This window comes from Lycium barbarum, chromosome 1 (genome assembly GCF_019175385.1).
Source record: "Lycium barbarum isolate Lr01 chromosome 1, ASM1917538v2, whole genome shotgun sequence".
NCBI lineage: Eukaryota > Viridiplantae > Streptophyta > Magnoliopsida > Solanales > Solanaceae > Lycium > Lycium barbarum.
Window position 1 is genome coordinate 36,403,573 of NC_083337.1, and position 72,089 is coordinate 36,475,661.

The window sequence follows — 72,089 nt, forward strand, 5'->3', positions numbered from 1 at the left end:
TTCCCAATGCGTAAAATTTAACCAATCATCACTATTAATATTATATTTGTTGTGAACTTGTTGTATGGGAATCCTATACTCATATGCTTGTTGTAGCATAATGTAAGTGTAGTTTCACCTAGTCTCAATTTCTACTTGAATTTTCCTAGGTCTAAGGTTATTTTCCACACAAGCATTCTTAAAATCTCTAAGTCTTGCCCTATTAGCATTACAAAAAAGAAACGCAACCGCATCTCTATCTTTTTGAATAGAATCGTCAAAACACACAAGACCATCTTTAACAATTAAATTTAAAATGTGACAATTACATCTCACATGAAAAATATTTTTTAGCGGAGGGTTTATTTCTCTTTTTAAAAGACCAATCACCTTTGTATTATTAGAAGCATTATCTAAAACAATACAAAATGTTTTTCTATAAATATTAAAAAATCTCATTATAGTAGACATTGAATCCGCTAAAATTTTTCCATCATGACGACCTTTTCCTTCATCATATAAAAAAGTTATAAGTCTTTTTTGCATAACCCAATTGTCATCAACCCAATGACATGTAATAGCAAAAAAATCTAACTTGTTAAGACTAAGACCCAAATCAGCAGTAAGAGAAACATTACAATTTAAAGAATTAAATACATGGCGCAAATAAAATTTATATTTTTTATACAAATCTATAACATCCGCTCTACAAGTACTTCTAGGAATACCCTCAAATAACGGATTATAACAACGTTGAATGTAAGTAATAAACCCCAAATCCGAGGGAAAGGAAAATGGTAAACAATCATAAGCTACCATTTTAGCTATTTCTACACGCTATTTTTTCTTGTCATACTTAAAATTTCTACCGGTTCGTGGGTCTATCGTCATTTGAATACCCCCACATTTGAACCCGTTTGCTCTCCCCAAACATCCATATGTTTCTTTCTCATATGACCATTTAGTGTACTCATTCCACCATCTTTACTAGTTCCTTGCCTAAAAGCAAATACTTGTCCACATAGGGTACATGTAACTGATTGGTTTTCCCTATCCTTAGTCATAAATTTTCAAATTTTAGCGGTTGGCTTACGAGTTCTAGGCGGCTTGTCTTGTGTATGTGATTGTGCAGGACATGTATCTCCTATGGGATTTTCGGGGGTTGTGTTTCATCATCATCGTCATCATCAATTTCATTAAAAGTGTCGGTAAAATGTTGTTGCATTGCCTCATGACCTAAAAGGAAATTATTTCCACCAACATCAATACCTAAATTAGGTGTTTCTTCCACAAATGTTTCCTCATTAAGCCCACACCTAACAATACCACTACTACTACCGGCACCACGTCTAAATCTTTTTGCCATTATTAAATAGTATTAATTTAAATCACAATAAAATAAATCACAAGAAAATAAATTGCAACAAATTAAATTGCTAGAATTAAATTGCTAGAATTAAATTGGGTAAATTAAATTGCGAAAAATAAAGATAGAGTTGGAAAAGGTACCAAATTGCCGGATTAATTTCCAACAAAGTGAAGGCGGCTAGAATTGCAAATCCACCAAAGCTACTTCGGATTGTTGCAAAATCACTAACTCCACCAACAATATTATAATTGCAAAATTAATAATTGAAACTATAATAAGACTTTATAATATTTATCTGAGAGAAATTTAAAGTGACTAATTATTGCAAAGTAACTATAATTGAGAGATTGAGATTTGAGAGAAAGAGAAGAGTGAATTGATGTTGATTAAAATGAAAATGAAGAAGGGTTTATATAGGGGTGGGGGATGGGTTAAAGTGTTAAAAAAAAAGTTTGGGGGTTGGGGAGGGGGGCAAAAATTAAGTTTATGACCGTTTGGCAATGGTCATTTTTGCAAATGGACCGTTGCCAACGGTCCAATAACGTGTCCAGCAGCCCAGCAACGGCTATATATATATATTTTTTTTTTATAATTTCACCGGTTTTACCGGTTTCGGTTTCAAAAAAATCGAAACCGGACCGATAAGAAATAAACGGTTAACCGGAACCGGTTCTACCGGTTTTAGCGGTCCGGTCACCGATTTGAACCGGTTAAACCGGACCGGTTGACACGTTTAGTATATTGCCCCTTTTTTTAGCTATTTTGAACAACAAATCGTCTTGAGTCGAGACCCATTGGTGTGTGAAACTTGGCTATTATCAATTTAAGCATTTTTAATTCAAATGCGTAATTATTTATTTGCTCCCTCTATTTCAATTATGTTAACCTATTTTCTTATTAATCCGTTTTAAAAAATAATAATTTTATATTTAGCAATAATTTACTTTATATAATGATACTCATTTAGCACTACAAATTTAAAAAGTTTTCAGTTATTTTTGAACTCCGTGACTAGTCTAATCGATTCACAAGCATATAATTATTAATTTCAATAGTTAAAAATACTTGTCATCATGTAATGCTTATTATCCGAGAAAACCTGTCGGCTCTTCAGGAAGACCTGCATTAAAGCATTGTCCTCTGTTTTGGTAATGTGAAGCTTCTTCATATACAACTCAAATTTCTCATTTATAATCTCTCAATAGAAGCGCATTTACTTGTTGTATTCTGATGAGCTACCCACTTGTTCAAGAAACAGCTTCCCATTTCCCAAAACCCTCACTAAACCCACAAACACAAAACATCCACAATTTCGAGCTCAAATTCAGAGCCATATGCAACAATCTCTTATCCCTAACCCAATCTAGTTCCTTACCCAAAGGTCTCTCTTTACACGCTCACATAATCAAATCAGGCATTCAAATAATCCCACTTGTTTCCCACCACTTAATCAACTTCTACTCAAAACTCCAACTCCCACTTCATTCCACACAAGTCTTCCATGAAACACCTTTCAAGTCTTCAACTACTTGGAGTTCACTTATCTCTTCACTTGCCCAAAACGAACAACCCGTTCTTGCTTTAAGTTATTTTCGCGAAATGTTGCGTAATGGGGTTAGGCCTGATGATCATATTTTCCCTTGTGCAACCAAAGCGTGTGGGATTCTTGGTGATTATCGTATCGGGCAATCCATTCATGGGTTTGCTTTGAAAATTGGGTTTGAGTTTGATGTGTTTGTAGGGAGTTCTTTGGTGGATATGTATGCGAAATGTGGGAGGATTGAGATTGCTCGTGAAGTGTTTGATGAAATGCCTGACAGAAATGTGGTTACTTGGAGTGGAATGATATACGGCTATGCTCAAATGGGTGAGGATGAGGAAGCTTTGAGGCTTTTTAAACTTGCTTTAAGTGAAGGTTTGGATGTAAATGACTTTACCTTTTCGAGTGTGATTCGTGTGTGTGGGAATTCCACGTTACTTGAATTAGGGAAGCAGATACACGGCTTGTGCTTGAAAACTAGCTATGATTCATCGAGTTTTATTGGGAGTGCGTTGGTATCTTTGTACTCCAAGTGTGGTCTTGTTGAAGGTGCTTATCGTGTTTTTGATGAGGTTCCGGTTGGGAATTTAGGGATGTGGAACGCGATGTTGATCGCTTGTGCTCAGCACGGGCACACAAAAAAGGTATTTGGGTTGTTTAAGGAAATGGAGAGTGTTGGAATGAAGCCGAATTTCATTACCTTTTTATGTGTGCTATATGCTTGTAGCCATGCTGGGCTGGTTCCAGAAGGGAAATTTTACTTTGATTTAATGAAGAAGCATGGAGTTGAGCCTGGAGATCAACATTATGCTTCCCTTGTCGACTGTCTTGGCCGAGCTGGAAAATTACAAGAGGCGGTTCAAGTTATTGAGAGGATGCCAATGCAACCGACAGAATCTGTTTGGGGAGCTTTGTTGACTGGCTGTAGAATCCACAAGAACACTGAATTGGCAGCTTATGTGGCCGACAGGGTCTTTGAGTTAGGTCCTGTTAGCTCAGGTGTACACGTTCTACTGTCCAACGCATATGCTGCTGCTGGTAGATATCAAGAGGCTGCCAAAGCTAGAAAAGTGCTTAGAGACAGAGGTGTGAAAAAGGAAACTGGTTTGAGTTGGGTTGAGGAAGGAAATAAACTACACACATTTGCTGCTGGAGATAGGTGTCACTCAAAGTCTAAGGAGATATATGAAAAGTTGGATGAATTAGGTGATTACATGGAGCAAGCTGGGTATGTTGCAGACACAAATTATGTGTTGCAACAGGTTGCTGGCCATGAAAAGAGTGAGACTATCAGGTATCACAGCGAAAGGTTAGCCATTGCTTTTGCGCTTGTCACCTTTCCACCCGAAAGGCCTATTAGAGTTATGAAAAACTTGCGTGTATGTGGCGATTGTCACAATGCAATAAAGATTATTTCGAAGTGCACCCAAAGAGTAATTATAGTGAGGGATAACAATCGATTTCATCGCTTTGAGGATGGGAAATGCTCGTGTGGCGACTATTGGTGACTGAACTGTTAGTACTGTTACCTTGGGCTACTTTAAAACACTAGAATGATGCTAGATTTCTTGGTGTTATTTGAGGAATTTGGTTTATTACTTTTTTATTTTATTTTTTATTTTATAACCAATTTGTTCCACAAAAGTAATTTGGTTTATTACTTCTTTTTTTTTTTAACCAATTTGGTTTATTACTTTTGTGAAGTTTTGTACCATGCAATATAATTTTTTTCTTAACAAATGATGGGAATCTTGAACTTCGAAGAGATGAGGAACTTCTAGTTCTAGTATCTTCTTCGTTTTGTTTTTCTCTATACATATATTGGAATGACTTATCTGGTCTCTTGCACATTTGTGGAAATAGTTTCTACAGGTGGGGCTTCCCGTAACTGATTGAGAAGTTAGGCCTAAGGTTCATTTCTGTACAAAGATATTGCTGATTTCTTCATAATTAGAATAATCTCATTTAATTTGTTTGTAAGTTCTATTTGCTAGTGAATAGTCCTTGAATATCTAATTTGTTTATTAGGAAAATTATGATCAGTGCTTCTAATCTGTCAAGTCTCTTTCCTATCACCTTGGAGTTCTAGAAACTCGAGAATTGAAGTGTTTAACCTATTTGTCAAATTTTTTACAAGTCAATTTCTGGAAATCTAGTTGAACTTCTGACTTCGTTTAAGTTGCATATCATTTAAACCCCGTGACAAGTTGATTTCAATGAAATGGTTGAGAAAATGTCTTTTCTAACACCACTTAGTTTCAGTTCTTGAGCAGTCTGCCCATGGAGGGAGGGAGGATGCACTGTCTTTCTGAGTTTATCTTGACTGATTGTCAAGAACTCAATATATTTCTTTTCTTTCTGAGAGAAAGAATAGATTGCTTCTTTATTGAAGAAAAGAAAGAAAGAAGATATTGCTTATATCTCATCATTAGAGTTGTCCCATGTAACTCGTTTTTAAGTTTTATTTGCTAGTAAATAGTCCTTGAATCTTAATTGTTATGTTAGGAAAATTGTAATGGGTTGATTGCTAATTACCTACTTAGGTCAGTGCTTCTAATCTGTCAAAATTTTCTCTCTTGTAACCTTGGAATTATGGAAACTCGTAAATTGAAGTGTTTGACCTATTTTTTTAAACTTTCAAAAAAGTCTAAGTTCCTGAAATCTATTTGAACTTCTAACTTCCCCATGATAAGTTGATTGACATGGAATGAATGGTTGAGATACTGTCTTTCTAACACCACTTAATTTCAATTCTTGAGCAGTCTGCCATGCATGTACCGCTGTAAGGATCTAGTAAAATTGCTGGTCTCATGAGGAGTTTTAAAGCATAACCGACCAATGTTCGATGAGGTACTTTCAATATCAGATCCATTCATAATGTGCTCCCTTTATAAAGCTGCTTCACTTTTTAGAAGTTTAATTGTTGCCAGACCTATAGCTGCAAATTTTGATTAAGCAATTAGTTGAGATATTAGATTCCCAGTTTCTTAAGATTTGGATCGTCATGCTATGTTCTCTTACAAAGTCTAGAAAATTATATTTCCTTAGAGGATTATAATAATAGTTTTAAGTACTACTCTGTAATATGCATGCAACACTGTGAGGTCATGATTTTTGGCTACATAAGTACCTGAAGTAAAAAGAATTGACACCATGGCACCTAGGAGTGCCGTATGGCGAGATTCTTCTACATTCTAGAATCTATAATATGTTCACTCATACCAAATATTACAGTTAATGTATTGGAAAATGAAACTCAATTTTGAAGTGGGACCTAGAAACTTTGCCTTACTCGGTCTTACATCTTTGTGATCAGCTCAAAATAATTTTATTCCTGCTGCTTATTTAACTATGTAATAATTAACATACAATGACCAAGTAATGCAGCTACATAAAAGGCAGAATACCTAACTACTCCCCCAGACTTGGCTATTTGATTGATAGCCTTTATCCCCGGGAAGATAATGTGGCAAAGAGTGCGAATACACTCTTTTAGGTCCATGCTAGTGAAGAAAAATAATGAATCTGCTTTCAAGTTTGGTAATATCGTTGTTAATTGCCACATAGTCAAATACAATGGTTTATTTGTCCCAATTGTGTAGTTTTGTTGCTTCTTCCTAATATACAATACATAGTTTGTCCAACTTTGTATTTCTTCTTAGATGCAATGGTTATCTGTTCCAACTGTGCCTTTTTTCTTTTTCAGGCCAAAATTTTCTAGAACTCCATTATTTTAAGCCAAATATTTTTTTCTTAAAAAAAAAAATAGAGTTTCAACCGTGTGCTTCTTTTATATTTCTTCTCTAGAATGGTTATCTATTCCAACTGTGTATTTTTCTTTTTCGGACTAAATCGGTAAGACTTGGCTAGAACTCAATTATTTTTAGACAAATAGAAAACCCAAAATAATGGAGTTCTAAGAGTGTATTTATTTTGTTTATTCTTTGGATGCAATTTATATTTATTCCAATTGTATCTTTTCTTTTCAGGTCAATTCAGTAAAAACATTAGCTGGAACTCTATTATTTAAGCCAAAACAAGGAAGTCCAAACTGTGTATTTCTTCCTTTCAGGCCAAATTTATAAAATATTTGGCTGAAACTATCCATTATAAAGAACTTTACCCTAAATAATGGAGTTCCAACGAAGTCTTTTACAAATTTTGCCCAAAAGAGACAATCCAGAATATTAGTGAATTTTAAAAGGTAAAAAACATATTTAATTTTAAAATATCACGTGGACAAAGAAAGCTATGTGACACCCCCATGTCTCTCACCAGTCACCACCTTGGGTGAGGTCCCCAGGAGGGTCAATACCATCAAATAGCCAAGCTTAGGGGGTAATTAACACAAAAATATTTAAGGTGTACATTGGTAGACCGTTTTGAACACCATGGGTGTTAGGTATTCACCTACATAAAATCTAGGGGTCATGTACTCTTCCATAGTGCATCCAACATCTGAGGACCCCCCCACACCCACCAACACACACAAAAAAAACTGCAAATGAATGATATTCTGGATTTGCTTATCTCCCCCTGCAAATGTACTCTTCTATTGTGCATCCAGCTTCATGTTAGCCCCATTATTTGTGACTTGAATGTTTGTCGTCTTCCAAATTGTAAGTAAGCTGGTCTAGGTTACTTCCAATCTGCAGTCTAGTAACTTCTGGATAGGTATCCTACATCTGAATTCTGGTTAAATAATCTTTTTTCTATTTTTTATGATACTTCTTAATTGTTAATTGAATGAAATTGTAATGATTATGAATTAACGTAGATGGTTTTATTTGATTGGGTTCCTTCTATTATACGCTAATAACTGCTATATTCTCTGTCATATTCGCAGCCTTAGCGGAGAGGTTGGGATCACATCCATGAATGCCTTTCAGGTGGGCTTGCAGGTTTAGCGAGCAACTCCTCTGCTTGCTGATGGATTTGCTGTTGCCGTCCAAGTAGGATCACACATTCTCCCCCCCCCCCCCCCCCCCCCCCCCCGCGATTAATCTAGGTTGTGTCTGCATGATTATTTTGTGGCTTAAGGACACTTGGAAAATGGGTCACTTGTCAATTGATTATGATGTTTTTGACACGGAGATCTCTTTTTCTACTTTAGAAATGAAACTTCAATGGGCTAGGGTGGCCTCATTTCGCTTTACCAACCCCAAGGGAACTCCAAATACAGGCCTAGATCATTTGTACAGACAGATTTTTTGGGTGCTAAGATCCAAAGTCTATGTCCCGCCGCCCTCGCCCCTATCTCTAAAGCCACTAACTTCGGTACCCGGGGCATTTCCCTCACATGCTGAAGCAAGAAAGCCCAACCAAAGAATCTAATAGAGACATTACTATTAATATTCTGACAAAAAAAATTAGACATTCCATGCCCTCGAAGAATGCTTTTACCTAATTTTGTATAGCTGAAAGTTGCCAAATCGGTTGAAAGAATTGAAAGGAATGCTGGAAAAATTAGTTCATGCCACAACAATCTATATGGAGGGGCAATTTTGTTGATGCATTCCTCTTGAGAATGAAGAAGAACAGAGATCTTCTTTTTCACAGGAAATTTACATTTTTTATCATGAGTCAAATCAATTATTATGCATTATTCTTTCTTCCTTGACATCTAAGGAAATGATAAGTCAGTTCTTTGGTATCTGTAATTTGCTTGAGGAGTAGTGTTCATCAAATATTTATTATTTTTGCACTTAATGGTTGTCTAGACCACAGTTACAAGGTTGCTCTTTACATCCTTTGAATAGATTTTAGGAAGAAGAGGAACACATGGAAGTCCTATTGTTACATGGGGTAGGACAAAGAGAGTCCTTAAGGGTGTGTTCGGTATGGAGGAAAATGTGTTCTTGGAAAATAAGTGAATTTCTACTTAGTTTTTCATGTTCGGTTGGTTAGTGAAAAATAAGTGAATTTCTTTTTTATTTTCTCGTGTTCGGTTGGTTGGTAGAAAATATTTTTCAGAAAATACCACCCAAGCCCCACCAACCCCCCAACCAAATCCCACCCCACCCACCCCCCAACCAAATCCCACCCCCACCCAACCACCATCCTCTAACGCACTTCATCTTTACCCACCCCTACCTTACACCACCACCCATCCCATCCCATCCCATCCCCACCCCACACAACCGCTCTATCCAACCCTCGCATCCACCCACCCCCTCCCAAATTTTCTATTTCATATATTTTATTTTACTTTTATAAAAACTGAGAATTTTTTTCTTATTCGCCCACCCCCCAACTACAACCCACCCCTACTCCCACCACCCACCCCACACCAAAATTAACCACACAAACTTTTCACTTTTATAAATATTTTATAAAGGTAAAATTAAATATAAAGTGGAAAATTCGGGAGGGGGGGGGGGTTGTGGGTCGTAGAAAACCAAAATTTTTATAACATTAATTTATTGGAGGGGTTGGTAGGGTGCTGGGGAGGGGGGGGGGGGATGTCATGGGTGGTATAAAAAACCAAACAAAAAAACTTTTTTAAACTTCTTTTTAAGAAAAAAATATTATTTTTTGCTGGGGTGGGGGTGGTCGAGGGTTGGTGGGTGCGGGAGGTGCGTGGGGTTGTGGGAGTTGTTGGGGTTTCGTGGTTGGGGGTGGGTTGGGCGGTGGTAGGGTGGTGATATAAACTGATTTTGGGCAGATGCTTTAAGGGTTGTACGCTGGCTGAAGAGTTGTACATTCCCTAGTTGGTTAAGTTGGTTAATAAGTTTGAGTATTTACACTTTCGTATTTAGAGTTCAGTCCCTATATTTGCTAGTTTGCATTTAAGTCCCTCTCTTCCCTTTGGAGGATATATATGTAGTCCATTGCTCTGTGAGAGCTTATCAGTTATGAAGAATCCATTTCCTTTGCTTTAATTACTGTTTTCCCTTCAATTTATTATTTCAGTTGTAGTAATTACATCAGTGGTATTAGAGCACTTTCCTGCGCAGTGGGAAATAATGGCAGGTGACATCGGAAAAATTCTAAGTCGACTGGATCGTATGGCAGTCGAGGTGGCAAACTTCAACAAGAGGGAAGCCATGAATGAAAAAGCAATACGCAAGCTCAAGGACACGATGACGATGGGACAGACCTCGATTAGAGGAAGGGAGTTGCAATCGGAGTTCAATCGTGACGATTTGTACTCACCGACGGAAGGGCCGATGGGTTTTGTAGGTATGGGTTCTCAAATGCAACTTCGTAGACTTCAATCTACCCTTAATCTTCCTAGAAATTCTTGGCCACAATCATCTAACCCTTCCTTCTTCATGCCCCAAACATCATCATTATCATCTTCCCTGCCACCTCCACCAAATTTGAGCTCCATTTTAACACCTCCAGCTCAAACTACACCCACCTACACACATGCTCAGCCATTAATTTCTATTGGACAAGTACCTTATTTTTTGACCTCGACATCGATTCCACCAATTCAAAACCCCGTACCAAACTTCAATTTCATCAGCTCAAGCTCACAAAATCCTGTCCAAATACCTAATTACTCCCAACCCATGCTCAACACTGCAATACCGAACCGAATCCAGACCCCTAATGCTTCCCCAACCTTCTATCCGTATACCAACCACTATAATACACCCCTCTATCAAAACTCTCAATCCCAACCTACATCTCTTTTAAGACAGTATAGGGTAGCATTTCCCAGATTCAATGGAACTGGATTCCAAGATTGGTGGTACCAAGTGGAGCAATTCTTTTCCATGGATGAAATACCTCATCATCAGAAGGTAAGAATTGCATCTGTGCATTTAGATGATTTGGCTTTACAATGGCATAGAGCTTATATGAGGAGTGGAACTCAGGCTAATTTGCAACTTCCTAGTTGGGAGGAATACATCTGGGCTTTAATTGATAGGTTTGGTACTGAATTTGATGACCCTATGAGTGAGCTAATCAAACTTAAACAAACTGCTAGTGTAGCATAATTTCAAGAAGCCTTTGACAGAGCCATGACTAGGCTCAATTTGGATCCTAGCTATGCTGTGAGCATATTTTTAGAGAACTTGAAACCTGAACTAGGGGATGCTGTTAGAATCCTGAAACCTTATTCATTACCTCAGGCTTACCATCTAGCTAGAATTCAAGAGTCTAATTTCCTGAAACAATCTAAGGCAATGAAGAGTTCCATGTCACAGTCTAATCACAATAATAACAGAACCCCTTTCAACACTTCCTCTTACTCTAAACCGATTACAAAACCTGTGAACCACTTGCCTAAAAACAATGTAGTCCCATACAATGACAAGTTCAAAAGGAGAAGGCTCACTCCTGCTGAAGTGGCTGATAAAAGAGCTAAGGGGCTATGTTTTCTGTGTGATGAACTGTTTCAACCTGGACATATATGTAAAGCTAAGGCTCAGCTATATTTACTAGAATTAGAAGAGGAAGTGCAAATAGAAGAAGTAGAAGAGGAGATAGTGTTGGAAGATGAAGTTGCTGAGACTTGTGAGATATCAATCCATGCACTTCAGGGTACTCATGGGTACAGGACATTGAGGTTAATGGGGTATTGTCAAAAGAGAGCTTTAAATGTACTAGTGGACACTGGTTCCACTCACAATTTTCTTGATAGTAATCTAGTTGCTAAATGGGGGTGGAAGGTGGATGGATGTGAACTGCAGGATGCTAGTCTAGCTGATGGCAACTCAGTCCCTTTATCAGGCATGTGCAAAGGTGTGGAGTGGTTGTTACACAACTCAGTTTTTAAGGCTGATTTCCTGCTGTTGCCATTGGGTTCTTGTGATATGGTCTTAGGGGTACAATGGCTCAGTGACCTTGGGGATATCTTATTCAACTTTAAGCAACTAACTATGAAGTTCAAGTATGATGGTAAATTGTTTTCACTCAAAGGGATAACCCCTAAAATGGCTCTGGTGGACTCTTCTTCTGTACAGAAGGCATCAAATGAACCAGTACAACTGTTCATGATCAAAGTTAACTCTAAAACTGAGGAGCATACAGGAACACAGGCAAGGGATTCTCAAACCCCTAATCACTTGGCTGTTCAGGCCGTTTTACAGGATTTTGCTACAGTTTTTCAGGAACCAAAGGAACTTCCTCCTTTCAGAAATCAATTTGATCATCATATACCTCTTAAGGATGGTGTTAATCCAATCAATGCCAGGCCTTATAGATATTCCCCAGTGCAAAATGATATAATAGAAAACATGGTAAAAGAGTTGCAAGAACAAGGCTTCATTCAAAACAGCTGCAGTCCCTTTGCTTCCCCTGTGGTGCTTGTAGGGAAGAAAGATGGAAGCTGGAGGCTATGTGTTGATTACAGAGGCCTGAACAAGATCACAATTAAAGATAAGTACCCTATTCCCATTATTGAAGAACTGCTAGATGAATTAGGAGGGTCACAAGTGTTTTCTAAGATTGATCTTAGATCAGGATATCACCAAATTAGAATGGCAACTGAAGATGTGCATAAGATTGCCTTTAGGACCCATTCTGGGCATTATGAATACCTAGTAATGCCATTTGGCCTTACTAATGCCCCTTCCAGTTTTCAAAGCCTCATTAATCATGTTTTTAGAGATCATTTGAGGAAATTTATCCTTGTATTCTTTGATGACATTTTGATTTTTAGTAAAAGTATTGAAGACCACATTGAACACCTAAAAACTACCTTTCACCTCCTAACCAAACACCAATTGTATGCCAAGAAATCAAAATGTCAGTTTTCTGTTGCTTGTGGAGAATACTTAGGTCACTTTATATCTGCTAAGGGGGTATCCACTGATCCAAAAAACATGCAAGCAGTTCACGCCAGTCCCTACTACACTCAAACAATTGAGGGGTTTTTTGGGTTTAGCAGGGTACTATAGGAGATTTATCCTTGGTTATGGTCAAATTAGTAAATCATTGACTGATCTGCTTAGGAAAGACAGTTTCAAATGGGATACTGGAGCTGATCTAGCTTTTCAGAAGTTAAAGAAGGCCTTAACTTGTGCTCCTGTGCTGGCACTGCCTAATTTTGACCTTAGCAAGAGAGTTGAAAGTGCAGTTGCTCAAGTTCCACTTGCAGAGGTCACAACAAAGAATGGTAGATCAAGCTAATAAAAAAAGGACAGACAGACAGTTCCAGGTTGGTGATTGGGTATACTTGAAGATTCAGCCTTACAGGGAACTTACCCTATCCAACAAGCACTTCTCTAAGCTTGATCTAGCAAGGTTGCTTACAAATTATGGGCCTTATCAGATCTTAAAAAAAATGGGCAAGGTTGCTTACAAATTATCACTCCCACCCCACTTGCTTCTTCACTCCACATTTCATGTTTCCCTCCTTAAATATTGTCATGAGGTTCCCAGTACCATATCTCACCCTCCAGTGCTTGATCTAGCAAGTCCTTATTGTCCCTCTCCTGTCAAAGTGTTGGATAGAAGGATTATTCAGAAGGGAAACACGACAGTAGTTCAATTCTTGGTATAGTGGGATCAGCTTAGTGAGGCTCATGCTACATGGGAAGATGTCAATGCCCTTAAAGTGAGATTTCCCACATTTATTCCTTGAGGTCAAAGAATGTTTTAAGGGGGAAGCAATGATATAAACTGATTTTGGGCAGATGCTTTAAGGGTTGTACGCTGGCTGAAGAGTTGTACATTCCCTAGTTGGTTAAGTTGGTTAATAAGTTTGTGTATTTACACTTTCGTATTTAGAGTTCAGTCCCTATATTTGCTAGTTTGCATTTAAGTCCCTCTCTTCCCTTTGGAGGATACATCTGTAGTCCATTGCTCTGTGAGAGCTTATCAGTTATGAAGAATCCATTTCCTTTGCTTTAATTATTGTTTTCCCTTCAATTTCTTATTTCAGTTGTAGTAATTACATCGGGTGGTTGGTGAAACGCCATTTGTGCACTTACTTGCCTTTCATAGAAACTTTCTATTCTAATGCGTATTTGTGTACATATATCCGTATCCGTATCCATAATCGTATCCATTCCATATTTATACTCATATTCGCATACATACTCATATCTATATCATATACATAATCATATCATATACATAGCATTTACATAGAATACTCGACCATGCTGGATCGGTGTTTCATATATACTTGGCCAACCAAGGCTCAAGGTTACACATACCTGGCCCTACCAAGGGGTCAGGGTTACATCTACCTGGCCCTACCAAGGCGTCAGGGTTATATTTACCTGGTCCTACCAAGGCGTCAGGGTCATCCGTACCATCTGCAGAGGTCATTACATAATCACATACATATTTATTTACATATCCTACCCGGCCTCATAAGCTCGGGGTTCCATAATAGTCATACATAGATACATATGCATAATAACTCATAAACGTCTTTACTATTATAACTACTATCATCGTCGTCATTGTTATCGTCATCGCTATTACCACCATAGTCGTCTTCCATATCATTGTCACTATTATCGTCATTCATCACATCTATCTTTATAGGCTTACTCGTCATATGAGGAACTTAGCACAATCGTGGCGTATCAAGAATCGTGAGCTTACAAGCTCGGAAGATCAAATCATTTGAAAGATATCATAGTCTTATAGAAGATTTGGACGTTTGGCCAAAGAACCATGCCTTATGAAAGAAGGGTTAGCCTTACATACCTTTCCATTGAACTATGCTACACTTGCACGTTCTCCTCCGAAGCTCACGTCTCTACCTTCATTAAAGTCATACTATCATTAGAAATCGATAGCTAGCGTACATGACAAAAACTAGAGAAAATCGAGCAACGTCTCCTCTATTTATACGACAATCCTCTATAGCGTATATCAACTCTCAAACGTCAATAATACATTCACAATACTATAACGACAGTCATTATTCATCCACATTATCCATATTCTAGACTTACTTTCAATCATCCATATCCATGGCCACAACGTACGACGACGTCTATTCTCATACATTTCTCATCTCATGTTCTCAACATCATTTATAGCATATTTAGATCACAACACATCAAGAATCGTAACTCAAGTTAAGCTGTTTCTCAAAATGGCACTATTCCACATTCATGACACATTTTTCTATACCCTTCTACAATCCAAGTATTTCAACTCTCAAATACTTTAAACAACATAGAAATATCATAAACCTTACCTTAGATGTCGTAGGAACAAGCCTTGGTTGATAATACTCCACTTGAGCAAAAACCCTAATTCATCTCCAATGAGATTTCTTGACATGTATGATCTTTAATGGGTTTTCTTACACTTGATTCACTTGGTTAATGTTGTTGATCACTAATAATCCTTGAATTCTTTGTGGAATAAATGTAGAGAGATGTTTTAGAGAGAAGGGGTGAAGTGTGGAAATGAAATAATAAACTTGGTCCCCTTTTTAATAACCCAAAATCTGATCTGGAATGAACAATCATCGAAAGTACAACAGTGGTTGTAAACTCAGTTTACGGTCCGTATTCCAGTTTACGGGCCGTATTTCGTGGACGTATTTAATCATAACATAACCAAAAAGTCAGGCTGAGACATGGTGATTTACGAACACAGTTTACGGGCTGTATTTCAGTTTACGGTCCGTATTTCAAGTCGTCTTTAACCATTCAAGCATTTGACAGAAAGTTGAAGTTTTGGAAGTTGAAATACGACATGGCAGTTTACGGCCCGTAAACTACTTTACGGTCCGTATTTTATTTTAGGATCAACTGGCCAAAGTGCAAATCTGCAACTTTCCACATTTTCAGAACCTATAGTTAGTCATTATGGAGCATAACCTATCTCTTATTGCAATTGCCTTTGGAATCTTTCTTAGGGTCGTCAAACGTCGTTCCCTTCTTATTAAGACATCGTACAGGCTATGCCCTTTGTTAGCCTATCCACTGTACGTTCGTAGGGAAATTTTCAAGGTGTAACAGGAACTGACTGAAGAGTTGGCGGTTCAGCTTCTAAATCTTGAACCCAAACTAGATGATAAATGAAATCTTTTGTGATCATCTTCCTAGACTTTAGATAGGAAATAAACCTACCTTTCGATGACACAGTATTCCCTTTCCATTCTAAAACTGGTTCTCCCTGAAATTGGGAACGAACCATTTTCATTCTACAATCAACATTGGCATAGCAAGAAGCCAACCAATCCATACCCATGATAACATCAAAATCCACCATTTTTAACTCATGCAATTCAACCCTATTACGATGGTCACAAATCACAACTATGCAATTTCTATATTCTCGGCTAGCTATTCCGATTCACTAACGGGTATAGACACCTCAAAAGGTTTGATCGACTCCATTCGACTCTAAACCGACCCGCAATATATGGAGTAACATATGACAATGTGGAGCCCGGATCTATCAAAGCATATACATCATGAGAAATTACCGATAATATACCTGTGACGACATCAGGAGAAGACTCAAGATCTTGGCGTCCAGCCAAAGCCTAAATACGGTGCTGAGGACCACTAGAACTGGGGACTCTCCCTCTGCCTCTACCATGGCCGACTGGCGCATGTGAACCTGGCCCCATAGGGCATATAGATGACGAAGATCCGGCTACCGACCCTGAAGGCTGGGTCCTACCTCTACCACCAACTGAGGGGCAATCACGCATAATATAGCCTGGCCGACCACATGAATACCTCTGAACCCAATCGGCACTGACCCCAATGTAACTTCCCACACTGGGAACATCGTGGCATGGGTGGCCTCGCCTGACCCGAATCACCCCTGAACTGAGAACTAAAAAAACTCTGACTCGGCCCGGAATGAGTAGACCTATCAAATATTTGGCCTGAAAATCGTGGAGGTGCACTAGTCATAGAATGACCTGAATGCCTCGAAAACTGCTGTCTGTGCCCGCCTCTATACTAACTCATCGGACCCGAAGATCTAGCCCTCTTGTTATACCCTTTATCATGCTCACGCTCACTTCTTTGTTGTTTTTGGATTTCTTCTAAATTTTGAGCATGAGCCTGAATGCGTGAAATATCCATGTTGTCCTGAAGGGATGCAGTCAAGCACCTATCCATCAAATGTGGCCCTAGGCCTCTCACAAATCGGTGCACTCGGTCACCCATATCCGCTACCATGGCCGAAGCATACCTAGCCAGAGAATTGAAGCGGAGACTATACTCTAGAGCACTCATGCTTCCTTGCCTCAAATTTAAGAACTTATCAGCTCTAGCTTGCCGAACCTCTGGAGGCAGATAATGTCGGAGGAAAGCATCTACAAATTCTTGCCATACCGGGGGAGGCGCATTGGCTCCCCGTGAAGCCATCCAAACTGTGTACCAATATACCGCAACATCCCTCAATCTATAGGATGCTTCCACCGATTCGGTGTCCGAAACGTGTATCAACTGAAGTGTCCTCAACGTTCCATCAATAAAATTCTGAGGGTCCTCATCCGACTTTGATCCAAAGAATTCCAGAGGGTTCAAGCTGATCCAAAGAATTCCAGAGGGTTCAAGCTAATAAAATCACGGGCCCTTGCACTAACAGCCCTGTCACTTTGCCCTGTATCCTGCCGCTGAGTCTGCGTAGCAACCAATTGAGTAAGCAAATGAATGTCATTTTTTACATCTTGGCCTGAAGCGTCCGGTGGAGGAGCCGAAGGTGCTGGAGCTGGGGCTGAGTCTCTCTTACGCTCCTAAAAAATAGGCACTGAATGAGAGGACTGAGATTGATCCGTATTTTGGGACTCACTTTCCTCTACAACCGTTGGCGGTGCTCTTTCGGCCCGTTTTTCTACCACTGTCTTTCCCTTTTGGGCTACCGTAGCCTTTCTCTTTACAGACATCTCTGAAATACATAACACACGGCTAAGGAAAAGAAGTTCTTATATCATAGCTCTATCGCACGATCTTATGAAGAAAGAAGGTCATTCATTCCTAAAATGCCTGCAGCCTCTGGCTTATAAGTGTGGCGCGCAACACACCCATAACCAAGACTCTACTGGACATGGCTCGTAGACACACCCTAGGACAAAACTGCTCTGATACCACTTTTATCATGGCCTAACTGGAGGGTCGCGCCGAGCACCTAGTGCTAGCCCACCCGAGTACCTTTTATCGTATATTCACATTTACATCTAGGTGAGCCACATAGCTAGATCATGTTTTCTATCTATCATCCATACTATTTCCATTGGGCAACAATACATTTATATACCACCATCAGCATTTATGCCCATGACAATGTACATAAGCCGACGAGGCTACAAAATGATATCCAAAAAAATTTGGGCCGACAAGGCCAAATACATATAACCATATACACATGTCTACGAGCCTCTAAGGAGAGTATGTCATATCATATAGGCGGGACAGGACCCCGCCATGCCCATATGTATGTACATAAAAGAATAAATACCAAAAGCTATAGCTCCGAATGAAATGGAGCTCCGCTATGTAGTCCTTGAGTAATAAAGTTATGGATCAAGCCTGTCTCCCAGGCCACCTGCGGGCATGACGCAGCGTCCATAAACAAAAGGACGTCAGTACGAAGAATGTACTGAGTATGTAAAGCATGATCAACATCATTATGAAAGCATAATAGACAACATAAGAAATAGCATAAGATGGGAGGTAGCAGAACCATCGTCATAAACAATTACTTGATTTTCATAGGGACGTTCCATTTCTAATGCGTAACTGCGCACATATATCCATATCTGTATTAGTATTCGTATCCATTTTCATATTCATAGCATATTCGTATTCTTATTCATATTCATATCGTATACATATCCATATTATATACATAGCATACCCGACCATGAAGGTTCGGTATTTCACATACCCGGCCATGGCAAGGCTCGGTGAGTATACATACCTGGCCCTACCAAGGCTCAGGGTTATCCATACCCAACTACAGTGGTGCGCGTGCAATATATATATATTCTACCTGGCCGTATAAGCTCAGGGTTTCATAATAGTCATACATAGACACATATACATAAAAGCTCATAAGCATCTTTAGCATCATTACTATCATCGTTCATTACATCTATCCCTAGAGGATTACTCATCATATAAGGAATTTAGTACAATCGTAACATATCGAGAATCATGAGCTTAGTAGCTTTTAAGGATAGAATCATTTGGATGTCATCATAGGCTCATGAAAGAATAGATATATGGCCAAAGAACCATGCCTTATTGAAAGAAGGGTGTACCTTACATACCTTTCCGTTCAACTATTCTATCGCTTGAACGTTCTCCTTTAATTCTCACGTTTCTACCTTCATTAGAGTTATACTAACATTAGAAAATCGATAGCTTAGCATACATGACTAAAGCTAGAGAAAATTGGGCAGCATCTCCTTTGTTTATACGACTTCCTCTATATCATATATCAACTCCCAAACACATATAATAACATTCACAACATCATAACAATAGTATTTGTTCACCTATATTATCCATATTCCTCCATTCACTTCCAATCATCCATATCCATGGTCATAGCACACTATTACGTTCACTCATATACAATGTCTATCCCATGTTCTTAACATCATTTATAACATAATCATAATCACAACATATCAAGAATCATGACTCAATCCAAGCTAGTACTAAAAATTGACACTATTCCCCACATTCATGACCCATTTTCTATTTCCTTCTACAATCCAAGTCTTTCAACCTCTCAATACCTTAAACAACGTGGAAATACCATAAAACTTACCTTAGATGGTGTTGGAATGGACCTTGAGTGCAAAATTTTCAAAGTGCGAGTTTTGGCTGAATTCTGTGACATTTTTGGGCCATGTTATTGCAGATGATGGCATTCGAGTTGATACTCAGAAAATTGAAGTTGTGAAGACTTAGCCAAGGCATATGACGCCTACAGAAGTCCATAGTTCTCTGGGATGGGCGGGGTACTATAGAAGGTTCGTAGAGGGATTTTCCTCTATTTCAGCCCCATTGACAAAATTAACCCAGAAGTCAGTTAAATTTTAGTGTAATGATGCTTGTGAACGCAGACAGATTAACCTCAGCCCCAGTCTTGACACTCCCAGAAGGGCTAGATGGCTATGTTGTATATTGTGATGCTTCCAGTGTTGGGTTAGGATGTGTGTTAATGCAGCACGATAAGTTCATTGCTTATGCTTCAGGGCAGCTGCGGAACCATGAAAAGAACTACCCAACTCATGATCTCGAATTGGCTGCTGTCATTCATGCACTAAAGATGTGGAGACATTACTTGTATGGTGTACATGTTGATATCTATGTAGATCACAAGAGTCTTCAATATATTTTCTAACAGAAGGAGTTGAATCTACGACAGAGGCGGTGGTTAGAATTATTGAAACATTATAATGTGAGCATTTTATTCCACCCCGGAAAAGTAAATGTAGTAGCTGATGCGCTTAGCCGCCGATCAATGGGCAGCCTATTTGAGGTTCCTCCGGGAAAGAAAGAGATGATTCATGAGCTTCACCAGCTAGCTAATCTTGGGGTACGTCTAATTGATTCGGGTAATGCTGGAATCGGTATTTATAATCCCACAGTTTCATCCCTGAATATGGAAGTAAAAGAGCGTCAATGTGAAGATCCTCAGTTGAGCCATTATAGAGACACCCTTTATGGAAAAGAGAAGTCTCCATTTGAAACTTCTATGGATGGAATTCTTAGATACCGAGGTAGGCTATGTGTGCCGAATGTTGCAGAGTTGTGCCGTCGAATTCTAGAAGAAGCCCATTATTCTCGGTATTCTATTCACCCAGGTGCAACCAAGATGTATCATGATCTCAAGTTGATATATTGGTGGGATGGCATGAAGGGAGACATAACAAAATTTGTAGCTCAATGTCCAAATTTCCAGCAAGTGAAAATCGAACATCAAAAGCCAAGAGGATTATTGCAAGCAATGAAAATCCCTACTTAGAAATGGGAAGTGATCAACATGGATTTTATTGTGGGGTTACCTCGTTCACGAGGCAAGCATGATTCTATATGGGTGATTGTGGACAGATTGACAAAAGCAGCTCATTTTCTTCCAGTCAGAACCACATACTCAGCAGAAGATTATGCGAGGTTGTATCTCAAGGAGATTGTGCGACTCCATGGTATTCTGATATCCATTATCACAGATAGAGGAGCGTAATTTACAGTCAAGTTCTGGAAATCCTTCTAAGAAGGTCTAGGTACTCAAGTGAAGCTTAGCACGGCGTTCCATGTGCAGACCGATGGACAAGCCGAACGTACTATTCAGACCCTGGAGGATATGCTAAGAACATGTGTTCTAGATTTCGATGGTAGTTGGGATGACCACTTACCTCTAATCGAGTTTGCATACAACAATAGCTACCATTCCAGTATCCAAATGGCTCCGTATGAAGCTCTATATGGAAGGAAGTGCAGATCCCCAATTGGATGGTTTGAAATATAAGAAGTACAACTAATAGGCCCTGAGTTAATTCAGCAAGCAGTAGAAAAAGTTAGGGTGATCCGAGATCGATTGTTGACAGCCCAAAGTCGCCAAATATCTTATGCGGACAACCGCCGGCGAGACTTAGAATTTCAAATTGATGACTGGGTATTCTTGAAGGTGTCACCAATGAAAGGGGTGATGAGATTTGGCAAGAAAGGGAAATTAAGTCCTCGATACATTGGACCCTATAAAATTATCCGCAAAGTGGGTCAAGTAGCTTACGAATTAGACTTACCTCCAGAACTTGAATCAGTTCATCCAGTTTTTCATGTCTCCATGCTCCGCAAGTGTGTTGGAGATCCTACGAGAATTGTCTCAATAGATGATGTTCAAGTAACAGAAAAGCTAGCATATGAAGAAGTGCCCATTTCCATATTATACAGGCAAGTACGAAGACTTCGAAATAAGGAAGTAGCCTCAGTTAAAGTCTTATGGCGGAACGACAACCGAGAGGAAATGACTTGGGAAGCAGAAGAGAGTATGAAATTCAAGTACCCGCACTTATTCCAACCCCCAAGAGAGATCCAAGATGAAACATTAACATTATGAAGTATGTATGCTTTCTTTTCATGCTTTTGGTCGTGTGTGGCCAACTTATATTGTTATTGTGCTGTGGCCCTGTGAGGCAGTGTTATTATGAGCTGTTGTGACAGGATGGTAGTGCAATATTACAAGGTAAACTTTGGCGAAATTTTCGTAGAATTCCCGAGTGTTTAACATTCGAGGACGAATGTTCCAAAAAGGGGGGAAGAGTGTTATACCTTGGAAATTTCATGTCGTCGTGTAGTAAATGAACCAATGTGAGCTTAAGGGTTACAGGAAGTTCTTAATACTATAAGATGGATATTTAGTGGTCTTAGAATGCATACGTTAAGGTTTTGAAGTTATGTGAATTGATGAAATAAGGATTGATAAGGACAAGTGGAGTACAAGTGGGTTTTAGGAAAGATTTCATAAATTATTGCGTTAAGATTTGTTTGGTAAGGCCTTGAAGGCGAGTTATAGGGATGTTTAGATAATTAATAAAGTACTAAACAAGTGTTAAGAAGGTTGTGTAAGGATTGGAGATCAAATGAAACGACGAGGACAACTTCGGAAAAACTGTGAGTTACACGACCACATTATACGGACTATGGAATTTTATACGAACCGTATAATGGTCCGTATAACCCAACAGCAATAATGTTTTCCATGGTAGTGAACCACGGACACTTATACGGACCGTATAATGTTATACGAACCGTATAAGTTATCCGTATAAGTCCAGACGGGCTGAGTATTTCCAAGTATTCAAATGTGATCCCATCTCATTATATTCATTCTCCTCACTTCTTCACTTCTCTCCGAGCTTCTAGAATATTACATACACATCTTCAACATAAAAATCAAGGGAAACCAAAGATCAAACACCAATATTCAAAGGAAATCAAGCATATGGAAGCTTGCTAGGGTTATGGAAGTTAGAAATCCCTTGGAAGCTAAAGCTAGGATTTTCTTCAAGTGAAGCATTGTGAACCAAAACCCGTTCCTACGCATTCAAAGGTGAGTTTCATGATTATTCCATGTTGTTTAAGGTATTGAAAAGTTGAAACACTTGGATTATGGAAGAAGATGGAAAATGGATTACAAAAGATGAGATTAGTGGCAACTATGAATAGGAGATTAATATGAATCATGAATATTGATATGTTGTGATTGTAAGTATGTTATGAACGACAATTAGAACATGGAATAAGTATTATATGTGAGAAAATGCAATAATGAATTATGACCATGATTATGGAGAAATTGGAGTGAAATTTTGAAATGTGGGTAATATAGATGAATGATGATTGTTGCCTATTATATTGTGAATGTTGTTATGGATGTTTGGGAGTTGATATATGATAGGGAGAGAGTAGTATAAACAAAGGAAATGCTGCCCAATTTTCTCTAGCTTTAGTAAGCACGTTTAAGTAATTGATTAGCTAATGTTAATGAGAATTCTCTTGAAGGTAAAAACGTGGGCATTGAAGGAGAACAAGCAAGCGATAGTTTAGTTAAACGAAAAAGGTATGTGAGGCTAGTCCTTTATTTCTATGGTATGAATCCTATGACATGATTTTTCCTTCTTCTCCATCAATCTTCTACATCCCGAAAAGCTAAGAGTTTATGTTCATGAATAGCCACATGAGATAAGAGATACATTACGAGCCCATTAATGATGATGATGAACTTAAGTCTAAAGACTCGAGAGTTCATGATATGATGTTCCTATAAGGTTAATGATGTTGTTTATTGTATACACTCACCTTATATACTATTTCCTTCAAGGTGAGGCAGAATACTTGTAAATGCTCCATAATGGAATCGGGGGTTCACGACCTTATGTCACCTCGATAAAGTATAGCTGTCTTTGAGTTTCTATGCATGCATTATGATGAGTACATATTGATGATATTACATCGTGCCTATATGGCCGGGCAGACACCGCTAAGGCGGGCAGCGTATACACCATGTCTAGATGGCATGGGCAAACACCACTAGTGAGCGGCATGAGATGGTACCCCGGACGTAGGAGGCCTGGACGCGGGCTAATGATTATCACACCATACCTATATGGTTGGGCAGTTTATATATATATGCATACATGATATGATGATGATTATGAAGTAAGCCAGCATGCATTATTTCTTTTATAATTGACAGTCAGTTACAGGTTGTTCCTTATTTGATGTTTCCTTTATCTCATTGATGTATTATTGTTACTTATGCCTCTCATACTCAGTACAATATTCGTACTGACGTCCGTTTTCTTTGGACGCTGTGTTCATGCCCACAGGTAGATAGGGAGGTGACCTTGATCCAGACTCGTAGGAGCTATTAGCTGACTTGAGAGCACTCCATTGTTCCGGTGGTGCCTTTGATTATTCTTTTGTGTGTATATATATGTTACACCTCAGAACTTTGGGTTGCTGAGCGGTGAAGGGACAAACGTAAGTTAAGGTGAACATGATGTCCCTACAAGTAAGAAGGGATACTTAATAATTCTAATTAAGATTCCAAAGAAGTTAGAGGCAAGAGAGAAAAGTTCGTCATATGAAACTCAAACGCAGTTCTGCAAAAAAGGGGTTCGACGGCCGTTCTTTGTACCGTCGGACGAGTCGACGCTTCGTCGATTGTACCGTAGAATTGAGCTAGAGCGAAGACCATTCGACGAACGGGTCGACGCTACGTCAATCAGTTCGACATACCGTTCTTCTCCAGTAGAATGAAGGGAAACGACAGATTTCTCACTGGAAATTTAACGACTTCGACAGCCGGATCGACGCTCCGTCGATTGCACCGTATATCTCGGACGGGACTGATTTCATGATTTAATATACGGACCCTCCCTCATTTTTATTTCATTTCATTTTCATTCTCCACACACCAAAGAAACCTCTAGAACTTTCTCCATTATTCATCCACAAGAATTCAAAGGAAAACCGTTGTCAACTACACCAAATCCATGAAATCAAGTGTATGAAACTCATTAAAAGTTTATCTTAGCCAAGAAAACTCAAGAGAATAAAGTTAGGGTTTTGGTGCCAGAAGAGAAGTTCCACATGAGTGTTGTTCATCCATCATCTAAGGTGAGTTTTATGACCATTTTATATGGTTTGAGTGGTTAAAAGTTGAAACACTTGAATTGTGGAAAGACATAGAAATTGGGTCATGAATGTGTGAATAGTGTCATTGTTGAATAGTGATTGGGATGAATCATGAATGTTGGTATACTGTGATTGTGAATATGTTATAAGTGACATTTAGACCATGGAATAAGTATTATATATGAGAAAACGCGATAACGAGTTATAATCATGATTGTGGAGAAATCAAAGAGAAATGGTGAATTGTGGTAAGTGTAGATAAATGATGATTGTTGTTGCTATATTATGAATGTTGTTATTAACGTTTGTGAGTTGATATAGAATGTGGGAAAAGTAGTAGAAACAAAGGAAGTGCTGCCCAATTTTCCCTAGAAATGATAAAATGTTCTTATAGCCGAGTAACTAATGTTAATACGATTCCTCTTGAAGGTAAAAACGTGGGCACCAAAGGAAACCAAGCGAACGATAGATTAGTTAAGCGCAAAAGGTATGTGAGGCTAGTCCTTTCTTTCTATGGCATGAATCCCGTAGTATGACTTTCCTTCCTCTCCATGAATCTCTTAAGTTCCGGAAAATATGAGCCTATATTCCTAAATAACTACACAAGGTAATGAGTTAAAGTATAGATGTTCATGATATGATGTTCCTAAAACATCAATGATGTCATTATTGCTTACACTCACCTCATATACTATTTTCTTCAAGGTGAGGCAGAATGTTAATGAGTGCTCCATAATGAAATCGGGAAATCACGACCTTACGTCACCCCGATAAAGTATAGTTGTCCTTGAGTCTTTATGCATGTACTATGAGGAGCATATTATGATGATGATATAACACCGCGCCTCTATGGCCGGGCAGTCACCGCTAAGGCGGGTAGCTATACACCATGGCCAGATGGCATGGGCAGACACCACTAGTGGGCGGCATGAGATGGTACCCCGGACGCGGGAGGCCTGGACGCAGGCTAATAATTATTACACCGATCGATATGGACGGGCAGCTTATATATTTATGCATATATGATATGATGATGATTATGAGTAAGCCAGCATGCATCATTTCCTTTCTATTGACAGTCAGATACAGATGTTCCATATTGATGCTTCCTTTGTTTCATCGACGTAATATTATTGTTTATGCCTCTCATACTTAGTACAATGTTCGTACTGATGTCTGTTTTCTTTGGACGCTGTATTCATGCCCACAGGTAGACAGGGAGGTGATATTGATCCAGACTCATAGGAGCTATTTTCCAACTTGAGAGCACTCATTGTTCCGGAGGTGGTTATGGTTATTCTTTTATGTACATGTATGTTTTGGGCACGACGGGATCCTTTCCCATCCATATGTCTAGTACTCTAGTAGGGGCTCGTAGATATGCAGTGTGGGTGGTATGGTCTCACGAGGTTGCTACAATGTATGTATATATATATATATATATATAATTTCAATAACCAAAAGGCTTGTGCATATAAAAGAATTTTGTTTCCGAATGAAAGATGATTTTCTTATAATTTGAGTATGATTTGGATAAAAGAACGTTTAATGAGCATGATAAGTAGTAGAACGAGGGGTGCTCGGTGGTTAGCCCCGGGTACCCGTCACGGCCCCTAGTTGGGTCGTAACAAAAGTGGTATCAGAGCAGTTCAGTCCAAGGAAGTGTCTATGAGCCATGTCTAGTAGAGTCTTGTTTATGGTGTGTTGCGCGCCACATTAATAAATAGGAGGCTACAGGGCATTTAGGAAAAATGACCATCTTGTTTCTTAGGAGATCGTGCGATAGAGCTGTGTATAAGATTCTATCCTCCTTAATAGTGTGTTGTAATTTCAGAAATGCCGCCAAAGGGAAAAGCTACAGCTGCCTAGAAGGGCAAGACTACGACAAACAGGTGAGTAGTAAGAGAGCCGCCAATGGATGTAAAAGAGGGTGAGTCACATAATGAGGCCCTATCTAATACTTCCTCTACCCCGCCCAATGTAGAAGAACCAGGAGGAGCTTCAGCTCCAGTTCCTCCACCGGTTCCTTCAGGTCAACAAGTGACCGAGGCCATCCACTTATTAACACAGCTGGTTGCCGCCCAGGCACAGCGACAAAATGCGGGCCCAAGTGATTGGTCAGCTAGCACCCGAGCCCGTGATTTTATGAGCTTGAGTCCTTAGGATTTTTTTGGGTCAAAGCCGGATGAAGACCCGCAAGGTTTCATTGATGAGATGTTGTGAACGTTGAGGATTGTCCATGCCTCCAAAACTGAATCCGTGGAGTTGGCATCTTAGATGTGGCAGTCTTATGGTATAATAACTGGGTCTTATCAAGAGGAGAGAATGCGCCTCCTCCGGTTTGGCAAGAATTCGTAGATACTTTCATTCGTCATTATTTGCCACCCGAGGTCCGCCGAGCTAGAGCGGATAGATTTCTAAATTTGAAGCGAGAAAGTATGAGCGCCCGGGAGTATAACTTGCAATTTAATTCCTTGGCTAGGTATGCCCCGTCTATGGTGGCCGATATGGGAGATAGGGTGCACAAGTTTGTGAGTGGTTTGGGGCCACATTTGTTCAATGATTGTTTGACGGCTTCGCTACAAGAAGGGATGGATATTTCCCGAATACAAGCCCATGCCCAGAACTTAGAGGGATGACAGCCACCACCAAGAAGTGATCGTGATATTGAAAGAAGGAAAAGCAAGAGGGCCAGATCTATGGGGGCAGGCAATGATTATAGAGGGGGATCGAAGCAGCCTTATTCTCAACATTCAGGCCAGTCGGTGACTAGTGCACCTCCTCGATTTATGGGTAGGAGATTTGATCTCTCCTTTCGTTCAGGACCGGGTCAGAGTTCGAGGGCCTCAGATTCTCAGTTCAGGGAAGATTATAGTCAGAGGAGACCCTCGGTACCGCGATGCAATTAGTGCGGTAGACTACATTCCGGACAATGTCGCCAAGGTTCGGATGCTTGCTATGCCTGTGGCCAGGTTGGGCATATGATGCGAGATTACCCGTCGACGAGCGGTAGAGTGGGGATTCAGCCCACAGGATCAACAACGGGTTCATCTTCAGTGCGCCCAGTAGGGCAGACTCCCCGGATCCCGGCAGATCGAGGTAGAGGCAGAGGGGGAGCATCTATTTCAGGTGCCACTCAGCCCCGTATGTATGCTTTAGCTGGACGACAGGATCTCGAGTCCTCCCCAGATGTAGTTACAGGTACATTATGCATATTTTCCCATGATGTATATGCCATGATAGATCCGGGTTCTACTTTTTCCTATATTACCCCGTATGTTGCTGGTCGTATTGGGGTGAAATCCGAGCCAATCAAACCTTTTGAGGTGTCTACTCTGGTTGGTGATCCCGTGATAGCTAGACAAGTGTATAAAAACTGTGTGCTTGTGATATGCAATCACCAGACCAAAGTAGATCTAATTGAGCTAGAAATGATAGATTTCGATGTGATTATGGGTATGGATTGGCTGGCTTCATGTTATGCTAATTTGGATTGCCAAATGAAAATAGTTCGATTCCAATTTCCGGGAGAGCCCGTGCTTGAATGGAAGGGTAATACAGCATCTCCAAGAGGTAGGTTTATTTCCTACCTTAAGGCAAGAAAGATGATAGCTAAGGGCTATATTTATCACTTAGTCCGAGTACATGACATCGAAGCAAAGTCGCCAACTTTCCAATCCGTTCCGGTAGTTAATGAATTTCCGGATGTATTTCCAGATGAACTTCCAGGTCTTCCTCCGGAAAGAGAAATTGACTTCGCCATTGATGTGTTGCCGGACACCAAGCCTATTTCTATTCCTCCTTATCGAATGGCTTCTGCCGAATTGAAAGAGCTAAAGGTACAGTTGAAAGATTTGCTTGAAAAAGGGTTTATTAGACCCAGTTCATCGCCGTAGGGAGCACCAGTCTTGTTCGTGAGAAAGAAAGATGGTTCGCTACGAATGTGCATCGATTATAGGCAGTTGAACAAGGTGACGATAAAGAACAAATATCCTCTCCTAAGGATTGACGATTTATTCGATCAGCTGCAGGGTGCCAAGTGGTTCTCTAAAATAGACCTGAGGTCGGGCTATTATCAAGTGAGGGTTAAGGAGGAAGATATTCCTAAAATAGTTTTCAGAACGAGTTATGGCCATTATGAGTTTCGGGTGATGTCGTTTGGGTTGACTAATGCTCCGACCGTGTTTATGAGTTTGATGAATAATGTATTTAGGCCACTTTTGGATTTATTTGTGATAGTAGTCATTGATGATATTTTGGTGTATTCTCGCACAGAATCAAAACATGCAGATCACTTGCGTACTGTTCTTGGAATTCTTTGAGCTCGAGAACTATATGCTAAAATTTTCAAAGTGCGAGTTTTGGCTGAATTCCGTAACATTTCTGGGCCATGTCATTTCAGATGACGGTATTCGAGTTAATACTCAAAAAATTGAAACGGTAAAGAATTGGCCAAGGCCTACGACGCCTACCGAAGTTCGTAGTTTTCTGGGATTGGCAGGTTATTACAGAAGATTCATAGAGGGCTTCTCATCTATTTCAGCTCCATTGACGAAGCTAACCCAGAAGTCAACTAAATTTCAATGGAATGGTGCTTGTGAATGCAGCTTCCAAGAGTTGAAGGACAGATTAACCACAGCTCCTGTCTTAACACTTCCAGAAGGGTCAGATGGTTATGTGGTCTATTGTGATGCTTCCGGTGTTGGGTTAGGATGTGTGTTAATGCAACACGGTAGAGTTATTGCTTATGCTTCGAGACAGCTGCAGAAACATGAAAAGAACTATCCAACTCATGACCTCGAATTAGCTGCAGTCGCTCATGGATTAAAAATGTGGAGACATTACTTGTATGGGGTGCACGTCAATATTTATACATATCACAAGAGTCTCCAATACATTTTCAAACAGAAGGAGTTGAATTTGCGGCAGAGGCGATGGTTAGAATTATTGAAAGATTATGATGTGAGTATTTTATACCACCCCGAAAAAGCAAATGTAGTAGCCGATGCGCTTTGCCGCCGATCAATGGGTAGTCTATGCGAAGTTCCTACGGAAAGAAAAGAAATGATTCATGAGCTTTACCAGGTGCAACAAAAATGTACCACGATCTCAAATCGATATATTGGTGGGATGTCATGAAGAGAGACATAGCAGGATTCGTAGCCCAATGTCCAAATTACCAATAAGTAAAGATCGATCATCAGAAGCCAGGAGGATTATTGCAAGCAATGGAAATCCCTACTTGGTGTTCATAGTTTCACCCATGTCCATTTTGGTGCTATTAGAATTGCATTAACATATCATGGACGAAAGGGCCAACCAGTTGTAGCTCGCCTTGCATCCTTCGGGTTGTTGAAGTCAGGTTTGTGGCAAGCAGTCCTTCGGGAAAGCTTTGCTCTTAAAAGTAAATGCCACCAACGGAACTACCATGTGCACCCAAATCCCAAAACAGCTTTCTAGAGAAGAACTTATCAAAGTCCTTCCAGATACATGGGTCAAGAATTATGAAAAGCTGAGAGAACCTGTTGAACCTCTCCAATATTCTGAACCCACCTTTTCCAAAAAACCCGATAAAACAGTCGCCATAAGCTTTGACCACTCTCACCTTAAAAAACCCAACAAAACAACCTTCTCTTTCCAGATGTACCAACCCACTCATAACCAAGCACACCAAGATGACCCTGAAACATTCGCTTACCATCTCCCAAGTATCATGAGCGAACATGACTGGATAAGGCAGTTCGATAATGAAGGTCATGAAGTATGGTGGTTCAAATGTCCTTTCACGGGACACTGCCCATGGGATATCCAATGTGACTGTCAAGAATGTCTTGACGATGAAATTGAATGGGATGAATACCATACAAGAAGAGCCAAATCAAAGAAAAAAGGGGGAAACTCTGAAAGAAAGCTCCGAACAAGGTATGAAGAAGGAGACTCATCTATCGGTTCACTGAGCCATGCAGGAAAATATGAATTCCTTGTTTCGTACAAACCCCAAAGTTGGCCATCTCTCCCTAACCAAAATTTACATCACAAACCTTCAAACCTAAGTATCCCAAAGCCAGAAATATTCATGATGAACCCCTCCAGCTCCAATCACACCAATGAATTTCCCCCACAACAACCTTTTGAAAAGGATGGTGCAAGCCATGCCCCAAAAATTCCAAGGCAAAATGTTGTGCTGCCCACGGGAGAAAAGCCACCAACAAGTGAAGTGGAAGCGACAATCAATTGGCAATCCGAAAATGCCATTTGCCAAAATAAAGTGTTAACTAATATTGACACTTCCAATAGAAATGTTGCTCACACACAGAATAAGATGATGAGCAGGGTGGAGACAATTGAGAAGAAGGTGGAACAAGCATCTTCTTAGCATGCTGGACTGATCAAAGCCCTGGAATTGCGAATGACAAACATGCAGTATGAGATTTGTCCACCAGTGTCACGACCCGACTAGGGGCCGTGACGAGTACCCGATACTTGTACCGAGCACTCCTTATCTATCATATTACCTTTACCTCTTAGCAAGCCGAGTAAACAGAGCCATATTTTTTTTTAACATTAACATTAGCAGCGTCATTCTGAACATAGGCTAATAAACTGCGTTAGCACTTTATACAACAACATTAACATGCCAAAACACCATATATCTAACTATACTTGACTGACTGTACATATCTGCCTACGAGCCTCTAGACATAGTACACTTATACATAGAAAGGGCCGAGTACTATCGTGCCCGAGATTATATATACACAAAATAGTACCATTGAAATAAGGCTCCGGAACGACTGGAGCGCTGTAGAGTACTGCTGGCAGAGCTCCTAAGGATCAAGTCCACCTGTCTGCTGACCTGCGCGGCATGGAACGCAGCGTCCACAAGAAGGGACGTCAGTACGAATAGTGTACCGAGTATGTAAGGCATAGAAAATAATACAAGCAGTAACATAGAGTACGATTAATAATATCATGGAGTCACAGGGCATATAACGAGGCGAGAAAGTAACCTGTGCATAGGAAGGCCCCTTTTCAGGCCGGCTGTCATGTAGGCTTGTCCTTTCGTCTTTGAAACGTTTCTTTTCATAAGCATAGGAATTAACATTTATATATTACTTATTCTCGTGTACAGAAAACAGTACATTTCAGTGACTGTACCTTTTGCTCACATTTACAGACGCCGAATACAACCGGTTCCACCCCCACGGTGTCCCTTATTCTCGTATACAGAAAACAGTACAATTCAGTGAACAGTATCTTTGATTCACATTTACAGACGCCGAATACATCGGCTCTCCCAAGCCCCCTCCCCAACAGTGTCCCAACACATTACATCATATATAGGTAGCATGCATTATATATATATACAGACGCCGCGTACGGCTCTCCCATATCCCGCGTCCGGGCATCCCGCGTCCAGGATGGAATCCAGCTGAATCAGGTGGTGATATAACAGTGACCCTTCCCCTTTCCCCATACACATATACATATACATTTGCTTATCTTTTATACATACACACGTCTCATATACAATTACTTATCTTATTTATATATACATATCCATACACATATACCTATATTATATACATATATCATATAAGCACACAAGAGCCAAGGAAAATCATGTATCCATCGGAGTGACGTAAGGTCGGTGACCTCCGATTACGTTACGGAATGCTAGTTATAGCTTTGTCTCACCTTGAAGGAACAAGTATTTTAAGGCGAGACTATCAACGGAGAATAGTATTACAGTAACCGTAGAATGAAATCGTGGGCATCATAGATGACTGTCATAGGCTTTGGAGTCAGAGAAAATAAAGATATAGCTAGGAAATATAAATACGATTCAAAAATTAGTGTATCACTTTCATGTTTACATAAGATACTTAGCTTAGTCATCTTAGTCATAGAGTCGTTCCGGTCGTACTTATCAAAGGTACATTCTCTTGTCTAACATTGTAATTATCATTATCCTCATAGAAACATTCTCGTTAGAGTAGTCATAGTACATATCATTCGGTAACGAGATTGGGATCAAAAGTCCCCTTTGGATTTACTTCAAGTAAGTCAGCCACGACTATAGGAAAATCCGAGAGTAACGGGCCCACCTCGGGCCGGATGAGGTAGCGTATACGATTTACGTATGTTACGTGTCATAGCGTTACTTGTGAGGGTCTTAGGGTAATCGGGTCCCATTTATACAAGTTCTAAGGGTGTAGGAGGTTTTTCCAACAATTGACACACTTTCTAGTTCAATTCTATTGAACAAAAAGTGGAAAACTTTAGGTGCGGATTCCGGGGAACCGAGTTGTCCCCGAGGCTCGTACCTAACTTATTATAACTAAGACATGCCATAGAAAGAAGGGTGAAGCCTTACATACCTCTTCCGCTCCGTTTTGCTTTTCCAAATTCACGTCGCAATCTCGTCAAAATCTGCAATTTGGTCATAGTTACCAAAACTCTTATTAGCATACTTAGTGTTAGAATCTTAAGGAAACACTTGACTACCGAAATTTCGGCAGCATTTCCTCTGTAAATATACCATCCTCAACATTCAACATAGCCAATTTCTCATCCATCACAATCCGGGAATTCAAACCCGGCCAAACTATTAACATAATCGACAATCGCACTAGCAATTCATATATTTCATCCAAGATGCATGATTTCAATTTATTACTTTCTTCAAAACCTTCCGACTTCAATGAACACGATAACAACCTTATAGTATATATTCCAACGACATCATACCAATATCATTACATACTATCCATGCAAGAACATTATTCTTCAATATACATAATCTTCCAATTACCAATACTTCACCAAACTTATCAAGTCTTTATTTGCGATATAACATCTACAACACAACGACTAAGATATTAATTGCAACTCGCTCATTATTCTTTCACAACTCACCAATATACACGACTATACATCAAGTATACACGGCCACATACACACCACACACTACACGGCCATATCATGCACACACAACTACATTCTATCCAAATTCATTCCACTTCCATTTTCCACCTATCGTTTACAACCATAACAACCAAACACTAGACAACATAATTGAATCATGACTCCTACACATATATATATATATATGCACGGCCATATACTATATTTCTCTCCTTCATGAATTTCATCCATTTTAGCATACTACAACACATATAAACCATATATAACACATAAAACAAGATTAAAACTCACCTTTCTTCTTCAACTTCTCACTTGGCTACAACTTGGCAACTTGTATGATTGTGAGTTTTTCTTGCTCCAACAACAACTCCACCTTGTTAAGCACCCTTCACTTGGTAGGAATTGATTTTTAAGAGAAGTTTTGCAATTTTTCCCTAGGAAATCCTCGATGGCCGAATGACCCCTTGGATTTTCTCCTTCTTTTCTTTCTTTTGTTTTCTTGAAATTTCTAGACAATTCTATGATAAAGATGACTTAGTCATCTATTTAATACCATGAATTAATTCCCCACATGGGCCTAGCCCATGCATGGCCGGTTGGGCCTCTCTTTTACTTAAAAAAATATTTCAAGCCCACTTTGTATTCTTGGCTAGTTCTAATAATTTATGAAACATTTTTCCGACTTCCAAATTTGCCCTTCGTCTTTCTCCATATTTCCACTTCTAGACTTTTCATAGGCAACTCATGTGCCAAACAAAATAAAATGTGGCCTTGCTTGTCGTCTTCCCGCAATTGTCTTGAATTATTTGATTGCACGAAAATGCGGGATATAACAACCAGGCACTTCCCTTTTCCATTTCTTTAACCAACAACAAAAGGAAATGGCTGACCTTAAATAACAAATACAGCTACTGAGATATGGTCACCTTGAACCGCAAAAAACACAAAGCTGCCCATCAAAACACGCATTTTTCCCATGTCCTCACAAACATACTCACCACCAATGCTTGACCATTCTTTCACTGTGCTCCCATCCACAAAGCGAGACCCTATGCCTTTTGCCCAAAAACAAAACAATGAACCTGAGTTTGACATTGCAAAAATGGTTTGGGAAAGGAAAGACTCTGTGGCGGCCCAAAAGCAGTCCAAACGAAAGAAAGAACTCGGGGAAAGTTCAAAAGAACCCGAGCTAGAAAACTTGATGATCTCGGCCCATAATATTCCTAACCTCTATGTGACCCGACCCACAAAGGATGTAGAGGAGGATGATACCCTAGAATCCAGTGACCAAGATTCATATGATACTGATCCTACGGAAGCAAGCGTTGAGACAAGCGAAGATTCCTCAGTTGACTCTTCAGAAGAAAATAACCCGCCAATATTCATGAATCAACCCAGAGAACCAGAAATCTCTGAAGTAGATGATGATCGGGACGGGATGACAGATGAGCCAATTCCAGAAAGAAGGCCAGAACCAACAACAGCAAAATTCGTTGGGACTGGATTCCATACTTTCAGTCTGGATGATATCAAAGTATCAAGATGGCCCCAAAGGATCCAAGATTTCTTCACTTGGATGGTGACAAAGAATCTTATCGAACGGGAAAAGTATATGATCCTGTCAGAATTCACTTCAAGGTTCTCCGGAATTCTCCGAGACTGGTGGAATTCACTTGGGAAACAAGACAAGAATATGTTTCTCACATCCCAAGACTTTGCTTACAACATCAAAATACTCCAAGAGGTATTTTGTGGAGATACCGGCCAAAGGCAAGAAAAACTAAGGAGACAGTTCGTTGAAATGAAATGCGTAGCATTTGACAGAGATGCCATCGATATCCATTTTCAGAAGATGGCTAAAATGTTCTTTGAGTTAGGCGGAGAAGCTAGTCTCAAGCAAGCTTTTGTTTCATCACTTCTGAAGATGTTAGCAAGCCGGACCATGACGATCGTTGAGGAGAAGTTTCAATCAATAACGATCCCACCAATCGGCTACATCAGGCAAGCCATATTTCTAGCGTTAGATGATATCTGCACAAAGAGATCTGTTTTGAAGCAGATCATACGAAACAATCCAGCCCTTGATAAAGCTTGCGGAAAGGCTTGACCTAATTACTGGGTCAAGCTATTCGTGCCATGTCCCCAGACGAAAGGGAAGGTTCAAGCGATTCAAATGGCGAAGGCCTTCGCGAGAAGGATCCCAGTTCAGGAGGCGCACAAAATATTTCAGGAGGAATAGCCCAGGCAAGTCCCGAAAAAATGATAGATGCTTCATCTGCAACAAGATTGGGCATTATGCAAAAAATTGTCCCGAATCCAGAAGGTCGATCGAGCTTCTTACTGAAATAGAGGACTACACTGGTATCCATCTAGATGAAGATGGCGATCTTGAATCTGTACTCTCATCAGAGGACGAACCCACAGAGAAGACCCTCTTTTCCATAGATGTGTACGAAGAATATGGCGATAAATATTACCAAATTTCAGAACCAGAGGGAAAGGCTCAAGAAGATATCAACAACATCATGGTGATCCCGCAGGTCCAGCTTAAAGTTTATCCATCCAAATGGGATAAACCAATCCAGGTTATTGCCTTCATGGACACTGGAGCGGCATGTTCATTGATGAAACCAGCCGTCCTTCCTGAGTATCAATGGATTCCACATTTCAAAGATTTCAACACTGCTGGGACTGGAGTCCTAACCACCACATTCATCACAAAGCATCCAATCACAATTGAATTCTTCCCAGGGTTGAAGTTTCGAACAAAGCTGATTAGATCAGATGTACCAGGAAAAGATCTCATTGTCGGATTTGACATCTTCAGCCAACTTAAAGATCAGGTCCAGATCATAGCCCATGAAATAACGTTCAAGAAAAAATTCAAGTCATATACAGATGTTTTACGATTATTCCAAATAACTGATGCTGAACAGATCGAGGAGATAGAAAAGAAGTTGGTGGAGCATTCGTGTGCGGATTCTCACAAGGAGTTTATGGGAAAATGCAAAAAGCCTTTATGGCTAAATGAGGAGTTTTTCATTAAACTCCCCTTCAAGAAGAATGAAAGCATTAATCCAACGAAGGCAAGTCACTCCGGCATGAATCCAGATCATCTTCAGCTTGCGAAAAAAGAATGCGAAGAGCTCTTGGAGTTTGGACTTATCGAGCCCTCTAATTCACAATGGGCATGTGAGGCGTTCTATGGCAATAAACGGGCAGAACAAACAAGAGGTAAACTCAGATTAGTCATAAACTATCAACCTCTTAACAATTTCCTCTAAGATGATAAATTCCCTATCCCCAATAAACTCACCCTTTTTTCCCACTTAGCCAAAGCTAAATACTTTTCCAAGTTTGACCTTAAATCGGGGTTTTGGAAATTGGGAATACACCCAGAAGACAGACCAAAAACAGGGTTTTGTATACGCGATCACCACTTTCAATGGAAGGTCATGCCCTTTGGGTTGAAAACGACACCCTCATTGTTCCAAAAGGCCATGATAAAATTATTTCAACCCATCCTCCATACATCACTAGTCTACATTGATGACATCTTACTCTTTAGTGACACTATGGAAGAACACCTCACGTTGCTGCAACAATTCCATGACCTAGTGGAGAAAAATGGAATCATGCTCTCACAGAAAAAGATGATTCTTGCTAGGAAGGAAATTGATTTTCTGGGGATGCATTTTGTTCATGGAGCATACAGCCCAGGGCCACATATTTGTCAAGAACTGCTCAAATTCCCAGACACCAATTTTACAACGAAGCAGCTCCAACAGTTTTTAGGTGTGATTAATTATGTTAGAGATTTTATCCCTAATGTCTCTACATACATTGCTCCACTTACCCAAATGCTCAAAAAGAATGCCCAAGGTTGGGGAAAGGAACAGGATGAAGCAGTTCAGAAGATAAAAGAAATCTCAAAAGAGGTTAAAGCCCTCCATATTCAATCAAACGGGAAAAAGATATTGCAGACAGATGCCAGCAACGAATATTGGAGTGCAGTACTTTTTGAAGTTGAAGATTGCCAACGGAAAATATGCGGATATGCCAGTGGAAAGTTCAAAGATGCTGAACAACATTACCATTCGACATTCAAAGAAATTCTTGCCGTAAAAAATGGGATTAAAAAGTTTAATTTCTTTTTAATTCACACAGAGTTTCTTATCGAGATGGATATGAAAACTTTCCCGAAGATAATCCACATAAATTCAAAGATTATCCCAAATCCGCAGATTCTCAGATGGGCACAATGGTTCTCCCCTTACAAATTCCAAGTAAAGCACCTCAAAGGGAAAGATAATATTCTAGCGGATTTCCTATCCAGGCCAGATGAATTTTCAAAGAGATTTCAAGCCAAGCTGCAGAAGAGGCTAACTAGTAACATTTTCATGCTTACAAGCTCATCAGGAGCAAGTCCATCCAGAATAGCAGATCATCCGCCAGAATTCTTCAGCAAGTTTGTGGACCCGTTTGATCCATCCATCCTCACAGAAAGAAGGACTTTCTATGAGCTCCTAGTTTTCAAAAAATATGAAGGATCTATCCTTAAGCCATTCGGAGTCAATCCAGAATACCCATTCTGTCACGTTTTCATAGTAATGCACAATGATTTTCCACAGGAGCTATTATGGTTTTTCTGGTACTTGTGTCACCAGTATTATATTTTCATGGAATTCAAGTGCAACATGTTCCGATGTTTTGACAAGATTGAACCTGCTCTCAAAAAGTTTCTGCAATGGTTCAAACCACGAAGATATTGGGTTCAATGTTTCCAAAACTCCTATGCAGCAAAAGTGTTCATGTTACATCGACCGATAAAAATTATTGATGGGAAGGTCTATGCTCAACCAGATATTTCACTATGGTGGGAATTCCCCGTCTTTGTCTTGTCCTTAGAAGATGAATACAGTGAAGCACAGAGAATTATTTTCCAGCAAAATAAGTGCATCGCAAAGGAGATATGGCCGAAAGAATGGGCTCGATGGAATTACACTGATAACCATCCCTATTGGGAAAGAGTTCGAGAAGCAGCACAGGAGTACCTAGTGCCGTATGAAATAATCAAAGATGAAGTCACTCAGGCTATCACAAAGATAAGGTTGGATTTACCATCCCAAGATTCAGCAAAAATAGATCCAGAGATGACAGGGCCATCCAACAAAAAATGCTACTACACAAGGTCGCGAAAAAGAAGTCTGGAAAACAAAGAAAAATTCAAGCAAAAACATGGACCAGAATGGTGGATAGAGGACGGATACACAACTCCGCCGTCGACTCCATCAAGCACCGCTCCGTCGGATAAAGCTTACTGACGTGCTTACAAGAAAGACAAAAGCGGACCCCACTGTCACATGCTTGCACATGGTTGTCATGCTTCAAATAATGTTCCCCTCGTTTTACTAGGCTTGTTTTATTAGGCGTGTTTTATTAGGCTGTCTTATTAGTCTCGTTTTATCAGGCTTGTTTTATTAGGCTGTCTTATTAGGCTTGTTTTATTAGGTTTGTTTTATTAGGCCCTTCACATGTCTAGCGGGGCCCGTGTGCCATGTAAGATAAGTCTTGTGGAAGCCTCCAACTCCTATAAATAGGAGGCTATGTAGTAGTTAGAAGGCATCAAACAATTTCCCTGTAAATTTTCCGATATCAATAAAATGTTTGCCTTCTAAATTTCTCTTGTTCTTCTCTTTTAAAGGCATGGAAAGGCTGATCCTAAGTTAGTATAGGGTTAGGAAATATTGGGCAAGTTGAGCTTAATATGAGTACAATAGTTTTCTGAAGCTTTGACAGTATATCTGTAGTAGAGCGAAAGTTTTTTCGAGTTGAGTAGTTTGGCTAGGAAGCCAGTCCATTTTGTAGGAAAAACTTTCATATCTACGATCTTTCAAACTGTCCGACTAACTTGACAAGCCATCCTTCGGGTTGTTGAAGTCAGGTTTGTGGCAAGCCGTCCTTCGGGATGTTGAAGCCCAGTTCTACTATGTAAGAAAACTATTGTGCTTGTAGTTTGGCTGTCTTGCTTTGTGTTTCCCCGCCCTCTACATACCCGGGGAAGTGATCAATATGGATTTTATTGTGGGCTTACCTCGTTCCCGAGGCAAGCATGATTCTATATTGGTGATCGTGGACAGACTCACAAAGGCAGCCCATTTTCTTCCAGTCAGGACCACATACTCCGCAGAAGATTATGCGAGGTTGTATCTCAAGGAAATTGTGCGACTTCATAGTGTTCCATTATCCATTATCACGGATAGATGAGCACAATTTACAGCTAAGTTCTGGAAATCTTTCTAGGAAGGTTTGGGTACTTAAGTAAGGCTCAGCACGGCATTTCATCCGCAAACTGATGGGCAAGCCGAGCGTACTATTCAAACTTTGGAAGATATGCTACAGGCATGTGTATTAGATTTTGGTGGTAGCTGGGATGATCACTTACCCCTTATTGAGTTTGCTTACAACAATAGCTACCATTCCAGTAGCCAAATGGCTCCGTATGAAGCCCTATATGGAAGGAAATGTAGGTCCCCCATTGGATGGTTTGAAATAGGAGAAGTACAGCTAATAGGCCCTGAATTGATTCAGCAAGCGGTAGAAAAAGTCAAAGTGATCCGGGATCAATTGTTGACAGCCCAAAGCCGCCAAAAATCTTATGCGGATAATCGCCGGCGAGACTTGGAATTTCAGGTTGATGATTGGGTGTTTTTGAAGGTATCGCCAAAGAAGGGAGTGATGAGATTTGGTAAGAAAGGGAAATTGAGTCCCCGCTACATTGGACCCTATAAAATTATCCGTAAGGTGGGCCAAGTAGCCTATGAATTGGACTTGCCTTCAGAGCTTGAATCAGTTCATCCGGTCTTTCACGTCTCGATGCTCCGTAAGTGCATTGGAGATCCTACGAGGATTGTTCCGATTGATGATGTCCAGGTGACAGAAAGGTTAGCATATGAAGAAGTACCCATTGCCATTTTAGATAGGCAACTACGAAGACTTCGAAACAAGGAAGTGGCCTCAGTTAAGGTCTTATGGCGGAATAACAATAGAGAAGAGATGACTTGGGAAGCGGAAGAGGGAATGAAATCCAAGTATCCACACTTATTCCAACCTCCAGGAGAGGTTCAAGATGAAACGCCGGCAATATAAGGTATGTATGCGGTAAATGAAGTGTAATAATTAGAGTATCTGAACAACCCTATTTCCACATTACTCAGATATTATATCCCCTATCTTCGGGAGCGTTTGTAAGTCTTTCTTAGAGTTTTACTGTATTGTGGCCCTGTGAGGCAGATTATTATAGGTTGTTATGACAGGATGGTAGCTCCATATTACAGGGGAAACTCTGGCGAAACTTTTGTAGAATTCCCGAGTACTTAACATTCGAGGACGAATGTTCCAAAAGGGGGGGGGGGGGGGGGGGAGAATGTTACACCTCGGAACTTTGGGTTGCTGAGCGGTGAAGAGACTAACGTAAGTTAAGGTAAACATGATGTCCCTACAAGTAAGAAGGGATACTTAATAATTCTAATTAAGATTCCAAAGAAGTTAGAGGCAAGAGAGAAAAGTTCGTCAAATGAAACTCCAACGCAGTTCTGCAAAAAGGGGGTTCGACGGCCGTTCTTTGTACCGTCGGACGAGTCGATGCTTCGTCGATTGGACCGTGGAATTGAGCTAGATCGAAGACCATTTGACGAACGGGTCGACGCTCCATCGATCAGTTCGACAGACCGTTCTTCTCACCGTAGAATGAAGGGAAACGACAGATTGCTCACGGCCAGATCGACGCTCTGTCGATCGCACCATACATCTCGGACGGGACTGATTTCATGATTTAATATAAGGACCCTCCCTCATTTTTATTTCATTTCATTTTCAGTCTCCACACACCAAAGAAACCTCTAGAACTTTCTCCATTATTCATCCACAAGAATTCAAGGGAAAACCATGGTCAACTACACCAAATCAGTGAAATCAAGAGTATGAAACTCATTAAAAGTTCATCTAAGCCAAGAAAACTCAAGAGAGGAAAGTTAGGGTTTTGGTGCAAGAAGAGAAGTTCTACTTGAATGTTGTTCATCCATCATATAAGGTGAGTTTTATGACCATTTTATATGGTTTGAGTGGTTAAAAGTTGAAACACTTGAATTGTGGAAAGACATAGAAATTGGGTCATGAATGTGTGAATAGTGTCATTGTTGAATAGTGATTGGGATGAATCATGAATGTTGGTATGTTGTGATTGTGAATATGTTATAAGTGACATTTAGACCATGGAATAAGTATTATATATGAGGAAACGCGATAACGAGTTATAATCATAATTGTGGAGAAATCAAAGAGAAATGGTGAATTGTGGTAAGTGGTAAGTGTAGATAAATGATGATTGTTGTTGCTATGTTATGAATGTTGTTATTAACGTTTGAGAGTTGATATAGAATGTCGGAAAAGTAGTAGAAACAAAGGAAGTGCTCCCAAATTTTCCCTAGAAATGATAAATTTTCTTATAGCCGAGTAACTAATGTTAATGTGATTCCTGTTGAAGGTAGAAACGTGGGCACCCAAGGAAACCAAGCGAACGATAGATTAGTTAAGCGCAAAAGGTATGTGAGGATAGTCCATTCTTTCTATGGCATGAATATCGTAGTATGAGCCTATATTCCTAAATAGCTACACAAGGTAATGAGTTAAAGTATAGAAGTTCTAGATGTTCATGATATGATGTTCCTAAAACGTCAATGATGTCATTATTGCTTACACTCACCTCATATAATATTCCCTTCAAGGTGAGGCAGAATGTTAATGAGTGCTCCATAATGAAATCGGGAAATCACGACCTTACGTCACCCCGATAAAGTATAGTTGTCCTTGTGTCTTTATGCATGCACTATGAGGAGCATATTATGATGATGATATAACACCGCGCTTATATGGCTGGGCAGTCACCGCTAACGCAGGCAGCTATACACCATGGCCAGATGGCATGGGCAGACACCACTAGTGGGCGACATGAGATGGTACCCCGGACGCGGGAGGCCTGGACGCAGGCTAATGATTATTACACAGATCCGATATGGATGGGCAGCTTATATATTTATGCATATATGATATGATGATGATTATGAATAAGCTAGCATGCATCATTTTCTTTCTATTTGACAGTCAGAGATGTTCCTTATTGATGCTTCCTTTGTTTCATCGACGTAATAGTATTGTTTATGCCTCTCATACTCAGTACAATGTTCGTACTGACGTCCGTTTTCTTTGGACGCTGTGTTCATGCGTACAGGTAGACAGGGAGGTGATCTTGATCCAGACTCATAGGAGCTATTTGCCAACTTGAGAGCACTCCATTGTTCAGGAGGTACTTATGGTTATTCTTTTATGTACATGTATGTTTTGGGCACGACGGGGTCCTGTCCCGTCCATATGTCTAGTACTCTAGTAGAGGCTCGTAGATACGCAGTGTGGGTGGTATGATCTCACGAGGTTGCTACCATGTATGTATATATTATTTCAATGACCAAAAGGCTTGTGCATATAAAAGTATTTATGTTTCCGAATGAACAATGATTTTCTTATAATTTGAGTATGACTTGGATAAAAGAACGTTTAATGAGCATGATAAGTAGTAGAATGAGGGGTGCTCGGTGGTTAGCCCCGGGTACCCGTCTCGGCCCCTAGTTGGGTCGTGACAATATATGTATATTTTGGGCATGACGGGGTCCTATCCCGTCCATATGTCTAGTACTCTAGTAGAGGCTCGTTGATATGTAGGTGTGGGTAGTATGGTCTCACGATGTTACTACTATATATATATATATTATCATTTTGATAGCCGAAAGGCTTATGTACATAAAAGTATTCATGTTTTCAAATGAAAAATGGTTGTCTTATGATTATGAGTCTATGAATAGTAAAGAAGCGCTTAATGAGAATGATGAGTAGTAGAATGAGTGGTGCTCGGTGGTTAGCCCCGGGTACCCGTCATGGCCCCTAGTCGGGTCATGACAGTTATACTGACCATATGTCTGGCCGTCGATTTGGTCCTGTGAGGCTGGCCATCTGGGCTGATTATACGGCCAAACATACGGCCAGTATGTTGGGCCGTATAATGCCCAGTTCTTCCGAACTCATTCTCGTCGACTCGTTTGATCTCCAATCCTTATGGAACATTCTTAACACTTCTTTATCACCTTATTAACAATCTAAGAGATGTTATAACTCTTCTCCAAAACATCATTAAGTCATCATTAACTTGTTACTCGTAAATCCTTCCCGATACATATCGTATGCCTTGCCTTCTCTTGGCAAACTTTCTTCTCTTACCTCGAATGTCTTTGAAATCTCAATTAGGGTCATCACATGTCATTCCTAACTTATTGAAATATCGTATACTTCGTGTCCTCCGCTAGTCCATTCATTGTGCATCAACGGGAAATTTTCCGAGGTGTAATAAGTTCACTCAGACTGTCCATCTGTCTGAGGGTGGAAAGTTGTACTAAGGTCCAATTCCAAATGCAAATTCTTCCAAAATCGAGATGTAAACATCGTGCCTCTATTGGATATGATGGAAATAGGAACCCCATGCACACGAAAAATCTCATGAATATAAATCTGGGCCAACTTCTGGGCGGTATGGGTAATCTAAACCAGTATGAAAGGCAGACCTGTCATGGTACACCTTAGTAGCACAGGGATTAATGGAATATCTACAACTGTGAGCTTCCACTAAAATTTTCTTAATCAAATCATCAATATGGGGAACACAAACATGCCCCTTGATTCACAAGACACTTTCGTCATCTATCACGGCTTCCTTGGCCTCACCACGCAAGACTTTATAGCGAATCTTACTCAAACTCGCATCCTCAAACTGTCTGGCCTTAATTTGCTCCAGAAACGAGGATCTAGCCTCAACACAAGCCAATACCCTGCCTGAATTAGACACCTCAAGCCTCATGAAACTGTGAGCCAGAGTCGGAACCTCTCTAGCCAACGGATGCTCTGATGTAATCAAATGAGCCAAACTCTCCATACTAGCTGATTTCCTGCTCAAGGCATCTGCCACCACATTTCCCTTGCCAGGATGATATAAGATAGTAATGTCATAATCCTTAAGCAACTCCATCCATCTCTGCTGCCTAGAATTTAGATCCCTTTAAGAAACCCCTTCTTGAAGACTGCGATGATCAGTAAATACCTCGCAATGGGCACCATAGAGGCAGTGCCTCCAAATCTTTTACGCGAACACCACTGCTGCCAAATCCAAATCATGAGTAGGATAGTTCTTCTCATGAATCTTCAGTTGTCTAGAAGCATAAGCAATCACCTTATTTTCCAGCATAAAAACAGCACCCAAACCAGAACGAGAAGCATTAGAATAAACTACAAAGTCCTTGACCCCCACGGGCAAAGCTAGAATAAGAGTTGTAGTCAACAAAGTCTTGAGATTTTGGAAGCTCTCCTCACACTCGTCGTCAGACCACTGAAAAAGTACCTCTTTCTGAGTCAATCGCGTCGAATGCGAACCAATGGAAGTAAACCCCTTCACGAATCGACAGTAGTAACTAGCTAACCTCACGAAACTGCGGATCTCTATCATGGACGTGGGCCTGGACCAATCCCTTACTGCCTCAATTTTCTTCGGATCCACCATAACCCCTTTCTTCGAAACCACATGTCCCAAGAAAGGCACAGACATAAGCCAAAACTCACAGTTAGAGAACTTGCATACAACTCCTTGTCTTTCAGCAACCCAAGAAAAGCCCTCAAGTGTTTTTCATGATCTTCCTTACTCCTCGAATAAACGATGAACACAATCACAAAAGAATCTAAGTATGGCTTAAAAATACGGTTCATCAAATACATAAAAGCGGTTGGGGCATTAGTAAGCCTGAAAGACATAACCAGAAACTCATAATGCCCAAACCTGGTCCGAAAAAAAGTTTTAGGAATATCCTCTGCCCAAATTTTCAACTGATGATACCCTGACCTCAAGTCAATTTTCAAAAAAACAGAAGACCCCTGTAGCTGGTCAAACAAATCATCAATACAAGGGATGGGGTATATATTCCAGATGGTGAATTTATTTAACTGACGGTAATCAATGCACATCCGCATAGTCCCATCTTTCTTTTTCACAAATAGAATTGGAGCGCCCCACAGGGAGACACTCGGATGGATGAAACCCTTACTAAGAAGATTTTGAAGTTGTTCCTTTAATTCCTTCAACTCTCTTAGTGCCATCCAATATGGTGGAATAGAAATAGGGTGGGTTCCTGTCTCTAAGTCAATGTCACGGTCCGGTGGCATGCCTGGTAAGTGTTACACCCCAGAAAATTTCGTGTTACTAAGGCTACAAACGGCTTAATGTGAGCTCGAGGAGGAGCAAATATCACAAGTATAAAGAATGAAATTCTACTGTAGTAGCATGAGTATGATATTCAGAATTCGTACAATATGATTGGAAGAATACGTTAAAAGATATATAGCCCTCGTAACCGTAAGCTGAGGTGGGGCCGCATGATGGGATTTTTATAAAGGACATATGATAAGTTATATGGACAATAAATGTGAAGTTAAACACAACACAAGAAGGACCCTTGAGCCCAATCCAAGTGTAAGCCCTCCAAAAAGAAGTTTTTAAGTTACGTTTACGGGTGATCTGCCTTCGGGAGGCCATAACCCCATCATTATTTGGGAAAACTCCTAAAACTAAAGTTATAGATAATTGAAATACCTTTCCAACCATAGGTCGTGGGCCTGTATGTGACATCGGGATAAAGAGTTATGGACGTTTTAAGGTAGAAAGGTCAAGCTGGGCAGTGAAATGGGCCCAACCCGATTCCAATCCGGGTCAGGCCCATTTCCCTTGTTATTTAAGGGAAGTTTCAGCCTTATCCTTCACATTTTCAGACCAGAAAGACCCAGAAAATTCTAGAGAGAGAGAGAGGGAGGAAAGCCTTAGAGAGAAAAACAAAGTTTTGATCAAAATCTGAGCCCCGAATCCCGAAGCTCATGAAGAAAAAAGTGTTGTACGTTGCGTTGCCTTCAATTTGAGCTAAAAATCAGCCAAGAAGAAGAGTTTTGACGTGGTTGCTGCATACCTAAGGTAAGATTAAAGTCCCCTTTTCATTGTTAACATGTTTATTTAGAGTTTTAATGGATTAGAACGGAGAAAATAGCGTTATAAATTCATTTGTTGTTTTGTTGAGATTTATGGATTGGGGGCTGTTTTAGTTGGATTAAATGGATGGAATTGGCTGAGTTATGATGTATAATAATTGTTGATGTTGTTGACAAGTTGTTGTTCTTGAATTTGGGAGAATAAAGTTTATGAAGATATTATATACAAAGCGTATACCGGGCTATTTTTATATGATTTTCGTGGCTGTTTTGTGACAATATTTTGGTGCTGTTTGGTGGTTGTTATGAAGTTTTTTGTGGGCAGGAATATCGTGGGATTGGCTGTAGTTGTTGTTGTTGTTGTGTTTGTTGTTATACTATAGATATACGAAAATAAAGAAGTGTATACAAGCATTGGTATACAGATGTATATTGGGCTGTTTTGGAAGTGATTTAAGAATGGATTTAATTCTAGTTTGATATAAAATTGTTGGTGTTGTTTCTGTTGGTATTTTGATTGATGTTTGGCTAAATTGGAATCTCGAGGATTGTTAAGTTTTCGTGCACAGTTTGCTGCCCGAATTTCGTTAAGTTTCATTCGTACTTGGATTGGTTAGTAACTGATGTGGATGATCTAACTGTGACTTATGTTATCTTAATTTTAGACCTACGAGCTCTCGAAGTAGACGTTGGACATTTAAATAAGCGTTAAAGGTATGTAAAACTAACCCTTCTTTCTTTTGGCATGATCTTTATAAAACAAACAGACGACGTATATATGACTCCAAAGAAGCACCTATTCTTAGAGCCACTAGGATGGCTAATGTTCTTGATTTCCAGAAGCTATTTCATTATGTCTTGATACGTGTATATGATTCCAGAAGTTCTATTTTGATATAATCCATTGTGACATTCGAAGGATACTTGATATGATTATTGTCTTGATTTTCAAATGATAGTTCATTTTGATTATTCTATCTAGTCTCAGATATGACTTAGTTTGCATATGGTTTCTGACTCCTCTGCTCGTGCATGCCTCAATATATCTTTCACCGAGTCCCGGGCCGGGTATGTTTTCGTGCACAGTTTCACTGCATTGTTCATCGAGTCCCTCACTAGAGGGCCGGGTATGGTATATATATATATATATATATATATATATATATATATATATATATATATATATATATATATATGATATGATGATGTGATGATATGATGATGTGATTATGGCGCCAATGATGACTTTATTCACCGAGTCCCATAATGGGACGGGTATGATATATGATATTGATATGCATGATTTTTTTATAAGGCAAATGTATTGGTTTTTTGAATGTCATACTTGTCTCCTGTGACCTCTATTTCAGTTATGATCCTCTTTACTGTATCACATGATTTACATACTCAGTACATATTCCGTACTGACTCCCTTTCTTCGGAGGGGCTGCGTTTCATGCCCGCAGGTACAGATAGTCGGTTTGGTGACCCTTCAGCATAGGACTTCTACTCAGCTGTCTTGGAGAGCTCCATTGTTCCGGAGCCTAGACTTTTGGTACAGATCTTATGATATATATGTATATGTTTATCCAGGGGTACGATGGGGCCCTGTCCCGTCATATTTCATTATCGATACTCTTAGAGGTCTGTAGACATATGTGTGGGTTGTGTATAAATTTTGTTTAGCTGTGTCTATACGATGTGCTATGGATATGTTCGTCTGTTGTGGCAGCCTTGTCGGCTTGCATGTGATACTGATATGTAGTGGCAGCCTTGTCGGCTTGCGTATCATATTGACATGTAGTGGCAGCCTTGTCGGCTTGCGTATCATATTGACATGTAGTGGCAGCCTTGTCGGCTTGCGTACCATATTATGTTTTGATTAGATGTGACTCCTCAGGAGACGGGTTATCTGGATATATATATATATATATATATATATATATATATATATATATGATGACGTTATGAACCTTTGGAGTTCTTTTGCAAGTTTCCATATTGATTTAGCTTCAGTTTGACTATATCTAACAGGTACGTATATGAGTGTCCAGGTCGGGCACTAGTCATGGCCCACGGGGTTGGGTCGTGACAAAAGTGGTATCAGAGCAGTTCATCCTCGGAGTGTCTACAGACCGTGTCTAGTAGAGTCTTGTTTATCGGTGTGTTATGCATCACATCTATAAACAGGAAGCTACAGGACATTTAGGATGTTTCTTTTCTTTCATATCTAAGATCGTGCAATAGAGCCCAGCCATAGGAAATGGAATTCCTTATACTAACCCTTGATTTCAGCTGAAGAACGACATCGACAGAAGAAAGTGGCTGATGATATTGGAAGTTACAAAGTACACAGGTAAGCAACGATGCGAAAGATGCATGTTGGATAAGGTAAGAATATTAAAGTATGATTGAAATGTAAAGTTGAAGAATGAAAAGGAAGGTAGATAGGAAGGTATAACAGGATAGATCATTAAAGGATCAGGTACGTCTCGAGGTGTGATATGTGAGGTAAGTTTCGATATCTTTATACTTTTACTTGAAATTGGGAGTCATGTGTGGCTATGATATGATATGATACATACGTATATATGTTGGCCCTATGAGGCATTGTTGGTATTTCCTGCGTGCAGGTTCTGGGATAGTAAGAAATACAGAGGAAACTCTGCCAAAATTTTCCTAGAAATAAAAAGAGGATGAGATATAAGTTTGTAATATGTCTTGAAAAGCTATGTCAACAGTAATAATAGGATTTGACTAAGTTGCAAGTCTGACTTCGAGAAATAAAGTTAACTATTGAATTGATAGTAATAGTAAGTATGAGATCGATATCGATAGGGTAAATTTATCATGTTGGATTAAAGCTTTAAGAGATACCCTCCATGTCATCCGTAAGAGGCATCATTCTTATTTGAGAAATTTTATTTCGAAGAAACATATATGAGCAGCAAAGTTTGGAATTCATTTGAACGGACCATAATATTTTCCAGCCACATTTTACCTTAGAAACAGCTCATGTTGAAGAGCAAAAATGTCCACAATTAAGTTTCACTTTTATTTGAAGAGTACAAAGCATACAACAAGTAGTTTATGAACTAAATAGTTCGTTCATGACCCAAGAATAAATCTGGAAGTAAACTATGTGATTTAACCATTAAAAGTCCCGTGGTGCTTGTCGGATTCTAGTTCTTCTTCTTGTGGTGGTTTTGGGAGATGCTTCATGGTGACGTAATTTTGGAGTTGGAGCGTTCTTGTGTTCTTGAGGTAACATTTCATCATATCTTTATGTCCTTGAGTTTATTAGTTCTTAATCAACTAATTGGAGATGGAATTTGTAGAAGGGAAACTCAAACTTGTGGGCTGTCTTAGATCATGTGTTTCATGCGTTGTTGATGAAATGCTAGGATAAATTGGAAAGAGCTTGTGACACTAAGGGATGATGTAGAAAAAGGTGGCAAATCGTAACATAACGTTTTATTGAGGTATCGAGTGAACTGATAAGTAGGGATAAATTACGACGAGTTTGCAGTTAAAAGGAGTAATAGTATGATTGAGATAAAAGTACGGAGGAAGAATTACGACAAATATGACGATATTGATAAGACAGCTTGTGAGACAGCACAGATAAGATTGATCAGAAAGGGTGAAAGGTTAAGTACGCCTACTCCACAGAGAGTAATTAAATCATAGTAAGAATCGCGAACAAAGATTATGCGATAACGGGAATGAAAGCGAGCACAAAAAAAGGGAGTTAATTAAAAGAAGGAAATAAGAAGGAAGCGAGCGAGACAATAGTGCAATAATAGGTTATAACATGTATGGCCGAGGACACGAGTAATATAAGTGGCGGAACAGTGAAGGACTAAACTATAAAGAGACGAGCAACGAAGCGGAATGAGTGCCAGAAAATGGTTGGGACGATGAGAACAAATAGGGATGAACGGAATACACTTTGAAAAAGAGAAAGGGATTATGCAGCAGTAGTGGTTTCCGAAGGATACAGGGGTAGCATGAGATTCCTCGTGCACAGAATAAAAGATGGACATAGACTGGAGAAATAATAGGAGTTCTAAAGGAAACACCTAATATAAACGTGATCAATTGAGTACGAGTATGAAATAGAAAGGAAAATATATAGCTACGAACTTAAAGGTGCAGTACGACGACAAGGTGGTAAGATAAGACCATTATTAAGACGAATTCGATATGATTTTGAGTAAGTAAGAAGTTAGCGTTGGGTACACAACAAGGGTGAAAGAGCATAAGGCATAAAGGAGTACCGCGTGTATATGACTTCACCTCGGAAAGAGTGAAATCCTTAAGGGATAAGGACTGTAAGCCTGAGGAACAAATGAGGTATTGTGAATTTATTAAAGGAAATAGATGATATAGGTTAGGGTAAAGATAATGTTACAATAGAGCCTTGGATACTTATCACCGGGATATAAGTGCTACCTAATTGAGAATTTGGAATGATTATAAGTACTAAATAATTATTGATTGGAGTGAGTGGAATGTGACTTTGGATGAGTTGCTACATTGGTTAGATTATTCGATTACAGATTATCAGATGAGATTTTGTACTATACATAGAAAGGTTCTCGTCACTTCGAGATTTTGTTAAGGTTTCGTACGTGAATAATCAAAGTTATAAATTATAAAGAAAAGACATGGGCATGCTACAGTATACCAAGTGAGTTATCCGATGAATTTCAAATTGGAAATGGGGACATAGAGAAGAATATAAATAGATAATGGTATAAGTACACCCTTAAGGGGGGAAGCGGGTGAGAGAAATATAGGTATAAGATGGAAACAAGCGACACTGCAAAGTATTTGATGTGGATACTAAAACTTCAAGTGAGATCCCTTGCTGAAACAAGCTAGTAAGATATGAAAGCCAGCAATAAACGAATAGAAGTCAGGAGGGCATTAGAGATAGTGTCGAGAATTATTTGTAAAGATCTTGAATGATATGACATTAAAGAGTGGGTGCTTATAAAAAGAAGGAGTACGACGGGAGAATAGTAACGAGTAACTTAAGAGATATTATAAAGGATAGCAATGCTATACTGGATTAGAGGTTAAGACGTCGGCAATGGGGTTGTTTGCTAATGATACTGTAACTTATAAGTAGCAAAGAAGAAGGGATAGGAAATCTCCTATAGTAGGATATGAGAAAATCAAATGGTGAATAAAGGAAGGAAAAAGAATACGACAAGATAGACAACAAGTGAGTTTTAGTACAAATAAGATATGTAAAGCAAAATGAATCAGGAGAAGGAAAGACCATGACTAAGATCGGATGTACTTTGTACAAGTTATACAAGAATAGTTATGCGATCTACGCACATTTGTATGTTAAGAATAAGACCAAGTGAGTACTTGATAAGAAGAGTAAGGATTCAGTAATAACAATGTGGTTATGATATTTTGGATACATTAGGGAAAGGTGTAAGATGGTTTGAACCAAAGTACCGAGATAGGATTAGTACTGAGGGCAAAAACCATAGTTGAACCCCGATATCAATTGAAGGATATGAGAGGAGAATGCAAGGTAAAGTATAAAGACTAGTGAAACGGCACTAAGGTATTTCTCGGGCTAATATGAGCACCTTCACATATTTGCGTAAATATTGCAACATAATGTGTGACAGTAAAACTAAAAGCAAAAATCTGAGTAAAGGGGCAATAGAATACGCCTAAAGTGTTACAAGTTGGGTTAAAAGAAATTGTGAGATAGCTTAAGCGAGACGAGCAGGACGAGCTGGTTACTGGGTGACAGTGAATTTATATGTCAAATCAAGAGAAATTCTTTCAGAATTATACCAGTCAATAATAGACAGATCACAGAGCAGCTATGTGAAGTTATAAAATGAGGGAACTCTAGCGCTACTTGATAGCCAACCCTAAAGATCGAGATCAAGAGCTAAAAGCGAAGTGACAGTTAAAAACCTTTAATAAGAAAGTCGAGAAGTGATACATGATACTGAAGATTCAAGAGTATGGACTGTAACACAGATCAATGTAAGGTTATTGAAGCAAAATAATGTTACACCAAGGGAAATTTCGTCTTATCCGTAAAGTCTGTGACGGGTTTACAAGTTACCAGAGGCATGAAATACCCTAGGGAATTGTAAAGTCTAATAAGTCGACGGGGGACGTCTACGCGTGAGAGGTAAGATGAAGTGAACGATGCATCTTAAAGGAGTAACTATAGAAGAAGAAAGAGTCGAGTTAAGACTACGTGCACCAGGAGAGAGTAAGATTTCAGCGGAAGAGCTCGCAATACAATTGTCAACCAACTGCGAAATGAAAAGGAGAGTAAAGACAACGCCGTGGAATTATCACCTCAAGAGGCAAGAGCAAGAATAAATATTATGGGAATGGTTACTTAGAGATCTGGAATGCGTTATAATAAACTGAAGGGATCGACCAATGAAGGAGGCGTGTGCAGGGCATAATTCAGTAAAAGAACATTTAAGGAAGTATTGGAAGTGCAAAATTAGTTTAACATTCGAGGACGAATGTTCCAAAGGGGGGTAGGATGATACACCCCAGAAAATTTCGTGTTACTAAGGCTACAAACGGCTTAATGTGACCTCGAGGAGGAGCAAATATCACAAGTATAAAGAATGAAATTCTACTGTAGTAGCATGAGTATGATATTCGGAATTCGTACAATATGATTGGAATAATACGTTAAAAGATATATAGCCCTAGTAACCGTAAGCTGAGGTGGGGCCCGCATGATGGGATTTTTATAAAGGACATATGATAAGTTATATGGACAATATATGTGAAGTTAAACACAACTCAAGAAGGACCCTTGAGCCCAATCCAAGTGTAAGCCCTCCAAAAAGATGTTTTTAAGTTACGTTTTCGGGTGATCTGACTTCGGGAGGCCATAACCCCATCATTATTTGGGAATTCGGGAGGCCCATTTCCCTTGTTATTTAAGGGAAGTTTCAGCCTTATCCTTCACATTTTCAGACCAGAAAGACTCAGAAAATTCTAGAGAGAGAGAGGGAGGAAAGCCTTAGAGAGAAAAACAAAGTTTTGATCAAAATCTGAGCCCCGAATCCCAAAGCTCATGAAGAGAAAAGTGTTGTACGTTGTGTTGCCTTCAATTTGAGCTAAAAATCAGCCAAGAATAAGAGTGTTGACGTGGTTTCTGCATACTTAAGGGAAGAGTAAGGTCCCTTTTTCATTGTTAACAAGTTTATTTAGAGTTTTAACGGATTAGAACGGAGAAAATAGCGTTATAAATTCGTTTGTTGTTTTGTTGAGATTTATGGATCGGGGGCTGTTTTAGTTGGATTAAATGGATGGAATTGACTGAGTTATGATGTATAATAATTGTTGATGTTGTTGACAAGTTGTTGTTCTTCAAATTTGGGAGAATAAAGTGTATGAAGATATTATATACAAAGCGTATACCGGGCTGTTTTTATATGATTTTCGTGGCTGTTTTGTGACAATATTTTGGGGCTGTTTGGTGGTTGTTATGAATTTTTTTGTGGGCTGGAATATCGTGGGATTGGCTGTAGTTGTTGTTGTTGTTGTTGTGTTTGTTGTTATACTATAGATATACGAAAATAAAGAAGTGTATACAAGCATTGGTATAAAAATGTATATTGGGCTGTTTTGGAAGTGATTTAAGAATGGATTTAATTCTAGTTTGATATAAAATAGTTGGTGTTGTTTCTGTTGGTATTTTGATTGATGTTTGGCTAAATTGGAATCTCGAGGATTGTTAAGTTTTCGTGCACAGTTTGCTGCCCGAATTTCGTTAAGTTTCATTCGTACTTGGATTGGTTAGTAAGTGATGTGGATGATCTAACTGTGGCTTATGTTATCTTAATTTTAGACCTACGAGCTCTAGAAGTAGACGTTGGACATTTAAATAAGCGTTAAAGGTATGTAAAGCTAACCCTTCTTTCTTTTGGCATGATCTTTATAAAACAAACAGACGACGTATATATTACTCCAAAGAAGCACCTATTCTTAGAGCCACTAGGATGGCTAATGTTCTTGATTTCCAGAAGCTATTTCATTATGTGTTGATACGTGTATATGATTCCAGAAGTTCTATTTTGATATAATCCATTGTGACATTCGAAGGATACTTGATATGATTATTGTCTTGATTTTCAAATGATAGTTCATTTTGATTATTCTATCGAGTCTCAGATATGACTTAGTTTTCATATGGTTGCTCACTACTCTGCTCGTGCATGCCTCAATATATCTTTCACCGAGTCCCGGGCCGGGTATGTTTTCGTGCACAGTTTCACTGCATTGTTCACCGAGTCCCTCACTAGAGGGCCTGGTACGGTATATATATATATATATATATATGATGATATGATGATGTGATGATATGATGATATGATGATGATGATGTGATTATGGCGCCAAGGATGACTTTATTCACCGAATCCCATAATGGGCCGGGTATGATATATGATATTGATATGCATGATTTACGTTTTATAAGGCAAATGTATTGGTATTTTGAATGTCATACTTGTCTCCTGTGACCTCTATTTCAGTTATGATCCTCTTTACTGTATCACATGCTTTACATACTCAGTACATATTCCGTACTGACCCCCTTTCTTCAGGGGGCTGCGTTTCATGCCCGCAGGTACAAATAGTCGGTTTGGTGACCCTTTAGCATAGGACTTCTACTCAGCTGTCTTGGAGAGCTCCATTGTTCCGGAGCCTAGACTTTTGGTACAGATCTTATGATATATATGTATATGTTTATCCAGGGGTACGATGGGGCCCTGTCCCGTCATATTTCACTATCGATACTCTTAGATGTCTGTAGAAATATGTGTGGGTTGTGTATAAGTTTTGTTTAGCTGTGTCTATACGATGTGCTATGGATATGTTCGTCTGTTGTGGAAGCCTTGTTGGCTTGCATATGATACTGATATGTAGTGGCAGCCTTGTCGGCTTGCGTATCATATTGACATGTAGTGGCAGCCTTGTTGGCTTGCGTACCATACTATGTTTTTATTCGATTTGACTCCTCAGGAGACAGGTTATCTGGATATATATATATATGATGACGTTATGAACCTTTAGAGTTCTTTTGCAAGTTTCCATATTGATTTTAGCTTCAGTTTGACTATATCTAACAGGTACGTATACGAGTGTCCAGGTCGGGCACTAGTCATGACCCACGGGGTTGGGTCGTGACAGTAATTCTGCCGAAAACACCTCCGCAAACTCCCGCACCACAGGAACTGACTGGAGAGATGGACTGTCAACACTAGTATCACGAATATGTACCAAATAAGCCAAACACCCCTTATCCACTAGATTCCTTGCACAAATAAAGGAAATTATTTTCTTTGGGGAGGGACTAAGGTTACCCTTCTATTCAGGTCTAGGCACCCCGAGCATAGCTAAGGTGAATGTCTTGGCATGACAGTCCAGAATTGCATGGTAAGGAGATAGCCAATTTATACCTAAGATGACATTAAAATCTACCATGGCTAAGATTACTAAGTCAACCCATGTGCCATACCCCCATAAGTGTGACCGTAAAAGATCGAAAAACTCTATCTACAACCACAGAATCTCCAACTGGAGTAGATACATGTATTGGGGCATCAAGTAAATCACAGACCATATCAAGACCCATAGAGAAATATGAAGACACATAAGAAAACATAGAACCCGGGTCAAACAATACAGAAGCCATCCGGTGATAGACTGAGATGTTACCCGTAATAACTGTGTTGGAGCCCTCAGACTCTGTCCTGCTAGGAAAGGCATAACAATGAACCGTCCACCAGTATCCTGCGAACCATTACGATCAACCTACCCTATCTGAGCTCTGCCTCTGTCGGGCTGATGACCACCTCTACTTGAATGAAACCCGCCTCTGTTAGGCTGGGGACTACCTCTACTAACTGTGTGACCGCCAAGCCCATATTGAGCACAGTTTCCACCATAAGATCATCCCTCTCTACCTGATACTGGGGCTCGGGGATCCTGAAATTGAGTACCCTGACCATCTTGCCCAGTCAAGGACAATTCCTCTTGAAATGCCCCGTATCACCACACTCAAAGCATCCACAATCTAGCGTCGGACGCTGAATAGAAACGGACGAAGCTGAGTAACCACCATAATCTGGAGCTCTGGTCTGCGAATCCTCTAGCTGACTGGAACAGTGCTGACTGACCCCTGATAGGCCTCCAGCTGAAACATGCGTAGCTAACTAAACAGGGCGTCCCGAATAAAAGCGGGAACTCTAGCCCTTAGCGAAAGAGCCACTGTAACCACCACCTTTTCGGGTCATTTTCTTCGCGTGTTTATGGTGATCTTCCTGCCGAAGTCCCTCGACAGTCCTAATATGATCCATCACTTCCTGAAAGGAAGTACCTGTCGCTGCAACCTAAAGAGCTGACAACTGAAGGGCAGTGTTCAACCTCTTCACAAATCTCCTAACCGTCTCCTCCACAGTAGGCACAAGCTGGAGGGCATAACGAGACAACAAATGAAACCGAGCCTTATAAGTAGCCACAGATAAATTACCCTGCTTAATATTGCTGAACTCATCACACCTACGGTCCCTTAAAGTACGAGGAACATACCTATTTAGAAATACCTTATAGAACTGTGTCCAAGTCAGTAGAGGTGATCCTGCTAGCCTGCACTACAAAAACGTCCTCCACCATTACTTGGCATCACCTAAGAGCTGGAAGGTCACGAACTCAACACCATATTTCTCAACTGACCCCATCTTATGGAGCCTCTCATGATAGTCCATAATGAACTCGTAAGCATCCTCAACCTCAGTGCCGTATAACTGTGGAGGTTTCATCTTAGTGAACCTCCAAACAAATCATGCTCATCCCCGGTCAACACCGGACCTCCCACTGGCCTTGGAAATGCACCCAGTTCTGTAGCCTCATCCAAACGAGGAGCCACAGCTGCAGCATGCTGTAAACCGTGAGCACGAACTTTGCTCGGAGCTGGATCACCCACACTGGCACTCTGTGCACCTGGAACAGCTAGTAACACACCTGCCTCTGTCAAATCATTCAGTTGGTTCAACACTAGGACCATCACATCTGAAAACATTTAAGGTGCTATAATATCTAGTTGTGCTGGTGCGGCTGCAAACTCTGCTGCCTTATCTGGCTGGTGCTGCTGCTCCCCTGCCTCTACCACGACCACGGCCTCTGGCCTAGCCTCCTCCACGAACTGCGGCCCCAGCGGCCTTCTATCCACCACGCGCGGCGACCCCAACGACCGGCGCGGGTACCTCATTAGCTGCTGCTGCCGGACGAGTCCTCACCATTTGTGAGACAATATAAGGAAAATTTAGATACCAATTTGAATCATCCAGATACCAATTGGAATCAAGTAGCACGAAAGAAAGAAAGAAATTGAATTTTCCTAGTGTCCCATAGCCTCTTGAGGATAAGTACAGACGTCTCTGTACCAATCCACAAGACTCTAATAGACATGTCCTTATTCAATGAGATCGACAAACCTAAAGCTTTGATATCAACTTTGCCATGACCCAAACAGCCATGAGTAGCACATACCCAAATCCCCTAGTGGGCAAACCATCTACTTAACCAACTATCCAAACCATTATCAAGTTACTTAGCCAATTTTAAAGCATTCAAGGATATAACAAGTATAAATATCTCTAAAAGTCTAGTCATTCCATAATTAAATAAAATCTGCGGAAGTCTAAACTATTACAACCCTAAAATCCGAAAGTCATTGTACAAGGACTTTAATATAACTCTTTAAAAATGAACCACTGTCTAAAAATAACATAAACGTCTGAAATGAAATAGACATATGAAATAGGAAAGATCTTTAGGCGGCCTAGCATGGATAATAGCTCACCCTCAAATCCGTCGAAAATGGGCCTCAAGCTAAAATATAAGGTCTCGTAGAAATCTTTGGATCACAATCTGCACTAAAAAGAATGCAACAAGGTAGTATCAATACAAATACTATGTAGCGGTAGATATCATAGGTCGACTAAGATTAGTATCATGCATACAATCCCAAAATCAATAAAAGATAGATAGGCACAACAACACATAACCACACCCGAAATCATCAACAAGAATGATCCAGCACTGAAATATCAGCTAACACAGGGATAGATAAATCCACACAAATAGAAATCAATAAGAGTAACTCAACCCACGTAATCACCAAACACAATCGTAAAGCACAAATTGTCTCAACTCTGTAACATATCCGTACAAACATGCTAAATGGTAGTGTCTGACCCATTAGCCATGACCTCAGGGGACCTATGGTGTCCATGTACCCTCGCTCTGAAATCTTACCTCGAATTGCGAGCCTTTAACTTAGGCCACATCCTTACCCCCTGTCAAATGTGCCGTTTCATAGTTATATATCTTTATCATCACTATATATTTCCATTCCACAATAAATAAGGAATGTGAACAAGCTAGAATCAATATCAGGGAACACAAGTCACCATATCACAAGTCATATCAAGACTCAAAAATCAATAATCATGAATAAGGGATTACTCCAAGTCAACAAGAAGAGTATATATGAACCCCTTCTTTATCATTTCATATCAATTCATCATATAATCAATCTATATCAAACTATAGGAATTATCAACCACACTTTATGTCTGAAGCCCTAATCATGCTTCTCTTATCAATTTCTTATCACATACAATCAACTAATCAAAGTCTAACTCAAGTAGACCGTAACCTACCTCAAAGCAGAACTGGAACAATGTAATCACTTAGCGATAGTTTTTCCCTCTCGTAAAGCTTCTGAACGTTCAAAGTCTAGATATATAGAGCTATATGAGTATTCAAGTCATCTACTGCAACAATACAACACCTTGGGAAAAAGAACCCAATTACATTCTACCCTTTTTAGTGGGTGAACTATCACTAAGCGTGAATTCATCATAACATCAACCACAAATCATCATACTATTCCCATTCATGGGTTCTCTAATCAATTCAACCTTTTTTTTCTAGCAGTTTTTATGCTAATGTTATCATCTTTATGAAACCCTAGGTCTCAATCAACAAGCTCCACCATTAATAGACAAGTTCTCATCCTAGAAAGCGATAATATATACTCCTAGATGATTAAACAACAATAAATCAACAACCCATTCATTGATCAAGGGTTTTCTTAAGTTCTAGGGTTTTAGCCCTTTCATTCACCATTAATGGACGTTTAACTACTCACTGAATCTATCATGATGATGGAATTAACAAAGTTAAGGGTTGAGACTTACCTTTCAAGCACACTTTAGCCCTAGTCTAGAATTCTCGCCACAGCAGTTCTTGGAAACTGTTTTGGTGTATGTGGGGAATGGGTTCGGAATAAAGAATATAAAATAATGCATCTGCCTCTAGTCGACCGTTGCAATGGTCGGTGTCTCACTGCAGCGATCTCACTATAGCGGGAAAGCTCCCGCTATGGCGGACCTCATTAAAGTCCCGCCTCTTGTGGCAGTGACCCACAACCCGCTGCAGCGGTCCCACACATTCTGCAGTGGTACATTTTGACCAGTAGCTTGGATTTTTACATCAATTTTCACCCAAAAATCCCAACACCAATCTAAGGCCATACAGACACAAACAAAACATGTACAGATACAAAAAAAGACGCTACAAACTCACCCACATCCTCGGGATTCCCAACGGTGGTCTAGTTTTTCTAAGTGACCCCTCATAACGACCTAGCGGGTGGTTACAGAGCCAATAATTAAATAGAACAAGATAAGTCAACAACGCAACGGGATGGCCAGCCCCCAATCACACAACAAGGCCCAACCTAAGACATTATCTAACCTGACTTAATATCTGAACGTCCACGTGATTTCTCCAGCACAAACTAACTATACATATGCTTCACTAACCAAAGTCTAACCAGAAGATAAGGCGGTACTTGGAAGGCCGAACATCAAACTCGAAGTATCAATCGTGCGCCTTTCCCTTTCGTGGCACCTCAAAGCAATGAAAGTCTAGCCATATCCGAATATGGAAATAGAGTATAGAAGAAACATCATTCAATCGTTACTTCTAATCAAAACCCTAATCCCAACCTAGGGAATGGGTTTTATGAACTAGAAAGATGAAATTAGGAATCTATAGGTCTCAACATGAAATTAATGTTCTAAGTGACCAATTCCCATCAATTATCAGCTATAAGAACTAACAAATCACTTAAATTCAGATTCTAGGCAAAACCCCTAAATTTGGATATAAATCCTAGCTTTTCAATTCAAGAATTAACCTCTAATAATGGATGATACATGCTTAACAACATTGAATAAATCAGATTCTATGATTATCTTAGCCAATTTCATCAACATAATCAACTTAGGAAGTCTAAACCCCTTTTTACGAAACTTTCATGAAAACCCAATTAATCCCTCTTTGATTCTATAGATTTCTAGCATTAGCTCATGATCAGGAATAATAACTTGTGGAATCTAAGACCAAGAGAATTACCTTGATGAAGAATCTATCCAAAAACCCTTAAATTCGCCTCCAAAGCTTAAGGTTATGAGGATAGAATAATGGCATAAGGGTTGGGGTTTTATTAAGTCATTAAATGAAGAAACTGCCCGTCAATCGCTTCAACGATCACGGGACCGTTATAACGGTCCCTCTTCAGCCTCACCCCACCACTACAGCAGTTACCCGAAAATGCACTTAGCCGCTTTTGTGGCGAGGCCACCGCTATAGCGGTAACGCTATTGCAGTACTGGTACCGCTATTGCGGTACACCAAAAACCAGAAATGATTCAAGTTCCACAAACTCATTCTGAAATTTGATTATCACTCGAGGACCTATACATACAAACCAGATATGAAGCTATGCATAAAAACAAACCACGAACTCACCCGTGGCCTCGAATTTCCCATCAGGGGTCTCGTTGACTAAGTCAACCCCTAAAAACCTAAAATCAACATTCCAACACTAGTCCCAAAACACACCCAAGTGCATTGGGAACCGAACCTATCCCACCAATCAGTCACAAATGATCATCCGGACCTCTCGAAATCGACGTACTTTTGAAAAAGGTCCGTTTACCCAAAAGTCAACTATAAGTCAAACAGTTTTCAATTGAAAGCCAATTTTTTCCAAAAGTCACGTCAAGACTCACCTAAATGCCTAGGGAACCGTGCACCTATTTTCGCGGGTCAAAATAGTACTAAAAGGGCTCGGGGATGGATCAACAGTAGCAAAATGGTCAATAATGCAATAACGACCGAACGGGTCGTTACATCAGATACCAATTTGACCTTCGCTCGTCCTCGAGCAACAAGGAAGAGAACGGAGAAAGTACATGAGCCAGTAACAACTGGGGATATCTCAAACACATATTGGGCACCTCATAATAGGAAAGATTCTTCGCACAGAACTGAATCCCAAAGAATGATACAGGAACCATCAGAATGGTACTTCTTCAACCTTGAAACATGGAAAACTGGATGAACAGCCGACAGGCCAGGTGAAAACTAACTCATAAAACACAGGATCAATACAACAGATAGTCTCAAACATGCCAATACAACTCAGGCTCACTTGCCCTCCTTCCTACATCGCATGTCACCCTTGTTGGGTGTAACATTCAGAAAAACCTGATTGCTCACTTTACTAGTCACAACTCTCTAATACTTATCTCAAGCTCCAATTCTTATATCTCCATATTTGAATTTCCCTCACAACTGATCCTCGAATAACTAATTGCTTTGCTTGAATTCTCCGATTTAATAAAACCACAACTCTGAACGTGATCAATAAGCCGACAAACACTTTCCCAAACTAACGCAATCCTCTAAAACATGGCCACAAACCATAACCTATTTTGAATCGAAAAGATATTCTGATTCCGCTAACCTTTCTTTCACACTTGCTAAAGACATTTTTCGCACCGCAATTTCTTATAAAACATGATCACAAACACACCACAAACCTGAAACCATGACTTACTCTCGCCAGAAAGAATCCTTGATAAATCTGAGATCTCTACGCCATTCCATCAAAACTGCACTTACTGACAACCAACTTGTCTAGTTCTAAGTCTTCTTAAACCTTCAAATCACAATACCGGAACCATCCCACTGAATATCTCGCCGAGCAAAGTCCATCGGAACACAACTGGTCACTATAAAGACCTTTCGCACAACAGTTCCTTTTCAAATTTTTAATAAGCTCATCGTAAACCATTATTCTTTTCAAGTAACTGGTCTTAGAAAATATCACCAAATCCAGTAGAAAACCCTGACAAAGCTCGGTAAATCTGTCATACCTCAAATCTGAGCTGAAACGCATTGAATCTTTAAATATCTTCCTGGAAATATAAACATAGACCATTAAGCTTAACTAAAACAATGTTGACCCTGAATGAATGCACAACTCTCGAATACCACTAATAGTCATTTGAACTGACTCCGAATTTCCGAAACCAATCCTAGTCCTATCGCACATTTGTGGCAGCCAATTCTAGTCTTTTACTAACGCATAACAAATCATGTCTGTCACCCTCAACTCCATAAGCTGAGTCCTATCCAAGTTGTCAGTTTAGTATCGAAGAGTTATACCTTACTATTCCAATCTTCATGTTTCTCCACCTTTACCCGACACGCAAATCCGATACAATCCTGAACTTTTCGATGCAATACCTAGAGCCTCATATAATAATTATTTAACCATCGAACCTCTCATTGTAGCACCTCAATATGCCCATAAATTTTTCAAAAGTATCCAATGTTACAACTGCCGCTCTAAATCTCACGTAATTCCTCCCAAGTCCTTAATATCCAAAGTGCTCACCCAAGCTATCCAGTCAATATTACTTGCAACATAATACACCACTACGAATATGGTCGTATCTCAAAAATGTAACTCTAGCCTTCCCATAATAGGGATTTCCACAATTCCTTTCCTTTACCACACTAACTGATCCATTGAAGAGTATTACGAAATTCTTCAACTGTGAACCACACAAGCCACTTACTTAAGCCTTCACATGTCGGTTACTTGAAACTTGCTTCTCACTAGTTGTTGATCACGAACCCTGATGGAACTCTATCATTTCACATAGTCCATTCCTATAAATTTCCTTCTTTAAGCATAATCAACAATCACACTCATCTAAAACATCCAGGACAACATCACCACTATCTATACTGACCAAAGTAATCCCGAAGATGTATTTCATTCTTACCGGCTCTCGATCACTATACCTTTTAGCGACTTGCCAATTTCTAATCAATTCACGATCATCGATACCGTAATAAATCCTCGAACCTAATCAATCGAATACCGCATAATCATAAGTCTTGCAAGCCAGCCGAATCAATCCCAGAGATAGGATCATACCACACACTCTACACATTAGAGTTTCCTTAACGCTTACAACTCTAAACTGAACACTCTCTAAATCCAGCATATCGCTTAATCCCAAGTCTGTCGTATCACATCGGCAATCTTACTAATATCCTCATGTATCCCACTGAATCATCCTTGCCCAAATTATCTTACTCAATCACCGAAATATTATCTCTCACATAACTCAGTTAACCCATCATCGATCTACCATTTCAAGCATCCTTGTTTACTAACCCCTTACTCAAAATCCTTAACGTTGCTAGCCCTCAAACAGTCACCTCTTATCTCATTCATCGAATCTGAACACCTCTAACCACTCGCACGACTATCCCTTTTATTCAATCACATAAGCCGAGTAATAACACCACTAGTAGCGGATCTAGTCAAATTTACACAATGAATACAAGGCCCCCAACCTTAGTCTAACATTAGGTGCAACAACTGATTAACCCTCCTGAATACTAAACTTTTAAACTGGCCCAACACTAATAATCGTCCCATTCATCAACCACTGACCTCTATTAGCCCACGACACAACTAAACATACCAACTCCTCCATAAACTCTGAAGCCCACTCTACATTATACCATCGCAACTAAGATCTCATATTACTAGCTCTCACTTCAACAATTCCCCTTCTGCCCTTAACCTTGAAGACACCAGTCAACCTCATCGGTCACACCTTTTACTGAAGGTCATGATATAATGTCACCGCAATCCAAACATGAATCAAGTACCCATACTACCTCACCTCAAATCTTACGAACATCGATCCCCTCAACCAGATAGCAAGATACCTCATTGTAATCCTTCAGTTCCCTTATTTTATTTCAAATCACTTTGATCACAATCAACTAACAAACACTCAAATCCACTCGATCCTCTAAACTAGTCATCTATCTAAGCCAAACGAACCACAAAACAATATCAATATTCCTCCTCAAATCTAAGTGAAACAATCAGTAACTCCTCAAGTCATTAAATCATTGCATTCGCCCATAACAAGAATGACCCTTAGCATCGGTCGCAAGCTTATCCTGACAACCATGTCAGATACCAATATTTTCTTTCGCAATCTCACAAAAATTACTCATGTCTAAGATATTCTAAGAAGTCTCACTTTGCTACACCCTTTCCACAAAAGTCTTCCTTCATGTCCTTATTTTCAACTTCTTTTCTTCATTACACGTGATCACAATACGTTTGCCTAAATTCTATGGTCATCACCGAACTTACACTTGTCCTCACATACCGATGTCCAATAATCTATCGCTGCTGAATCGTCGACCCACTATTGGTACGCCAGTGATGCACACGCCATCATAAATCTTTGACGAAGTTGAAGGTTTTCCCAAACCGATTATATCCTCGAGAAACCTACCATTGATAAGCCACCAATGCACTTTGTCACTTCTTAGTAACCCAACACTGAAACATGGAGACCCTGTAACCCTCTGAACTATCTTTCCTATTTCTCACGAACTCAAATAATAAACGAGTCTAATCGCGGCTCCTCACAACAACAGTGTAATCGCGACTCCAAACCATTGAATATTTAGGCAATAACTTTGAGTGAATTTGATCACATGTCCAAATCAGAATAACACCTCTCGTATCATACCACAACACATCATAGATCAAACATTCTCATAAGAATTCGAGGACGAGTTTTCACCCTCCGTGGGTGATTAAGATATGAAGTCCAGATACCAATTGGAATCGACTAGATACCAATTTGAATGAAGTCACATGAGAGAATGGAAGAATTGAAAGTTTCCAAAATGTCCTATAGCCTCTCGCAGATAAGTACGAAGCTCATCGTACAGATCCAAGAGACTCTACTAGACACACTCTTGTATTATAGACCGGATAACCTAGGGCTCTAATCCCAACTTGTCACGACCCAATTTCACTAAGTCGTGCAGGCACCTACCTTTACCACCTCGGTAGACGAACCCTTAACTCAACATTCATAATTTATAGAAAATAGTGAAAGAAAGAAAAATAACGTAAGTCTCACAAATGTAATATAAATAACTGCAGAAGTAAAAGAAATCCGCTCCAGTATCTGGTCTGGTCATACAAGAGCATCTAAATTAATTACTACAAGTCTGAATAATAATACATGATAGTCTCAAAATCATGTTTCAAAATGTAAAGCAAGACATAATAATAGGAAGAGTCTTTGAGTAGCGAATGTCCTCATGATCAGCCTGAAGAGACTCGAATCAGCAATCCTCGAATATCACCCACGAAGGGTAGAAGTAGATCTATCCTGGTACTCTGCATTCATAAAAGAATGCAGCAAGTGCAGGTCAGTATAAACAACAAATACTGGTAGGTATCATAGGCCGTCCTCAGTTAGCTAACATATATAAAGAAAGTAAATAAAAGATAGGTGTTACACCTCGGAACTTTGGGTTGTTGAGCGGTGAAGGGACTAACGTAAGTTAAGGTGAACATGATGTCCCTACAAGTAAGAAGGTATACTTAATAATTCTAATTAAGATTACAAAGAAGTTAGAGGCAAGAGAGGAAAGCTCGTTAAATGAAACTTCACCACAGTTCTGCAAGAGGAGGGTTCGACGGTCGTTCTTTGTACTGTCGGACGAGTCGACGCTTCGTCGATTGTGCCGTAAAATTAAGCTAGAGCGAAGACCATTTGACGAACAGGTCGACGCTCCGTCGATCAGTTCGACGGACCGTTCTTCTCACCGTCGAATGAAAAGAAACGACAGATTGCTCACTGGAAATTTAATGACTTCGACGTCCATATCGACGCTCCATCGATCGCATCGTACATCTTGATCAGGACTGATTTCATGAATTAATATAAGGACCCCTCCTTCATTTTATTTCATTTCATCTTCCACTCTCCTCTCTCCAAGAACCTTCTCCATCATTCACCACAAGAAACTAAGGGAAACCAATATTTACTACACCAAATCCATGAAATCAAGTGTATTAAACCCATTAAAAGTTCATCTAAGCCAAGAAAATTCAAGAGAAGTGAGTTAGGGTTTTGGTGCAAGAAGAGAAGCTCCACTTAAGTGCTGTTCATCCATCATCTAAGGTGAGTTCTATGACCCTTTTATATGGTTTGAGTGGTTAAAAGTTGAAACACTTGGATTGTGGAAAGACATAGAAATTGGGTCATGAATGTGTGAATAGTGTCATTGTTGAGTAGTAGTTTGGGGTGGATGATGAATATTTGTAGATGAATATTTGTATGTTGTGATTGTAAATATGTTATGTGCGACATCTAGAATGTGGAATAAGTATTATTTGTGAGAAAATGCAATAATGAATTATGACCATGATTATGGAGAAATTGGAGTGAAATGGCGAAATGCGGATAATGTAGATAAATGATGATTGTTGTTGCCATATTGTGAATGTTGTTATTAACGTTTGGGAGTTGATATAGAATGTGAGAAAAATAGTATAAACAAAGGAAGTGCTGCCCAATTTTCCCTAGAAATGATAAAATGTTTTTATAGCCGAGTAACTAATGTTAATGCGATTCCTCTTGAAGGTAGAAAAGTGGGCACCAAAGGGAACCAAGCGAACGATAGATTAGTTAAGCGCAAAAGGTATGTGAGGCCAGTCCTTTATTTCTATGGCATGAATCCTATAGTATGACTTTCTTTCTTCTCCATGAATCTCTTAAGTTCCGGAAAGATATGAGCCTATATTCCCAATTAGCTACACCAGGTCATGAGTTAAAGTATAGAAGTTCTAGATGTTCATGATATAATGTTCCTAAAGCGTCAATGATGTCATTTATTGCTTACACTCACCTCTTATACTATTCCCTTCAAGGTGAGACATGATGTTAATGAGTGCTCCATAAGGAAATCGGGGGATCACGACTTTACGTCACCCCGATACAGCATAGTTGTCCTTGAGTCTTTATGCATGCACTAGGATGAGCATATTATTATGATGATATAACACCGCGCCTATTTGGCCGGGCAGTCATCGCTAAGGCGGGAAGCTATACACCATGGCCAGACGGCATAGGCAGACACCACTAGGGGGCGGCATGAGATGATACCCCGGAGGCAGGAGGCCTGGACGCAGGCTAATGATTATTACACCGATCCAATATGGACGGGCAGCTTATATATTTATGCATATATGATATAATGATGATTATGAGTAAGCCAGCATGCATCACTTCCTTCTATTTGATAGTCGGATACAGATGTTCCGTATTGATACTTCCTTTATTTCATTGATGTGATATTATTGTTTATGCCTCTCATACTCAGTACAATGTTCGTACTGACGTCCATTTTCTTTGGACGCTGTGTTCATGCCCACAGGTAGACAGGGAGATGATCTTGATCCAGACCCGTAGGAGCTATTAGCTGTTTTGAGAGCACTCCATTGTTTCGGAGGTGCTTGTGGTTATCCTTTTATGTACATGTATGTTTTGGGAACGACGGGGTCCTGTCCCGACCATATGTCTAGTACTCTAGTAGAGGCTCGTAGATACGCAGTGTGGGTGGTATGGTCTCACGAGGTTGCTACCGTGTATATATATATATTATTTCAATGAACAAAAGGCTTGTGCATATAAAGTATTATGTTTTGTAATGAAAAATGAATTTCCTTATGCTTTGAGTATAAAGTTTATAAAAGAGCGTTTAATGAGTATGATAAGCAGTAGAATGAGGGGTGGTCGGTGGTTAGCCCCGGGTACCCGTCGCGGCCCCTGGTCGGGTCGTGACAGGAGTGGTATCAGAGCAGTTCAGTCCTAGGAAGTGTCTACGAGCTGTGTCTAGTAGAGTCTTGTTTATGGTGTGTTGCGCGCCACGCTAATAAACAAGGGGCTACACGACATTTAGGAAAATTACCATCTCTCTTCTTATGAGATCGTGTGATAGAGCCGTGTATAAGATTTTACCCTCCCTAATAGTATGTTGTGATTTCAGAAATGCCGCCAAAGGGAAAAGCTACAGCCGCCCAGAAGGGCAAGACTACGACAAACAGGCGAGTAGTAAAAGAGCCACCGACGGATGTAGAAGAGGGCGAGTCACGTAATGAGGCCCTATCTAATACTTCCTCCACCCCCCCAATGTAGAAGAACCAGGAGGAGCTTCAGCTCCAGTTCCTCCACCAGTTGCTTCGGGTTAACAAGTGACCGAGGCCAAGCCGAATGAAGACCCGCAAGGTTTTATTGATGAGATGTTGAGAACATTGAGAATTATTCATGCCTCCGAGACTGAATCCGTGGAGATGGCATCTTATAGAATCCGAGATGTGGCGGTATTGTGGTATAATAATTGGATAGCATCGAGAAAAGAGAATGTGCGTCCTCCCGTTTGGCAAGAATTCGTCGATGCCTTCATTTGCCATTATTTGCCACCCGAGTTCCGCCAAGCTAGAGCGGATAGATTTCTAAATTTGAAGCAAGGAAATATGAGTGCCCGGGAGTATAGCCTGCAATTTAATTCCTTAGCTAGGTATGCCCCGACTATGGTGGTCGATATGGGAGATAGGGTGCACAGGTTTGTGAGTGGTTTGGGGCCACATTTGTTCAAGGATTGTTTGACGGCTTCGCTACAAGAAGGGATGGATATTTCTCGAATACAAGCCCATGCCCAGAACTTAGAGGGACGATAGACACCACCAAGAGGTGATCGTGATATTGATAGAAAGCAAAGCAAGAGGGCCAGATATATGGGGGCAGGCAGTGATTATAGAGGGGGATCGAGGCAGGCTTATCCCCAACATTCAGGCCAGTCGGTGACTAGTGCACCTCCTCGATTCACGGGTAGGATATTTGAACGCTTCTTTCGTTCAGGACCAGGTCAGAGTTCGAGGGCCTCAGATTCTCAGTCCAGGGAAGATTATAGTCAGAGGAGACCCTCAGTACCGCGATGCAGCCAGTGCGGTAGACTACATTCTGGATAGTGTCTCCAAGGTTCGGATGCTTGCTATGCCTGTGGCTAGGTTGGGCATATGATGCGAGATTGCCCGTCGACGAGCGGTAGAGTAGGGATTTAGCCCACAGGATCAGCAGCTGGTTCCTCTTTAATGCGCCCGATAGGGTAGACTCCTCAGATTCCAGCGGGCCAAGGTAGAGGCCGAGGGGGATTATCTACTTCAGGTGCCACTCAACCCCGTATATATGCTTTAGCCGGGGGACAGGATCTTGAGTCCTCCCCAGATGTGGTTACAGGTACATTATGCATATTTTCCTATGATGTATATGCCTTGATAGATCCGGGTTCTACTTTTTCCTATATTACCCCGTATGTTACTGGTAGTATTGGGGTGAAACCTGAGCCAATCAAACCTTTTGAGGTATCTACTCCGGTTGGTGATCCTGTGATAGCTAGGCAAGTGTATAAAAATTGTGTGATAGTGATATGTGATCGCCAAACTAAAGCTGATTTAGTTGAGCTTGAAAAGTTAGAATTCGATGTGATTATGGGTATGGACTGGTTGGCCTCATGCTATGCTAATGTTGATTGCCGAATGAAAGTAGTACGATTTCAATTTCCAGGAGAACCCATGCTTGAATGGAAGGGTAATACAGCGTCTCCAAGAGGTAGGTTTATTTCCTATCTCAAGGCAAGAAAGATGATAGCCAAAGGCTACATTTACCATCTAGTCCGATTTCATGATACCGAGGCAAAGTCGCCAAATTTCCAATCTGTTCCGGTAGTAAGTGAATTTTCGGATGTATTTCTAGATGAACTCCCAGGCCTTCCTTCAGAAAGAGAAATTGACTTCGCCATTGATGTGTTGCTAGACACCAAGCCTATCTCTATTCCTCCTTATCGAATGGCTCGGGCAGAATTGAAAGAGCTAAAGGCACAATTGAAAGATTTGCTTGAGAAGGGATTTATTAGACCCAGTTCATCGCCATGGGGAGCACCAGTCTTGTTCGTGAGAAAGAAAGATGGTTCCCTACGAATGTGTATCGATTATAGACAGTTGAACAATGTGACGATAAAGAACAAATATCCTCTCCCCAGGATTGATGATTTATTTGATCAACTACAGGGTGCCAAGTGGTTTTATAAAATAGACTTGAGGTCGGGTTATCATCAAGTGAGGGTTAGAGAAGAAGATATTCCCAAAACGGCTTTCAGAACAAGATATGACCATTATGAATTCCGGGTGATGTCGTTTGGGTTGACCAATGCTCTGGCCGTGTTTATGAATTTGATGAACAATGTATTCAGGCCACTCTTGGATTTATTTGTGATAGTATTCATTGATGATATTTTGGTGTATTCTCGCACAGAATCAGAACATGCTGATCATTTACGTATTGTTCTTGGAATTCTTCGAGCTCGAGAATTGTATGCAAAATTTTCAAAGTGCGAGTTTTGACTGAATTCCGTAACATTTCTGGGCCATGTTATTTCAAATGTCGGTATTCAAGTTGATATTCAGAAAATTGAAGTGGTAAAGAATTGGCCAGGGCCTACGATGCCTACCGAAGTTCGTAGTTTTCTGGGATTGGCAGGTTATTATAGAAGATTCGTAGAGGGATTTTCATCTATTTCAGCCCCATTGACGAAGCTAACCCAGAAGTCAGCTAAATTTCAATGGAATGACGCTTGTGAACGCAGTTTCCAAGAGTTGAAGGACAGATTGACCTCAGCTCCAGTCTTAACGTTTCCAGAAGGGTCAGACGGTTATGTGGTATACTGTGATGCTTCCGGTGTT

At 40.0% G+C, this 72,089-nt stretch overlaps 1 protein-coding gene across 7 annotated transcripts; it reads left to right on the forward strand.

The window, feature by feature from the left end:
• The first annotated feature begins 2,406 nt into the window (after nt 1-2,406).
• LOC132634725 (putative pentatricopeptide repeat-containing protein At5g52630) lies at nt 2,407-43,438 on the forward strand. 7 transcript variants are annotated; one of them, XR_009580322.1, is made up of 4 exons: nt 2,407-4,403; nt 5,651-5,738; nt 7,735-7,840; nt 43,158-43,438. XR_009580322.1 is itself a non-coding variant. In XM_060350780.1 (3 exons), the coding sequence occupies exons 1-2, from the start codon at nt 2,579-2,581 to the stop codon at nt 5,700-5,702; spliced, it is 1,656 nt and encodes a 551-aa protein (XP_060206763.1). In that variant the 5' UTR covers nt 2,407-2,578; the 3' UTR covers nt 5,703-5,738; nt 7,735-8,543. The 7 variants fall into 7 exon arrangements, 2 of the variants coding, with proteins under 2 accessions (XP_060206763.1, XP_060206754.1); XR_009580324.1 differs by having other exon boundaries at nt 7,735-7,777; XR_009580325.1 differs by having other exon boundaries at nt 2,407-4,182; nt 7,735-7,777.
• Nucleotides 43,439-72,089: the final 28,651 nt, after the last annotated feature.

Excerpts from the sequence above, each read along its gene's own strand:
- LOC132634725 (XM_060350771.1), top strand. The coding sequence starts at position 2,579 with ATGAGCTACCCACTTGTTCAAGAAACAGCTTCCCATTTCCCAAAACCC.